The 72,089-nt window shown below is 41.0% G+C and overlaps 1 protein-coding gene across 2 annotated transcripts; it reads right to left on the reverse strand.

Moving 5' to 3' along the window:
* Positions 1 to 1,126: 1,126 nt before the first annotated feature.
* On the reverse strand, positions 1,127 to 58,139 carry mark4a (MAP/microtubule affinity-regulating kinase 4a). 2 transcript variants are annotated; one of them, XM_049591512.1, is made up of 19 exons: positions 58,123 to 58,139; positions 57,388 to 58,026; positions 50,994 to 51,191; positions 49,749 to 49,802; positions 40,276 to 40,324; positions 39,863 to 39,928; positions 26,776 to 26,846; positions 26,628 to 26,684; positions 25,837 to 26,073; positions 22,365 to 22,484; positions 22,178 to 22,277; positions 21,891 to 22,000; positions 18,253 to 18,439; positions 16,421 to 16,632; positions 14,256 to 14,359; positions 11,897 to 12,181; positions 7,959 to 8,041; positions 7,271 to 7,315; positions 4,796 to 4,993 (listed from the first exon to the last, which is right to left on the reverse strand). In XM_049591512.1, the coding sequence occupies exons 2-19, from the start codon at positions 57,439 to 57,441 to the stop codon at positions 4,929 to 4,931; spliced, it is 2,097 nt and encodes a 698-aa protein (XP_049447469.1). In that variant the 5' UTR covers positions 57,442 to 58,026; positions 58,123 to 58,139; the 3' UTR covers positions 4,796 to 4,928. The 2 variants fall into 2 exon arrangements, with proteins under 2 accessions (XP_049447468.1, XP_049447469.1); XM_049591511.1 differs by lacking the exon at positions 7,959 to 8,041 and having other exon boundaries at positions 1,127 to 4,993.
* Between the last annotated feature and the right edge of the window lie 13,950 nt (positions 58,140 to 72,089).

The raw sequence follows: 72,089 nt of genomic DNA on the forward strand, positions 1-72,089 counted from the left end.
TGTGTAGGGCAGAGGGCTATTCCAGAAAGCGGCTTATGTGAAAACTAGAGTAAGTGAACCCTGAGGTGAGGGAAACTCTGGGATTTCCATTCCAGAATGAGAGGTAACTTAAACTCTGTGTCAGTCACCATGGTAACTGACTCTCTTCTCAATTCCATCATGTTGAAGCAGAAATAATTCACATAGGTCTAGTTTTACACCTGGGAAGAGAATCCGCTGACCGCTGACGTGCTCTCAGATCTGAACAATCCTCTGCGTTTTTATCACTTTGCAGGTTAATCCATCACCTTCCAGCAGTCAGAAAAAGAGAAATCATGAAATCAGTGATCCACAAATGTTGAATCACACTTCACAAACAGAATTTTCAGTTTTACAAATGGTTTTTTTTTTTTTTTTTTTTACGAAAAAACCCCCAGATATTTACAAATACACATTTATTTGTAAAAAACAACACACAAGTTAAAAATACGAAATTTGTGTTTGTGAAAGGAATATTTCTATGCATAGAACAACACTGCCACCTGCTGGTGAGGAGGGCGGATCATTTGTGAATCATGAGCTATTTGTTTGTGGATCTGTGTGGAAATTCGACAAGAACGTCTCAAAATTACGTCATTGAAGAAAGCGATGCATGTGTGTGATTGGTGATCCACAAATGCTGAATCACACTTCACAAGCAAAATTTTCAGTTTTTTTTACAAATAATTTTTTTTTTTTTTTTTACAAATGAAAAAAGGATAGCCTATATTTATAAATACACATCTATTTGCAAAACCCAAAATACAAGTTACAAATTAAAAATTTGAAATTTGTATTTGTGGATAACAAAACAGGTGTGCAGATCAAGAAATATTTGTAGATCACCCTCTGTGCATATACAGGTATTAATGAGACAAATCTAACTCCATAAAAATCACACACTGTTGTTTGGTTTGGTTCTGTGTAAAAATGCACAAGAGGCATACAGAAGGGACACTATAGTGGCCCTATCTCTGTGTAAAACGGGCTTAAGTCTAACCATCACATATTAATACTTACCTTGTCAGATGAAAGCTATTATCAAATATTCAGATTGTGTTGTAACTGTAAAAACAAGACACAAAAATAAAGGGAAAAAAAAGCCAACATCAGTGAATTTTATTAATCTTCAGATCCAATTCTCCTTATATACCATAACCACTTGATGACAGTTTACAGTTTGTTTCTGAGGGGAGGAATTAAACAGCAGAGCAGTGTAAAATTACTCATACAGGTCAAACTGTGTGTGTTCTTCAGTCACTTTTGCATATAACATCAACTGTTTCCAAAGTCAGTTTGGAAATGACAGTGCATGTTAAATACTGAGCCCCCTGGGGTCCTAATACTGTACCCATCCACCATCTAACTCGGAGCAGTGACACACTGTCTCTGTGCAGGTATACACATTAACTCAAACATCAGGTCAACAAAATCTTTTCAAGACTTTTTCACAGTAGATCTCACCTTAAGACAATGTTCATCCATCTTATACTAAGAGTGAGTTGTTGTACACTAAATTATTTGCTTTGTAGCCTGTTTCACTTCAACAATTTCTATCGGAAGGCTTCACAAACAACCTCATTCATATTTGCTATCAGGAGACAGTGACATGACATTTCTATGGCTTGAATGCAACCCAGGGCTATCACCATGTTAGGGACTTATTGGGACTGGTGACAAAATAAAACCAAATTGCACAATTTGTTCCCAATGTCCTTACAGGATCTACAACTGAACATTGTTCTTAAATACTGTGTGCTGTGGTACATTTCATGGCATGTCTTAATACTTCTAAGAACTCTGAACCCCTTGAGTGTACTGAACCTATCCTCTAGCAAACAAGGTGGAGTGAAGTCACTGTATTTCACCCAAGCCCTCAGTTTGTTTTTGTGAACGGGGGAAAGACCGGGTGCTACATTTAGCACCACTTTTTTTTTGTATCAATTGATGTCTGAAACCGCTCATGTTTGCACTTCACAAAGCTTCAAATCCTAGGTGTGTATCATGTTTCATTTTTTCCCCCAAAACCCAAACTCTGAAGTCATGCAGGATTGCAGGTTGGTTTTGTTCCCCATTGTCACTGACAGAATCTGCTTTAAACTAGAATTACTTCCCTTGCTCTAGCTATAAATAAACCTTGAGCTCTAAGATATATATTATATTCATATACTTTATATACAGCCATCAATGACTGATATAAATCCTGTTTTTTAAATTATATTATTCTAAAAAATAAATAAAGTACCTGTGCAAATATCCACAAATTGAAGTGTTTCACATTTAAGACATTGGCGCCCTCCAGTGGCTAGTTCTGGGTATTACCTATACAGGTACACTGGAAGGAGCTGATTCAAGTCAAAGCAAAGTGCATTGAGGTCTATATTACCTAATGCTAATATACACCACAATGAGAAACATCCAGGGAGAGGACAAGGACAGACTGCTAGTGTCCATATTGGTGTCTGCTTCTCACCCTGAGGAGGACAGGTCAACACCGGTCTCCCCTGTTGGGCTCCATGAAACAGCACAAGCCAAACAGGACTAAGAAGATGTCAAACATGGTTCTACAATGTGAGACTGTGGATGATGGCTGAGTGTTCCCCTGCCAGAAAACAGGGTCTCAACGGAGAGCCGAGGAAAGCCAAATGCTTGTTGTGACCGTAGAAAAAAAGTTGGTGGTACATACGAAGGTGGCAGACAGCTAAGGTTGGCGTCCCTGTGTAAAAGTAGGGAGTTGAGGAGTTTATGATGAGTTGGAAAGGAAATGGGGAGTGGGGTAAGTGGGTGTTTTGGGTCACCAAGAGCAAAGCCACAACTGAGAGATAGTATTAACAGTAAATCAGCAGCCAAACAACATGATCTCTGTAGCCTACGTAAATATCACAATACGTTATTCACTAAAAACAGGGAGGGAGAATAGAAAGCTTTCTCAGTTCTCTCTCTCTCTCTCTCTCTCTTTTTTTTTTACATTAAATATGCACTGTATGAAGGCGCTGGGGGTTGTTCACTTTAAAGGCAACTGGACTAACGAGAAGAAAACACTGTGCACACTGCCTTCATCGTGACTATCCAGATTCTGAATACTCCCCCCTGATCACCACGGCCCACAGTCATCAATAATGGACATACCAGTTTATAGACTGTGTCACAAAAAAGGACAGGGTGGACATTTAGAAGTGCATGTTTCTCTGTGTTTGTAAAGGTGAGTGTGTAATCTGAGAGGTTCACTGCTTGGCTGATCCGCTTTTGGTGTTTCCCATGAACATACTGAGATGATAGCTGAGGCGAGATCACATGGCACAGAGAAGAACCAAAGAATTTGTTATTTTGCTGCGGGACAACAGACTGAACCACATTTGTATCGCGTTTGCTTTAATCACCTTGAAAGATTTAAATAGTAGAGGGCTTCTAGTTAGAAAGATATTCTCAAGTATGTGTCTCTGCTGTCATGTATTCAGTGTAATGCTTTTGAAGAAAGGTAAAGGGATGAAAATGGGTGAGAGGTTGGAAAATCCAAAGACTTTGAACAAGTTTTACTGACAATGACCAGCGCTGACAAACAATGAATCCAGCCAACCAGAGAGCAGCATGTGTGCATGAAGTCTTTTCAGAGAGCCAGCATAGAAAATGTATTTTATGGCAACAGTGGTATTAAAGTTATATAACCTTATAATATTTCACCAAATCAGCTGTATTGACTTATTTACATATTGGTGTAGCAAGAACCAAAAATAAAGCATGGAGTTGCTGCACCAAAATGTTCTCCTCGTCTTGTATGTGTAAAAATGTTGCTAACCACAGAGTTTGTTTCTCTGTAAACATTATCTACATTTTTAATTTCTCTTGTAGAGAAACAAATGTAATTTAGAGGTGACAGCTCTATCAGTTCATGAAATGGAAGATGTCACTGGCTCCTTGTGTTCCAGGTCAGCCTCTGATTGGCTGTTTCAAAGGCCTGTCAACCCTTTTCCCACTGCCCTAAATCCATTGCAGTTGGCACTGCTGTATGTACACGAGTCAAAGCAATGCAACCCTCTGTGGCTGCTTGTCTGATCACTGAGTCGGACCATATCCACATCTGTGCATGTTCTTGTCCCCAGGTGTTAAGAAGTCAGCAGATAATCATGTCATCGGTAAAGGGGATAAAAGGTGGACATAAAGGTGAGGTATAAAAGAACAATTTAAAAAAAGGACTGGCTAGTCAATGATGGCCATTACTCAAGAGAAGATGTTTTTTGAAAGTGACAGTGGGTAAAAACAATGATCAGAGCAATAAATAACAAAATAAAGTGTCATTATGGCTAGAGTAGCGATAAAAAATATTCAACTAGATTCCGTCTGATCCAGGTCCAGTGGGTGCAGTCACTCAGTGAAGAAGTTGGCTGAGCTCAGTGGGGTGATTGGGTGGAGGGGGATGCCTCAGTCTATGTGACTTTACAGGTCAGGTGTGCGTGTATCTGTGTGTGTGCATGTGTGTGTGCTGGGGGGGTCGTCATGAAAGAAACAGAAGGAGAAGTCTTTTCTCTCGGGTCCAGCCCCTCGCCCCTTTTGCCCATTTCCACCTCCTCTTCCTTTGCGCACACACATCAACACTCACTCACACAAAAACACTCACGCATACGCAAACACATCCTCTGTTCAAAGTTCAAGGTCCTTAGAGATTTGGGTGGCAATGTCCCGAAAAGCTAGCGGTGTCCCCCAGAGTCGCGTGTAGCGCACCCCGTTAGAAGTCTCGGAGGTGCCCGTGGAAAGATGGCACACCTCGGCCTCAAAAGCCACGCGGCCCCCTGCCACACCATGGGTGCAGGAGAGCAGAAATGGGCCAGCATGGTGGACCTGGCAGCCACATCCAAGCGCCGCCTCCCGCAGAGCCAGAACCACCTCCGCAGGGTCCCGCCGCCTACCGCCTCTCAAATCCCAGCCACGTCCGACGGCCCGGGGCTCGGACGCTTTTTGATACCCAGGTAGATGGCAACTAGGGAGAGGAGGAACAAAAAAAGTGTTCAGGCATTGGACCATGGCTGCTTCTGTTAGACTCATATTCACCTTATTCCTGAGGGCCCTTCTGTAAAAATGATTATGGGCAAAACTTAGGGTGTGATAGTGGGAACAGCAGTAAGCTAGTTAGTCACAGATCTGTATGGTCACCAACAACCAGATGTAGCTAAATTTGTTACTTTAACAACAATGTTGAACATGCACCCAGAACAAAAAGGATTGTTCCTATTAACACCAATACAATTTCCATCGCTTAACAACAGTGAAGAACAGGTTGCCACCTGTACTGTACAAAATTAATACTGAATTATACGGAATAAAAAAATAAAACACATCATCCCTTATTAAATCAATACAGGATTACCCAACTCTAATACATACACTACATTTTTAGAGTGTATGAAATGACATAAGAAAAACCGTAAGTGCTATATCGGAGACAACTGGACTTGCTTGCGTTACTTGAAGATGCTTCGCCTCTCATCCAAGAAGTTTCTTCAGTTCTAAATGATTGGTACAGAGTTGCAGGCTTTAAAGCCACAGTGTGTAGAAATTTCTCCCATCTAACGTTGAAATCATTTTGATTCATTAATCACAGACAAAATAACACGTTAATAACACTGAGGTGCCCTTTGACCCTGTGAATGAATGTTCAGATTTAAGAAATGCCCAGATGGAACTGTTGATAGGAACACCATTCTCTGCAATGTCTGCAGTAAGGAATTTTCATACCATCGGAGTACTTCAAGTCTGAAATATCACAGTAGCAGTGAACCCTGAGGTCTGAGCTAGCACAGCCTCTGATGCTAACACTAGCAGCCAGCCTCATCAAGCCACACTTGACCAGGCGTTCAGACACAAACTGAGTAAGTCTACCTGCGATCGACAAACTAACTTTCTTGCAAAATGGATTGCACTGGACTGCAGACCAGTTTCGGTGGTGGAGGCCAGGGGGACAATTGTGTCTAAAATCCAGCAACTTTATGACACATCTGCCAAAATTAATTTGAATTGACATTTTTTAAAAAAAAAACAACACATTCACAGCAAAAGTATGCAATTAATTTATATTGATTAATCACAGAGCAGGTAATTAATTAATTTTTGTAATCACTTGACAACCCTAATTATTGATATTACTTAAATTCTGTGTTATGTTTCACTCAACAGAACTCCATTTAATAAATCAGCAGTTATAAAAAAAAATGTGTTAACTGTGTTATTAAGGCAGATGAGTGGAGCAATAGCTGGTAAACATCCCGTTTATTTTTATTCACTTCACATTGAGCTAAAATAGATACAGAATTATGTTAAATGTTCAGTAAATGTGTTAGTGTCTCTTTATGAGTGGTATCAAATCATAAATCATCTTTAGAAGGAGTACATGTTTACTGTAAGCTAGCTTGGGCTCTGTTAAAAAGGAGAACAACCAATGCTTTCAGATAGCTGTCAGAGATGATAGAAATAATATCACATTATCCCATCTGAGGTGTAACAGGTAGTGGGTTTCATAGGTTTTATTTTCCAGTTACTCTAGACTTAATTCAGCTATATGCATTTAAAATTCATATTTGTCTATTATGTTTATACTGTGCAATAGTGACTTAAGGTACAAATACTTTTTTATACAGCGCAATAATAACTGTGCTATATTCTTCAGTATATGACTTTATTCTCACCAACACCTCTTGAATGTATATATGTATTCAACATACAATGCACATAATTGTACATATTTCTAATGTTTATTCTATTGATGTATATATTGTAGTAACCATTATAGCATAATACATATTTTATATTTCTGAATGTAACACTAGTTTATACAGTATAATGTAGCACAGCGCACATATTTGTATGTTTAAACACTTAGACTTAGCACAGTGAAGATATACATTTTATTCTTAATATCTTAAGTACTAATGTTAAACATTGTAGCATAATGATAATGCACATTGTTTTCACAATCAATCGCTTTATATTTACATACTTCTATTTCATACACTTATTTTTACTTGTTCTAATTCTCTGTTCTTTACATCAGAGCAACTGTAACAAATCACAATGTCTGATTTCTGATTCTGAAAAGGGGATTAGCATACCATACCATTACCACTGGAAAACACTGGTTCTGGTTCAATGCCAGAAGGGGCACCCATAAAATTCATGCAAGGTATCATGGGGGTTAGGAATAAGGTGGACAAACAAATGAACGATCATGTGCTGTTGATGCAGCTGGAACATGTGCACTGACCTTGTGACCGCAAATCTCCTGATTCCCTCAGATTCATTTGTGACCCTGCAGGACAAACAGGAAGAGTAAGAGGTAATCCACTAGAATAAAATCAGCCTTTCGACCAGCTGACAACTCAGATGAGATGGGATTCAGTATTGAATATCATAGAATGAGACCAAGCAAGCATCAACAACACCAAGCACGTGATGTGCACAACATTGTGTCCTCACCTAAATTTACTGTACTTTTTTGATTCTTGCTCACAGCTTTTAAAGCATGCAGATATAAATGCAGTTCTTTGACTTTAAATCACTTCTGTAAAAATGGTACTACACACTCCCATCCATTCTTACCAACCACACATGGAAAAAATATTCAGTGACTTTCTACCCATCAACCACAAATACAAACTAAAAACATCAAACAGTATTTCTAAGGGCACATTTATATGCAAGATCATAAATACTAGTTAAAGATAGTCTGTACTGACAATGACACTGATCCTGACATTGAAAGTTAAAACCAAAACAATCTTCGTTGATTGCAACCATGCTTGAAACCAAGTATGTGGGACCTTGACAGTACGAAGATGATTAACAAGTCATGCAAATAAGCAATAATTCATAGATGGTGGTATGGAGGAAGCAGGCAGACAGATGGGGCAGCACAGGCAGACAAGTAAGAAGCAAGAGACATGGGAACTTACTAACTGTTTTTGATCCTTGTGGAAGAGTACAACCCGAGACTGATTTGTTTGAGCCCTGGCGCTTGGACGGGTCAAGGTTGACCCTGATGCCATGACGGGGGGAAAACACAAAGAGATAAAGATGGAGAAAAAGAGGGAATATGAGGTAAGAGCAGGGGGTGGGGTTGGGGGATAAGAGTATATTATTGAGTCACAGGAGAGCAAGTGGAAGAAAAGAGCGCAGCGCAGGAGCTGATTGGCAAGGATAAAGCTGAGGTTTGATAAGATTAGACGCGTGATTATGACGACTGGGAGGGAGAGGGAAGCAGAGGATAATCCAGGGCCACAGGAGGGCTTGCCAAAAGGCCTGGGTAAATACAATGTTGTGATAAGCATGGATCCATATCCAGGCTGTGCTCAAGCTGAAACGAAGAACTTCACAACGCTGCATGATTTCATATCATAGATTTGATTTTCTTGGTTTGAAGTGGAATCTTATCTTTTGAAGAAATACTTTACAATTAAAACAAAAACAAATTTGCAAAAATTAAAATATACCAAAAATGTATGCAAATACCAAAGCCATTGTAACCTCTTCCCAGTTTTTGTTTATTTATTAGGATCCCCATTTGCTGTTCCCTAAAACACCCTAAAGAGAGCACGGGAGAGCATGGGTCCACTTTTGAAAACCCGCCCATACCGTAAAGCTCAGTACCAGAACTGACCCGTTAATAAAGGTCCCACGACCCGACCTGCACCAAAGGCTACAATCACTCACATTAAGATGAGTTCTCTGTTCTTGAATTACAAATCCAATGGAGGAGATGTCTTTTACACTGGCTGTGCTCCATGCCAGGATGGTGAAAACATTCTGCTCAATCACTGCCAGGTTAGGAAACATTTTAGCATGCTCTTTCCACCACTGTAAAACCTCAAAAGGATCATCTTTGGGTGTCTTGATCTCAATGTAGGCTGCTACCTCATCCTCAGCTGCAAAGTTTCATGGCTGGAGTCCTACACGTGGTTGACGTATGTGACGGGGGTCAAAGGTTCAACTTGTGTCATTGACTTTAAAAATAAAAGGAACTGCAAAATGATAATATTGATTTAGATGTCAAAATATGACACATATATTGTACATCTTTTCCATTTGTTTTATTCTGAAATTTTAAAATACATTTTTGTTATATTTTTACTGCCTGCTTGCATGTAGTTAATTTTTACCCATGCCTGTACCCATGAACATATTTTACGTTATATACATATTTTTACCCGTAACACAGCTTTTTGTGGGTTACTTGTTGGGTACCTGTGGACCCACCAGTTCCGCTAGGCTAATAAACTTTGCAAAGTTTGATGACATCACAGATATTTGAATCACTTTTCTAAGCTCAGGGAAAGTTTTCTAAATATGAAACCTCCATGGATCAAATATTCATAATAAAAAGTATCATAATTAACCTTGTTTGCAGTTCAAGGTGTCCTGTCTACAATTTTACAGACATCTCTGTAACAGCGGTGATCTATGGAGAAAATGCTTTTTTCACTGCAATACTGAGAGTGGCAGTATACCAGCTGCAACATTAAAATGATCAACACATGAATGTATCAATAAATATAACACAATATGTGATATACATTATTCTAATAGCATAATGAGTACTTTTACTTTTGGTGCTTTGAGTATATTTTGATACTAATACTTTCGTACTTATGCTTAAGTTAAATTTTGAATGCAGGACTTTTACTTGTAACAGAGTAATTGCAACTGTTGCTTCAGTAGAATATCTGAGTACTTTGTCCACCACTGCCTTTTCTCTATGACTACAAAAAAATGTGGGAATTGAAAATAAAAGTACTGTATAGTGGAGAGAGGTAGGAAGGATTGTCATAACTGATGACAATAGCTTTATAAATCAAGATCTTGTCTGAATGACAAAAAGTCCCTTTCTATCGGTTTAAAGTGTAAATATATGGATGAAAATACATATGGACAGACAGACAACCCCAAAACATAATACATATATTAAAAACTTTTAATTCCAGCAATATTATTATTAGTTAAACTTGACATCAAATTTTTGTAAACAGTTTGACATTTTGGAAAATATACTTTCTGTCAGTGATTTACATGAGAAGACTGATGCCCCTCACAAGTCTGTACTGTAAATATGGAGCTATAGTCAATGGACTATTAGCTTAGCACAAGGATAGGAGACAGGGGGACAGCTAGCCTGACTCTGTTAAAAGTTAAAAACACACACACCAGGGGTCCGTTTCACAAAGCAGGTTTAGTGAAAACTCAGAGTCTGTTAACCCTGAAATGAGGGGAAACTCTGAGTTTTCCGTTTCAAAAAGGGAGGTAACTCAAACCAGAGAAAGAGGGGTAACTCTAGCCTGTTTCAGAGAGAGAGGTAACTTAAGCTCTCGGTCAGTTACCGTAGTAACAGACTCTATGAACCTAACCTGGTCGGGACCAGGTTTTTCCTCAATGAACCTCAAGTTTCTCTCTGTCTCCGCCCTCTTTCAGAGCCACACACTCCATTTGATTTCCTCATTCATTCAGTCAGCAGGCGAGTTTTGTTGTAGCCTTGTTCTGCCGTCTGTCATTTTAAAAAATCAATAAAAAAATCAGAGTCAGTATATTAGAAGTCCATTAGGCACAGTAGGTGGCGACTGTTTTCACTAACATGGCATGTCCTTTTGATAATGATCCCGTGGATGAAGGTGCAGCATTACTGCGCAGAGAATTAAATATTCGTCAGGAGATGGTTATCAGACCGCGCATAGATGTTCAAGCATTTCCAGACAATTATCTTTTTGAGCTGTACCGTTTCACGTCACAGTTCATCATCTACATACACAACCTAGTTTTTTGTACAATATCGGAGATGCTGAGCACTTGAGTAAGGCAACTGTATGCAGGGCGGTCAGAAAAGTGTGCTCATTTTACGGGCATCTGCCTTCTTTCTGTTGGCTGAGTAGAAGTCTGTGTTAGTTTAAATAGGCTTAATTATTTAACAGAACATTATATAGACGAGAAGACGTGTGTGAAAACAGCATTATATTGGGGATAAAACAACTGCACAGTCAAACAGCCACTTAATATTTACTTTACAATGTATAGCGTGATCAAAATGATGTACCTCCATGAGATTATGCTGAGGTCTTACCCGTTTGAACAGTGTTTTTATATTTCATCCTAAACTGCTGCCAAGTGCGCTTCTCCCCCGCGGGATTGCAGCTAAATGAAATAAATTAATAGGCTGCCATTCAAGCAGTTTTTCCCTGTAATATTATTGTGATTGCAAAGGACTACATTTAAACTTTGCATTGAATGGAGCAGCAATGTTCTCCCACGCCGTCTCCCTCTCTTTTGCAGCTGCAGCGGTGTTGCACTTCTTTTTGAAAACGTGTGCAAACTCGCCGTATGAGCGCATTAAGATTTCTAATTCTAGCGGGGTGAAAAACGCAGCCCTCCTCTTCCCCGTTGCCATGGTAACTCGTTGAATCGGGGCTCCATTGATGCTGCCTTTTTATAGTTGTGGTGCACGCGCTTAACTCCAGGTGAAACTACTCCGAGTTGATTAAACTGATTCAAATCAGCTGTTCTGGAACTGGAAACTCAGAGTTTCCTATCTCAGAGTAGATCAACTCAGAGTTCAGGATTAGACTCAGAGTTTGTTGAACCTGCTTTGTGAAACGGACCCCAGCACTTTACACAAGGTGGGTCTTTATGTATCTCATTTGTTTATTGAGTAAAAAAACAGTGATCTTTAATAGTGCTGGTAGGCTCAGTTCTTACTTTTAAAGAGAGCCAGACTGCCTGTTTCCCCTTACTTCCAGACTTGATGCTAAGCTTAGCTAACAGTCTCCTGGCTGTAGCTTCATGTTTTTTTAATGCACAAACATGAGAGTGGTATTGATGTTGTGATATGTGACATGAAGCATGCATCTACCTGCGAGTGAGTTTCGAGGTCAGCTTGGTGAAGAGGTTGGAGGTCGCCCTGGTGCGGGCGTGGGGCAGAGGGCTGGCGTCATGGTGGGACAAGGTGGGTGAAGTCGGTGGGGCTGAGTAGACTGGGGGCCCACGGTCCCTCAGCTGCCCCCCATGAAAAGTGCTGCGGATGGTGGAGCCTCGGGTCAGGCGGCATCGGTCCGAAGAGGAAGAGGAGGAGGCAGCTCCGGCCCCAGAAATGCTGAGCGTTGAGGGAGACGCTGCAGGCAAGCGGTGGCCCAGGGAGCTGCAGACAAGAAAAAAGAAGGGTTATGTCTCAGCTGGCCTTGGTATTTTTTATTTATTTTACCTTTTTATTTGGTTTCCTAAAATGTATATAACTTGTTTAGATAAAATCCCCATTTCCCTACCTTTTGCTTGCACAGCACAATTCATTACTTAAAGGTTAACACCACCTAAATTAAGAATTCCAATATGTTATCTCCATGGCCTTGGAAAGCAAAATCAATATTTGTACTCTACTCTCTCTCAGAGCCAGAAACCAGAGAGGTAGGTCTTAAAATTTTTGATGTCATTAAGTATTTAGTCTGGAGCTGCTCCATGGACAATGAATGGGAGCCTGATTATGTGGACCCAGAGAATGTTTGTTTTTGTTTTTATAGCCAAATGAGCTTTAATCTATTGTAGTGTTCTCAGTTCTGAAACAGAAAATGTACCCATATTCTCAGAACACTCCCCTGGGTGCTCTCAATGTCATCTAGAACATTTTTCATTGTTCGTTTTCTACGGAGTATCTGCAGACTTTATAACCGATGACATAACAATTTTGAGTTTCAACACTAGTTTTTGGATTTTGGAGAGTTGTTCATGTTTACTAATTATTTTGGACTGTCTAGGACCATAGGAATAACATGTATGAAATTTCCAAATGGCTGTAGTTAGATTTCCTTCCTTGCTCATTGTTAAGAGGGTTTTAACCTTGAGCTGAATTATCCACAGAGGTCCCTTCCTCTCTAAAACAAATGGATGAGGCGATTGAAACTGCTAATAATGCTGGAAAAAAGCAGTTTCATGTTACAATCAGTGCATCTCCGACGCTGTTGGGCGTCTTGGAGGCTGGTGACTTGCCCACAACATGCTGTTGTGTGCTCACCCCTTTTCTCTCATAAGCAAATGTATGCTCACCTTTTTGTGATCCAGACTATCAGGAGGTTTTTAATTATCCACAGAAGTCTCTTCCTCTCCAAAACAAACAGATCCTGATATTTTAAATGGTAAAAACACTGAATAAAGTAGTTCCATTACAAATCCATGTATTTCTGATGAAGTTTGACATGTCACTGCGGGGAGCTAGTCCAACACATGCTAATGTATAGTCACCTTTTTTCTCCAGTAACATAAGATCCAGACGTTCAGAAGGCTTTCATCGGGAGTGGAACTATCCACAGAGGTCTCCCCTCTCCAAAATAACCAGACCAGGTGATTTAAACCAGTAAAAACACTGAATGAAGCAATTTCACGTTACAAATCAGTGTAACTCAGGCACTGCTCTTTGCAATTGGACTTTCAACAATGGTGGCGAACACAATAAAATATGATTGGCCCTCTCTGTAGTCAGTGTGTGGTTTGTCCATTCTGGGCTACTGTAGAAACATGACAGTGCAATGTGGCAATCTCCGTGGATGAGGACCTGCTCCATATGCAGATATAAACGACTCATTCTAAGGCACCAATTCTTATTTTCAGGTGATTATACACTAAAGAAAACACACTGATTATATTATATTCCATTTCTGCCCGTATATCCACCTAAATCATACACACTGGACCTTTATTGGAGGGAACCTTTTACATAAAAAGCAGAACTGTTTTTCATTGATTTTTTTTAACTCTTCCCTAGTACTGACATCAGCAACAGAATCTAGTATATCACTGTTCCCCATTGTCTGTAAGCTGTGTTAGCTTCTAATGATTAGCAGCTTTGTTAGCTCTATGATGGAAGAAATATGTCTTATTTTGTCTGAATTTGAAGATGTGGGCATAATGTCAGTAGAAGTATAGGAATTGAAGCAGCAAGCTTCCAAGAAACAAAATGTACTTGGAAGTTCTATTTTAGATTTTCACACATTCTCCGAACAACAGAATAACTGAAGGGGACAACAGCTACTTCTTTAAGTAAATATCTTAAAGTAAAATTACTACAGCAGTCATCTTGCACGAATCATTTAAAGTTAATATATCATGTCTTTATGTAATTGCTTTTACTTTACCTCCATAATATGTGTGGCTGTCAAATTGTTACCTGCTCATTCTACCAATTAAAGATCCATACTGACAAATAATAAAGCACAAAACGGTACCTGTTGTCTTTGCCGTTCTGCAGAAGAGAGTGTCTGTCAGTGCCTGAGCGGTCAGTGCATACGTATGTATTCCTGCGTGTCATGGCACTTCCAGGGATGTTATTCTACAGAGAGGGGAATAAGGTAAGAGGCATACAAACATACTTATAAGTATGATAAAAAATAGGACACGCACATCCCTGAAGCCCACTGGGTTGGGTGCTGGATCACAAAGTATTAAAAGCATGAAAAAAGAAAAAAAAAGCGATCCGCACACCAAAAGAGCTCCTGTATGCAATTTTTTATTTTGCGTGACGTTTCGAGCGTGGTGCTCTTCCTCAGACTGCTAATCATTTACAATGAAGTCGCCATCTTAAATAGCCATAATGCAAGGATCACACCACGTGGTACATCTCCAATAGGAGGACAATTCTGCCATATAAAATAAAATATAATATAATATAATATAATATATATATATATATATATATATATATATATATATGTATATGTATATAATGTTTAGTGGTATATGCGATCATGTATAGAGAAATATATTGTGTAAAAACAATATGTTGAGGATTTTATATGCATATAGAGCTGCGACACCCCACCGCATAAGGTTCAGGAGATGCAGAATACGGGTCAGGTTGTTGCAGCCCTACATGAACATGATCAAATACAAAAACATGTACATGTACATACACATGTAGACATGTCTACATGTGTATGTATGTATATGTATATATACACAATGTTGTACTGTATATCATTATATTGAAAGGAATGGTGGATATGCGACATATTTTTGTATTTGATTATGTTCATGTAGGGCTGGTCGCTTTTTCTTTTTTCATACAAACATACATAAACATAAAATACATACTACAAGTCACTTTGATATTCAGAGGTACTTTGTCCTGGAAGTAGGCTAGCCTGGTAAGCTCAACAGTCTGTTTCACTCTCTGTATCAGTCTGGACTCGGTGCTGCCCCAGACACCATCCAGAAATTAAAATCCAATCAGAACTAGTCAGGGATCTGCATGTAAGGGATTTGACAATGTAAGCAGCCAATCAGAGACTGTGTTGTAAAATGCTGGCCGGAGCTCGCAGAACAGTGATGGTGGCTCCTGAAACAACAAGCACTAGCACTAGCTAGTTGAATATCACTTTTTATAAAGTCCTGACTTCACCTGTACACTGTGGCGGTACACACCCATAAACATCCCAGACACAGAACAGAGGGAGAAAATAAAAAAACCCAGGTAGAGGGAAAAGTCTCTGCAGCTAAATACACCACCATGCATTGAGAGTGGGTCATAAGTGATGATTGAGTGGGATTACTCCTGTTTGAGTCCATTCATATTTTTAGGAAAAACCTGCATAGTATACCTTTAACAATATGTCTAGTGAAAATGAATAATGGAAATAAACTGTAGCTTTTAACTGAGGGAAAATGGAAGTCTGAATTGCATGACTTTATTTTGTAAATAGTAGGAGGGAGCCCAGATGGGTATAAAGTTGGTCAACGTTGTCTGTGATAAAAACTATATAAAAACTGATATAGATAACACTGCATAGTTACAGAACAGAATGACGCCCTCTTGACCACTTTGCATCAACTTTTGAGATGGTCCCTAACTTTAGCTCCTCAGTTTCCCGTCTACTGTCCAGTCCTGTACAGTGCAGGCTTAAACATCAAATCTTGAGGTCAAATTAACAGCTGTGTAACATCAGTCAAGCTTTATTCTGCACTGCACAACTTATCTGGTGAAAACCAATGACAGATTTTTAAGGATGAACCTTGCTGAACTGTGAACATGAAAATATCTATACCTCAGTTTTTAAGTTTACATTTTTTCAAATCTGATCACGTAAAGTCCATCTGCTGTGCCTGACAACAATCACCTGGATTACTTTGAAACTGAAGAAATACCTGACAACCAAGATCAGAAATGAGAAGCAGCACCTTTTTTTAATGATTCTAAATGGTTTTATCGACATTTGCCCTCGATCAGAGATCCTGGTATCACTGTAGCAGAGGTGATGAGTTCAGTTGATTGTAGCAGTGTGTGTGTGTGGATGATGTTGACTGACAAATAACTAGAAGCAGTGGTGTGACCTCTGTGGCACACTGTGTAGATTCACAATCTCCTCTCTACTTGAGGAGGACATTTGTCACTTACTGTGGTAGCCGTCATGTCTTTGCGGCGGTCTGGGATCTCAGACTTGTTGGGGTTGTTGGCACTGCTGACCATTGGGCTGGAGGGAGGGAGGCTGTGGCTCCCCATCACGCTGCAACTGGCCTTACGTGAAGGCATTCGTCCCTCCCGCAGCTCACGGTCGCCCGTGCTAGTGGGGCTCCGTTTGGGGTGCATGACGGGCATGGAGGGCCCGCCTTTGTTGTGGAGGACAGCAGAGCACAGACACAGAGACTCGTATAAGGAATATTCTGTATAATATAAGTGGGTTATGCAAGGTATAACCCTTCCACACAGCTAGTCACATCACAATGGTATAAACAATAACCTTGCAGAAAATACATGTGGATGCTGATAGCTGAAATGCATTGCTGAAAATGCATAAATATGAAACAAATTGCCCAAAAGACATAAGAGCTCAAAGAACTGGAAGCCACAACGTAAAACTGACAGAACTGAAGGCTGAACTGCATTACCAAAAGTAACTAAGAGCTGAAATACGTTGCTAGAGAAGGTGGAAGCTTAACTATAATATTGTCAATGGTTGAAAATTAACTGAAAAGGCTGAAATAAGAAATGCTGACGCATTTAAAGACATAAACAGTAAAAGATAGCTGAATACAACTATAAATGTCTTAAAAGAGGGTAATGTTTTGATATTTAAATGGTTTCTGCAGCTGAAAGTATGCAGAAGTAGATGCCAAAAACTGCAGAAAATGGTAAAATAAGAATAAGGATAAAGATTTGAAGAACATAAGCATGGATGCTGAATCTACACAATAATATTAGTAGTAGCAGACATCAGTCTGCCCTCTGCACCAAAACTGGAAGACGGCTCCGCAGAAGACAAGCTTGATAGCTGAAGGCTCTGGCTCCCATTTTACATTTGGACAGTTCCAGAACCACAACTAAGCCTGTGCTCTTGGAGCTCAGTGTTCTGGTAAGATAATAGGGTACTAGAGGGTTTTATTGTTAGCAGGCATGTGCACAGGTAGATCCCAGGCTGTACTCAAGCACCTGCCTTTTTGGACTCAGACTAAATAAGTGCCCTTTTTGCCAGACATTTTTTTGTAGTTCTTTCTCTAAATTTATATTGGAGTGCTTTTCATTTAGTAAATGGCATTAAGCAAGTTGTATTGCCTGACAACTGCTTTTGAGTTCTAATTCTGCCCCTCCCTTTTTAACTTCCCTTATCACAGCCAAGAGAATTAATGCAAGCAAACTGAGCATCCTGCCTAGCATCATCTCCTCGCTCTGCCTTCGTTGATGACAGGCAGCCAGGTACCAATGGTGTTTGCCCTAAGCCTCTTCATTGTTTGTCACTGTTGTAAAATTATACCACTATGAGTATATGGGTATTGATTAGGAATGTACAATAATATTGGCATGTCATTGGTATCTGCCAATATCGGCTTTAAAATGAACTATCAGAGTCAGCCAACATGCTTTTTCTTATTTTGCACAATGAATGAATATTACATACATTGAAAAGCATTCTACCTCATGTCTCCATCTGCTGGTGGGCCATCACGATAAGAGTATGCATGCATAATATTATGTTAATTCCCCTACATAGAGCAGCATGCCCCTGCGTGTTAGTTTAAACTCCATATTGCACATTATAGCTGCATATGTTTTTTATAACTCATGAAGCAAGTCTTCACAGTGTCTTTCTTCGGGACAAAATCTGTTTTTGTATGGGAAAGGCAGAATCACAAGTGTTTTTTATTTAAGATGAAACATTGTGAAATTGCAGGTTTCATTCATCTGGGACTCCAACAGAGATCAACAATTAAGACATTAGAGAAGAGACTCACAGAAGTCACTGTGTCGTCGCTGCCTATGGTAGGTGGAGGCACTGCGCTGGGTCTTGCTATGTGAGGAGGAGGTGGAGGAGGAAGAGGAGCCAGTGGCTGAGGAGTGCTTGTTGGTCCCATTGGTGATGGGGCTTGGTCGAACCCTTGCCAGGGACAGGCTACTAGCAGTGCGAGCCTCACTGCCCTCCTATTACATCACAGTGATATTGAAAAGACAGATGTCAGAAAGTGTGACCTGTTATAAAATTTTGGGTTGTGGTAAGAGGGGTTGCGTATCGAACTCACTGCTTTTTGACCACTGATTGAGATATGGCGGAAGCTGCATTGTCCTTCATTCCATAACCAGATATTTCCCTTTTTCCCTTCCATACTTTATTTCCAACATATTCTTGTCCTTAACCAACCCCCTTACCCAACCACCCTTATATGTGCTCCAAAGCTGGGTAAATACATGAAATATCACCAGGTACATTTAATCATTTTTTTTAATATAAGTATCAAACTTAACCTCAATTTCTGCATTCTTTCAATTGCCTGTGCATCCCTTTGTATAGTTCCGTGTCCTGTCTCAAAATGCAAAGGTTTTTGTGGGTCCCAGACAAAAGATGACCAATGTGAAAGAAACATGGCGATATCTTTGATTATGGCTTTTAAAATGGTGGTTCTACATCGCACACTGAGAGAGGTTCAAGGATGGCCATTGTCACTGTCTTGCTATCACAGACAACCTGGGATAAAATTCTGACAGTGTCAGAAATTTGGGATGACCATCTCACTGTGTGACTGCTGTTACGACCTATGTCTATTAACCCACTAACCAACCAATAGAAATGCAGCATGAAATGACACACTGGCGCTAAACCCAAACAAACAGACGGATAGCAGTTTGCTATGGAGGCAAAACGCACTAAAAGTAATGTGTGAGCAACCTAGCAGCTAGCAAACACACCCACCCACCCACCCACACACACACACACACACACACACACACACACACACACACACACACCACAGTATATGGTGCCTATAAAACTTTAGGTTATTTAATAATGTGACCCTCTATGTTGTGCTTCACAGTTGGAGAGGTAATAACCCGTGCAGCAACCTTGTGCACTCAGTATGGGAAACTATTGCATCGTTCATCATAGCCTGCGATTCAGTAGGCACTGTCATTGTACAGTCTGCATACATCAATCCCAAGTGTATTAGTTCCATGTCACACAGTGTAACTTGCACTAAACTTAAAAGATTGCTAAAATCTCACAGTCTGTAGGAGGCTTAATGAACAGTTCAGCTCCAAAAACAGAAAATCTGTTTGTGACGGCAGATGTTTTAATCGTGGCAAAAATAAATGAATGTGTGGGAAACCCTGGACTGGGACACTGAAAGAACAAAAGAGAAGGTGGAGGTTTGTATGTAATTGCTTTCAGTTCAGTTCAGCTTGTCAGTTCATCCAGACAGCCAAATCTGTTCTGCAAATGGATTCAGTCACTTCCGACATCATTTTATTAACCTGCTCCCAAAAATATACAGTACAGGCCAAAAGTTTGGACACACCTTCTCATTCAATGCGTTTTCTTTATTTTCATGACTATTTACATTGTAGATTCTCACTGAAGGCATCAAAACTATGAATGAACACATGTGGAGTTATGTACTTAACAAAAAAAGGTGAAAGAACTGAAAACATGTTTTATATTCTAGTTTCTTCAAAATAGCCACCCTTTGCTCTGATTACTGCTTTGCACACTCTTGGCATTCTCTCCATGAGCTTCAAGAGGTAGTCACCTGAAATGGTTTTCCAACAGTCTTGAAGGAGTTCCCAGAGGTGTTTAGCACTTGTTGGCCCCCTTGCCTTCACTCTGCGGTCCAGCTCACCCCAAACCATCTCGATTGGGTTCAGGTCCGGTGACTGTGGAGGCCAGGTCATCTGCCGCAGCACTCCATCACTCTCCTTCTTGGTCAAATAGCCCTTACACAGCCTGGAGGTGTGTTTGGGGTCATTGTCCTGTTGAAAAATAAATGATCGTCCAAGTAAACGCAAACCGGATGGGATGGCATGTCACTGCAGGATGCTGTGGTAGCCATGCTGGTTCAGTGTGCCTTCAATTTTGAATAAATCCCCAACAGTGTCACCAGCAAAACACCCCCACACCATCACACCTCCTCCTCCATGCTTCACAGTGGGAACCAGGCATGTAGAATCCATCCGTTCACCTTTTCTCGTCTCACAAAGACACGGTTGGAACCAAAGATCTCAAATTTGGACTCATCAGACCAAAGCACAGATTTCCACTGGTCTAATGTCCATTCCTTGTGTTTCTTGGCCCAAACAAATCTCTTCTGCTTGTTGCCTCTCCTTAGCAGTGGTTTCCTAGCAGCTATTTGACCATGAAGGCCTGATTCGCAGTCTCCTCTTAACAGTTGTTCTAGAGATGGGTCTGCTGCTAGAACTCTGTGTGGCATTCATCTGGTCTCTGATCTGAGCTGCTGTTAACTTGTGATTTCTGAGGCTGGTGACTCGGATGAACTTATCCTCAGAAGCAGAGGTGACTCTTGGTCTTCCTTTCCTGGGTCGGTCCTCATGTGTGCCAGTTTCGTTGTAGCGCTTGATGGTTTTTGCGACTCCACTTGGGGACACATTTGAAGTTTTTGCAATTTTCCGGACTGACTGACCTTCATTTCTTAAAGTAATGATGGCCACTCGTTTTTCTTTAGTTAGCTGATTGGTTCTTGCCATAATATGAATTTTAACAGTTGTCCAATAGGGCTGTCGGCTGTGTATTAACCTGACTTCTGCACAACACAACTGATGGTCCCAACCCCATTGATAAAGCAAGAAATTCCACTAATTAACCCTGATAAGGCACACCTGTGAAGTGGAAACCATTTCAGGTGACTACCTCTTGAAGCTCATGGAGAGAATGCCAAGAGTGTGCAAAGCAGTAATCAGAGCAAAGGGTGGCTATTTTGAAGGAACTAGAATATAAAACATGTTTTCAGTTATTTCACCTTTTTTCGTTAAGTACATAACTCCACATGTGTTCATTCATAGTTTTGATGCCTTCAGTGAGAATCTACAATGTAAATAGTCATGAAAATAAAGAAAACGCATTGAATGAGAAGGTGTGTCCAAACTTTTGGCCTGTACTGTATAATGGGGACATTCCCACATCATATACAGTTAAAGTCCTGGACTGATATGACAAACATATTTACAAGATCACCAAAAAAGAACCTTTTTTCTTGGGGTTAAGCAAAATCAATGCACACATTTAAGATGTAACAGTGGACAATCCAATTGTGTGAATACAGTGTGATATTTTTTCCATATTTTTTTATTTTATTGATAAACTAGTCTGTACGATAATACCCAAAGGTATTTGTGAACAATTTGTCAAACATTATAAAGAAGAGTTTCATGCCTCTTGGGTAGTTTTTGTAATTTGTTAAACACATAGCTGGCTGAATGTCATGGGAGATTCCAGCAGCAAACATAGTAGAACAAAGTTGAAGATGTAGAAAGGAAGAATGGAGATACACTCCAGATATTCTAATTTAAAACATTATTTTGCAAATTAGTGTGTATGTCAACTTAATATACATAATTAAATATTGGGTACATCTTTAGAACTCACATCGCCTTTGCGGCCCAGCAGTAAGTAGGTTGCGGTGACTTCATTGTATTTCTGATTGAGCAGAGAGTCCTTGATTTCCTCTGGAGTGAAACCCATCCCCACCATCACCTCTGAGGAACACAAACAACCACATATGAAAAGTCAAAAAAGCCACAGTGATATGAAACATCTTTATCTTCAACAGTTTTTTTTACGGTGAAGGCCTGTCAGTATGCTCTTTGAACCAGAATGGTCAGCAGGCCAACAGACAAGCTGCAGCCACAGTTACAGGGGTCCAGCTGACTCACCTATGCGAGCTGGATCACTGTAGTCTTCAACTGGTTCTATGTGGGGCTTCAGGTCATCCCCCTCATACCCTGAATTTATCCACTTGTCCTTCATGACTTGCTGTAGAAACAGAAATACAGAAAAAGCCTTAGCTGTACTGGAATTTAACATGAGATTAGTTACACATGATGTGCTCTGTGTTCTCACATCAAGGGTGCAGCGTTTGGCGGGGTTGAGCACCAGGAATCGGCGAAGGATCCCCTCACAGTCTGTGGACATATAGAAGGGCACACGGTACTTTCCCCTCAGCACGCGCTCCCTCAGCTCCTGTTGGCCACATCCAACACGTAACACAAACAGCACATTTCAAAATCAAATATACTTAATTTGACCTTAATGCTATCGTTGGAACAAATTTTAATTGGAGAAGAGACTACTTTTGCATTGGGCATTATGTCAGTAACAGCACTATGCATCCTGACACATAGTTTGACTCAGAAGAGAAAATTCTGACTTCCAATTCATCATCTTTTATGTTGAAGTTTCAGGTAACATATCCAACTCTATATAATGGCTTCTGTTGCATACAGATCCCCAGGTCCCTCACTGCAGGCAGTATGCTGGGGTGCAGTCAGATATGAGAAGGGTTAAACACACATTTGTCTCCATTCTCTGGTAGAGCTCCAGGGGGGCATTCATTGCCATCTGGTAGGTTTTGGATGAAAATACTATTTTTAGTTGTTTGGTTTTTTGTTGTTTTTTTAGCAGCAGGTTGTACTACAGGGTACAATAACGTTACAGCAGAGAACATATAAAATAATGTGTTCACACTGCTATTCACCAGTGAAGTGACATTTGGAATAGAAATTAAATACTAAATTTAAGGAAGCTAAGTACATTTGTTATATAACTCAGGATATTCAAATAGCAAACAACTTATTTAATGCACACAAGATAAGCATATACACTATATGAAAACATAATGAGGATAAAAATATTTTTAAACAATAAATTTGATCCTTGTCCCATGATTTTTACTCTAACTGTACACTGTTCCATACATAGAGACCAGATTTTTCAGTGACAGCATACAGTCGATTAAATGACGTATTTACTTGCTTAAGAGATTATTTCTGTATATGTTCTCTGGTGACCAGCATTACATTTGAATCTATATCTCCATACTAGTAATACCTGATGCAGCACTCTATAATGCAACTACCTTATACATGGTCTGTTCCATCAATAACTGCAAACTTTACATGGAGGTAAGCATGTTTTATTCCAGCATTATGGTATCGGTATTGACTATAATATGCTATTACCACCTTTCTCTAAGAGCAACTTTTATTTTCAGCAGGCAGGCACAAACATAATTTCAAATGTAATGTTGCTCCATGTCCACTGAGTGTAAACAGGCAACTGTTTCCTAATATTTTCAGTCTCATTGAATTCTTCCTCATCTGCAACATCCTGGTGCAGACTATTTACTGGAGTCTACCAGCCTGCCGTTCATATGGCACTTGAAAATAATTGCGAGCAAGGCCGTTCTCGGCTTTCATCATCTGATAGTCTGACACCATTTTTGTAACATCCCCTCTAATCAACGAAAATGAAACATAGATTTTGTCTTAGTTTTTATTATTAAGATCTATTTTGAGCTCGTCATCATCTTGTTTCTGTCATGGAAAAAAGGTTGTTGTCATAGTTTTCATCAACAAATTTAACACTAGGTCAGGTGAAAGCTTCTTTCAATGTCTATTTGTTTTACCACAATTCACAGATATTTTTACAGAAAAGGGTGGCATTTAAGCAACAATTTAAAGGGAAAACAATCAGGGGAACTGTAACTATCACGTTTTTTCCTTTTTTCCTCAAAAAAATATTGAGAAAAAAAAGAACGACAACTGGGAGAAAAAACAAAGATCCTGGATCACATTCAAATCCAGGATGCCACCTCTACAAGTCACACACTAAGCCATCACTGAGCCACCAGGATGCCACTACATCTCTGTATTTGATTTAGCTTTTCTGTCCCTGAAAGGGCAGAGAAACCTCTGGGCTGTTCTACCAAATTCTACCATCTACCGTTACTGTAAACTGAACTCATCAGATAATGTAAGATACAATTTAAAGCAAAGCAAACCACTCAACCCCAACTGATGCTCAACAAGACACACTTTTAACTGCATGGGTTTCATACAGCACAATATAACAGCTCCTCAGTCAAAAAACACGATATGTTTATCATAAGTCTTACAGTACCTGTGAGAATGGACAAAATATTGCAGAGCAGTAACACAGACAGGGATATCTGACACACTACATGTTAACACTGTTACAGCAACAGACAGTGTTAAACACCTATTTTTTGGAGGGGGGGGGGGGATTTTATTTGACATGAATTGCATAAAAAGGCAAAATACAACTTTTATCACGAATGACTTTTGGGATGCACTGACATTCAAGACACTGAAATCCCAAACAATGTGTATCTAAGGATAGATTCTTCATGTACAGGTTTTTATAAGCTTTTAAGAACCAAACTGAGTGCCTCAGTTTTTCCTCGACTAAGTAACTGGTTATTGGAAAAACCTTAATAAATTAATTAATAATGGCACAGGTTGATTTTAACATTCAGTGATGGGGTCACATATTAAGTGGGGGGTCTGGAGGTCCTCCCCCTTGAAATTTTGAGCAACAAACACTTCATTTCCTGCATTCTGGTGATTTTTTACTGCACAAATTTACAGTGGAAATGTCTTTATTTATGTAAAGGAAAACACAAAATTTAGGTGATATGTTGATGATTCAAAATATAAAAACAGGTTGAAATGGAATATAATGCAGGAAGGCTCTCAGACATTCTGAATAGCATATAAATATTTATTCTCCTGTAGATCTACTTTTCTCATTTAATGTTATTCCTGCTGAGCCAACACACATCTAGGCACAAATAACTTCTCCATCCTCCTTGGTGTCTTTTGTTTGGGGAAGTAACCTCTTTCAATGCACATGCGACACCTATTCACAAAATTGAAAATTAATTTGATTGAATTAATTCATAAACATGTGGGCTTTATTAGCTCGTAGCAAGATTTTTGCTCGCTCAAAACCTATCCCACATATCTGTGTTCTCTGAGAAAAAAGTTGTAATATTATAAAAATACACTTGTAATTTAATCAGAATAAAGTTATAATATTTAAAGAAAAACTCAACCTGCCCTACTGTCTGCTGTGCATTTTGTTATTGCTCTTCTGATATGGTAGTTCCCCCTTCAGACCATCTGACAGACACAGAACCCTGTTTGAGAATCCCTCTGCAGGAGACAAAGTTTAAGCGGCTGTGCTCTGCTCTTCATCAGAGATGGAATACTGACTGAAACTAACTTACTGACAACACTTTTGATCAGGCATGACACATGACTGTCCTGTCCTGAAAAGTAAAATGCACTGTCCCTTACTGAATGAATACCAGATGCGATTTGTTCCATATTTTTAACTGTTAGAGTGAGGATAATGTAAACAGGTTCACTCAAATATTGGTAGGGACATGTTCCTACTGTCCATATGCAAACTTAAGCCATTTATATGTAAACTCATTACTGTTTCCATGACCAAGAGAAGATTCTTCCCCTGAATGTAATCGGACAGACAGTTTCTCTTCCCATCCACTTGCCTTTAGGTTCTGCCCATCAAAGGGCAGTGAGCCGCTGACCAGCGTATAGAGGATAACCCCAAGACTCCAGACGTCCACCTCAGGCCCATCATATTTCTTGCCCTGGAAAAGCTCAGGGGCAGCGTAGGGTGGTGAGCCACAGAATGTGTCCAGCTTGTTGCCCAGCGTGAACTCGTTGCTGAAGCCAAAGTCTGCAATCTTGATGTTGGAGTCGGCATCCAGCAGTAGGTTCTCCGCCTGAGTCATACATATATTGTTGCAAAGGAGGACGAGGAAAGGATGGACGGCAGGCGGGAGAGAGGGCAGAAAAGGGATGGAGAACAATATGTTGGGGGGAGGGAAGAGGTGAGCAGAGGGCAAAAGAAGTTGGATAAGGGGAAGAAGAAAATGTAGGAGGTTGCAAGAAGAGGATTTGTGATTGAGAAAAAAGAAAGTGCGAATAAGAGACAGATGGGGAGGGGGGATGGAGCTTGTGTGTTGTCCAACAACATAGATACTGTACATGACTCATAGTTTATATGTCACTGCGTGTGTTTAGGAATGAAATAATCTATTAGAACAGGAGCAGGCTCTGACTGCCTCCTACCCTTCCCAGTTTCTCCACTCATCAGTGCTTTACTGTATGATTAAGATGCTAAAAAGCCCCTTTCAAAGACAGAGATTAAGACTTGTCCCCGATTATAACTTTCCGTTCAGTGTAATCTGTCAGTGCAAGTAATGTCTTTAGCTAGTCTTGGACTAGCCTTAATCTGCCATCTCTAAAATCAGCCCAAAATATCTTCTGAGCTCACCTTCAAATCTCTGTGGACGATGTTCTTCGTGTGGCAGTAGTGGACAGCTGAAACAATCTGTGAACACAGGAGACGGACAAGCCTAATTACTGACAGGGCAATGTGAGGACTGGTACAATGTGGGTATCAAAAGGGGATGTGTTTGTACCTGTCGAAATTTGGCTCTGGCTTCAACCTCCTTCATTCTTCCATGAGACACGAGGTAGTCAAACACTTCACCTTGAGCAGCAGGAACAGATCAGTCAGGTCATAGAGGCAGAGGCATTAGAGCCATATTTGATTATATATTGCTGATGTGCACAATCAATTTCAATTACACCAGTTTAGTTGTTAATATTTATAAGGTACAAGTGCTGTCAAGGAGTCAACTTCAATTTTGTATTCCTCACGAGGACATTTGTCTTGTAGCCAGGGGAAACATATACTGTACACAGACTTGAAGGAACAGTTTGACATTTTGGGAAGTGTGCTTATTCACTTACATCAGAAAGCTGATAGCTCTCTCATAACTGTCCATTCAATCTGATGCTGCAGCTAGTTACCTTATCTTAGCATAAAGACAGCAGTCAGAGGAACAACAACTAGCCTGACTTTGTCTAAAGGTAACAAAATCTGACTAATTAGCATATCATATTGCTTTATTTACATGAGACAATGTCACTTTGAAAAAAACCCTTCTTCCTCCTTAAAATGAAAAGTAGCTGCTGTCAAAAGCCCAAATGACTAGGGAAGGGAATCCAGAACCGGTTCCTGTTAAGAACCGGTTCCAACTGGTTCAATTCATCAACATCATTAGCCTTTATGCTTAACCATTCACTTATCGATTCTTTTCATTATGCCGAATCTTTACGTCAATGATGCACGTCACGCTCGTCAGTCAGCAGCACGTTCAACAACAAAGACTTAATGGTGGAGAGACAGAAGCTGTCGAAAGCTTCACTTCACCAAAAAAGACTCTAACAGCACAACGTGCAATTTATGCAGCACCGTAATTACATGCAAGGACGGAAACACCACCAACATGCTGAAGCATTTGTCGTCACATGGCATTAAATATCAGAGTGCCATGTGTTCGACAATGTCTGATCAACAAGTGCAGCTGCAGCAAAGTCTCAGCAGAGAAATGCCAGCGATGGTACGTATGTCCTGTCCCATGTTAATGATAGCACAACGCATTCAATGACATGAAAACAAATACTGTACAAATATTCTTTTATTTGTTCCATTTTAGATGATAGTGGTGGACCAATTTCATATTTTATTTTTTTATTTACTTAGCACTTATCTCTTGCTTAGAATAGAAGCTCAATAAAATTTGTGTTGTTGACACCAAAAACCTGTAAGGTCTACTTTTTCTACACAGAAAATTCACAGGAGGAATCAATAAGGGAATTGATAAAGAATCGGATTGATAAGCAGAATCAATAATGGCACTGATATCAATAAAATCCTATCAATTCCCATCCCTACAAATGACATAGTTTCAATTAATTCATATATAAAAGATAACATGACATAACATCACTTTTGCTAAAATGTTACTGTTTGATAGAACTTGGGCCAGTTTGATCTGTGTTTAAATGTAAAATCCCACTGAGCAACTAATACCCCTTTTTGACAGTCATGGACTGGCTTAGCTTGGCTTGGTTTGGTTTGGGTCATCAGCCCAGTGCAGCAGGAATTTGCATTTCCATAACAATATGGCTACCTTCTGGAAGATGTGTCTTTAGCTGATGACGGCTTGTCTTGAGTGCTGACGCTTAAAAGCAGCGGGCTGAAGTCCCCTGTTATTTTTGCTGCATGAGTTTTTCCACAGCAGGGCAGGTAAAAGAAGTTTTCTTGTTGGAGCTGAGTTGTTTGCAGAGGTGCAGTAAGAGTCTGTTGTCTGTAGCTCTTCATCAACATCTCACTATGGCAGTTTCTGCTTTGACTTTCCTCCCTATTGTATTATTAGTCTGTTAATTAAGTGGTAAACACATTTAATTTCCTATATTTTTTACAATAAAAGTTTGTTATGGAACATTCATTGTGGAGTGGCAAAATAAGGAAATGTTGAGTTTTCGAATGGCGACTTCATACAAATTTTAATACAGATGATAGTGAACATGACAGAGTAAAATAAAGCAGACATCTAAAGTACAAACAGGGCGCAGGAGATAAACTGTGAGCTGAACACACAGAGACTTTTATAATTGCCTTTCTCTCTGGTCTCCTGCAGACCAGCGATGGGCAAAGCAGTTCTTTAGATGTTACTGAAGCACTAGAATCAGTTCATTAAAAAGATGCGTTCAAAAGTTTCGTTAACCGAATTGTTCAGTGCTTGGCAGGAGGAGCCCTGACTGTGTACTGTGTAGTCCGACTCACTGAACTGATACACAGCTGAGCTGCTGCTGTGTCTGCCTTGCACTGGTGAGTCTCATTACTGGCCAGCCTAATGTTTTAAGTTTGTTTATCTGGAAACTAAAGTCTGTTAAAACAATGGGGAGGTGTGTGATTGTGTTCATGTGGCTTGACTCCTGGCTACATTAGCCGTTAGCTTGGAGAAAACGGTCCCTAGGAAAGTGTATTGCTGAGAAGAAATTATTTGAAACAATCAGGGATCGGGGTTACGTCGTTTACCGAGTGATTCATTCACCGAGTGATTCGTCATGCGGTAGGCAGTCCCTCCATGCACCCTGGCTGCCCACGACTCAGGAGTGATTCATCGTTTGTACAGACCGAATCGGCAGTTCCACTCCCAGCCTACACGCTCGCTGCTGAATGAATCAGTTCTGGAAGTGATTCAGTTCAGTATGTTCACTCAACAGATTTGTTCTTTTGAACGATTCGTTTGCGAACAACACAACACTACTGCAGACAGAGGTGAGTAGAGTCTCACAACACACATAGCTTGTTTGAAGGGGAGAAGCGGGGTCCTTGAGGGCTTTCAGGGGGAGGCCCAGTTTTTGGACCTACTCTGGACATAGTCCATCTCTGGTGCAGCTCGGCGCGGCATGGCACTTCTAAACTGATAGTGGACACACAAATTGGCGCTGCATGGCTTGACTTGGCGCAACCAAAAGTGACAATGGAAATGGCCCATAGAGCCCCGGTAGCTGACGTCACGCAATCCTGGCATGCAACAGTCGAAATCAAAACAACACCATATTGGTAGGAAAGCGCACTGTTCAACTGACTGCCAAGCATAGGACAGCTAGCTGACAGCTAACTCGTCTGTTCTCCGGGCTGTATTCATATAAAAGTGAACATGGTGGACAGCTGTTGTGCCCCGGGGTGTCAGAACAGTCGACATGCAAAGAGGAGAGCGTTTTATCGAATCCCGAAAAATCTCGAAAGACAGCGAAGGTGGATTACTGTCATAAAACATGCCCGCAGCGAGCAGAGGAAAACGGAGCAGTGGGAGGCCACAGGCAAAAGATTCCGCTTGTGTAGTGATCACTTCATATCAGGTACAGAATCCAACACTCACTAACTTTAATGTTTATTTTACATGCTTTTACTGCGATTTCTAACCGTTTAATTTTTATAAAAGGCAAGTTTGACCTTTGAATTATGGTGTGGATATTGCGGAGCTTGTAAAGGGATGTTGCTCACTCAATGAGCAGCGCAAAACAAATGTGGGATAAGACAATTACTTGCATTATTTTATTACAGTTATATGTAAGGATGCTGATATGTCGTGTGTCATTGTTTTGCCATAGGTGTTACGACTGTTGACGTACGTTGTTTAAGTTCGTGTTTTTCCTGTGTGTATTGTGTTTTTCCGTGCATGTTGTCTCTCTGCTTGTATCTTCTGTATGCAAATAGGTGTGTGCCACAGCCCGGCAGGGATTGGTGGATTGAATCTGTCCTCGTTTGTGATTGGTTGCAGCTGAGGGTGTTCGTTTTTTAAAGGACCAAGATGGCAGTTGCCGTGTGCTAGCAGGCAGACCTCACCTTCCTCCTCTCTCAACCGGCAACACACATTGTCGTATTGTTGTATTGACGTATTGTCGTATTGTAGTGAAACAGCATTTTTGTATATATTGGACTGCCAATTTTGTTGCTAACCCTTTTTTGTCCTGTTTATTTAATTAGGGAGGTAAGATTTTTTTGTCATTTATTTCTTATTAGGTCTGCTGGCGTGCGCGCTTTCCTTCTCTGGGAAATATGACCACAGAGGATCTCCGCTTAGCCCTGCAAATAAAGGAGGTGGAGACCAAAAATAAACAGCTTGAAGTGCAAGCAATGCATCTCCGTATCAGGACTCTTGAGCTGGAAAGAGGAGCTCCTGTTGCCTCCACCCCAGTGTCTCCTAACCAAAGTTTTGTTTCTGCTCCTGCTTTTGACATCAGTAAGCACATCTTGTAATCTATCACTAGATTCTGTCATTGTTAGCAGGAGGGAAGCAAATTGTAGATGTCTGGATACTGCAATATTGGAAAATTGTCCACTCTGGCTGTCTCAATAGTCCTGAAAAGCACCCTGGGGGCATTGTAAGGCAGATATGTTTAACCGGTGAAGTTTTGCGATATATCGCTCAATTTCCAGGGCTTTAAAGTGTGAAGTGAACTCTGATGACCTGAAATCAGCACTGGCGCCATTAATTTTGATGGTTGAGGAAGGCCAGTGAAGATTTAAGTTGAGCCAGTAAGCACAGTGTTGCTGATTGGAAAGAGGCAAACAGTTTTAGATTGTACTTAGGTGAAGATCATACTGTATTTGTTTAAAAACTGTTTTGAAACTTTTTGGAAGTTACGCACACTACCGAATACGGAACTAGTGTGATTAAAAAATGTATAATGATATGAACAACTGGTAAAGACTAGAAACAGTTTTCTGAGTACATGTCTAAACAATTAAATTCAAGGGTTATCCATGGAAATACTAAACTACAAAGGAAAAGATCAAAGAGTTGCACAACTACCTCAACTTGAGATCATACACGGGCTAGCAACAGCAACGGTATTCCTCCTATTTTGTGAGGTGAACAAAGGGAAATAATGTGATTGAGTTGTATGCTTTTCTGAATCCAAGAACCACCGGTACTTGCTGCTCTAATAAAGTGGTGGACAGGTTGAACACTGAAGGACAAAGAGCTAAAATTGGGTAATTACAAAGTAGTACCAAGTTGCATTATTAATGGATTGGAAATCTTTGAATTTTCTGGCAAGCACTTCTACGAGCTTCCCAGTGTGTTTATCCAGAAAGAGATGCCTGTGTCTACAGACAACAATAGGGTATTCAGGGTATAGGGTATTTAGGGTATACACAAGGTATACAGATCCTTTGTATAAGAGGTGATGTTCACTTGTTAATTGGCACCAATGCCTCCAAGTTGATGGAACCTTGGGAGGTAATCAATAGTCATGAAGATGGACCATATGTTGTTAGAACTTTACAGGGGTGGGTGATTTATGGTCTATTACAAGGAAACAACAACAACAAGCAGAGAATGAGTGCCTACTCAGCAGTTACTGTTAGCCATTGTCGATAGAATAGAGAAATTGCTGACCACCAACTACAACTATGACTTCAATGAGCTAACCTCTACCAACCAACAGGAGATGTCAAGAGAGGAAAAAGTTTTTGGAAATGGTGGAAAGTAATGTTCAGTTTCAATAGGGGCACTATAAAATTAAACTGCCTTTTTGAAAGAGAAAATGTCACAATGCCAAACAACTTCTGTGTTGCCAACCAATGTAATGTAATTTTCCTCTGAGAAAGAAACTTAGGAGGGATGTAAGGTTTCATGATGAGACACACCAAACTGACGTTGATGAACTAGCGGCTACGGTAACCCCTTGCTGCGTCACCTCACTCCGCCGTGTCGCAGCCAGGAAGTGGCACATGAACACACCAAATCAACAGCAAGCAAGCACATAGGTTCTGTGCCTGCTTTAAAGATGGCTTCTTTTACTGTTCTGTTTATGGTAAAAGAAGCCATCTATGTGAAATTGGAAAATCCATCTCTCAACAGAGGAGGAGGTGTGCGACACAACCATGCAGACAGCTTATCTCTGTCTAGATGTAGCTTAATAGGTTCGCCTATCCCCCACCTATAATGCTGTCCTTTCATCTTTCCCCTGGAGATTTAACAGCTTAACCTCTAAAAACAATGGTCATTCACAAATGGCCTCCACAGACCACTGTTGCAGCAGGAGTTTCAACGGCCACTGTTGCAGCAGGAGTTTCAACGACTGTCATTGACACACCTTGGAGCACTAACGAACCAATGACATCAGTGGCTTTGTGAAGGCCTCCTCAGAGGTTAAATACTGGGGTTTCCACACCAGTTTGTCAGACTAGTTCCAGCCTAGTCAGACAGGCATAAACTGATGAAGCCTCTTGGATAAGAGGAGAAACGTCTTCTAAGACAAAACTAAGTCCAGTTGCGTTCGATCCAATTGCCTTGAGATCCTTAAAGAGGATGCGTCACTCTGCAGTTACACCTCCAAAACACTAGTGGGCAGCGGAGGTTTCTGTGAAGTGCTGTAAAGTTTAATTGATTAAAAACACACATTAAATATGGCTTAATAGAGACAATTTCAAACACAAACACAAATTGGCTTCACTATAACTCACAGCACTCACAGACAAACACTTGTGTTAATCCGGACACATTTTCCCCACAAATACAACACGCTAATGTTATTAGCACAAGCCTATGGCATTTTACACTGTATAAATTAGCTAAGGAACTAGCGATCTCCTCGTCTTCTCATATAAATCCAGGGACAACAGCAACATTTAACAAAGGTAACGGCACACAATTTGGCTCCATTACAACTCACAAAGTCACTTACGTCAACTGACAAAACAACAACTAGACACATTTTTTAAACAAATACAACATGCTAACATTATTAGCACAAGCCTATGGTATTTTACATTGTATTGATTAGCCTAGCGGCCAGTGATCTTTCCCTCTTCTCATATGAAGCCTGGATAAATCCCGAAGTATAAATCCCTGAAGGATAAATCACACACAAGACTTAAAATGCTATTTTAATGGATGCCTTACTGTCTTCACAATTTATTGTTGTGAATCTGTGAACTAAAAGTAAATACAAGTTCCGTTTCCACTGATGGAAATGGTGTCAGTATACAGTGACAGACAGGAGGTCTGCGTCACTGCGACATGTAGTTACAATTCTGGGGAGGTGCACATTAGGCTACGGCATAGGTTATGGTGTAGGCTCTACGTCGATGTGGAGCCTACGCTATAGGTACGGCGTCGATTCAACGCAGAACTATAAAATGCGTGTTAGACTAAAAAGAACCTTGCTAAAACTGAGTAAAAAAGAAAACAATTGCAGCTTGCAAACACTAGTGCTAATGGATCACCATTTTTGGATGCTCATATAGAAATGGAAGCTTTAAGAGCCTCACTAGGAAGGCAGAAGTTGTCCCTGGATAATCTCTCAGAAGCCTAGACATGAGTTATTTCCTTTCGTAAGTGAGAGAGATTCCACAATAGAATCACTGCATCAACATCTAGTAGACCAGAAGTTAAAAAGGACAGCACCATATATGACTGGATCTGACTCTGGAAGGAGAGTTTGGGGGACAACTAAATAGCAGCAATGCCAGAGGATATCGACACACACCCTCATCTTATCTAAAGACCAACACATCTCAAACTTTATTCTATGCCATTTTCATTAACAGCTTGGCCATGGGCAGAGAAATAATGTGGTCTCCACAGTAAGGAAAAATTGCTGGATTACAAACGCTAATTCTGCAGTACGGAAAATCACAGCAAAGTGTAACTTTTGCAGACGTTACAGAGGGGCAGACTTTGCCACAGAAAGAGAGTTGTTCCTCATCTTCCTTCTTTTTCTAATGTTGGTATAGATTATTTTCTTCCAGTTAATGTGAAAAGAGGTTGCAACATTGTGAGACAATACTGAGTAATTTTCACTTGCATGGCAATATGATTATCATGAGCATAAAAGATGGACAAAGGACGAAAGAAATGTCATGTCTGGAGATATTGCAATAGAGGATTCTATAGCACGATATGGATCATGGATTTTTGGAAGAATACTGAAAACCTTTCCTGATAAGAAAGCTACATTCTGTATGTCTAATGACAAAGGGCAATATGACTGACAGACCTGTGACTACAAGTCTTTTGTGTGAGGCTACAAATTAGGAACTGATACCAAATTTCTGTGTTGATGATAGGTTATGCAGTAAGTAACCTATGTTTAAATATGCTATATGTCATGAATTCGGGTTTTTGTTGTGCAGTTGCTTTACGGCTCCTTTAAATATTGTTTGAGAATTGCCAGAAACAATTAGGGACTGGTGTGTAGGAGTCAGGTGTAAGCACAGGTGGTTCTACCTGCTTGGCATTCCTGCCTGTCGCACCTCCGACGGTACCATTGTGCAGGCTGCAGGGTCATCAGCCAGGAGCCACCCTTCTCAGATGTTTCGCCCCATTATTCCTGGAAAATCTCAGGGTGGTGGGGCAGCGGTAGGGATGTCTCCCTACCACCCCCTGCAGCCTGCTTAGGATCCTTCCTTTCGCCATGCCTTGTCCTTCCTCCAGAGCCAGATCCTAAAGCTCCCTTGCTCTGCCTCCTCCACCAGATCTTGGAGGGCCCACTTCCTTTTGGGACCTGTGACTCCGAGAGTTTTGAGGAGCCGCTGTGTGGATGTTCCACTGAAGCCCCTGCACCCGACTTCCACTAAGAAAGTGAATGCTCTCCACCCAGCTTGCAAGCATGTGGCTGACAGTTGCGTGTACCTCTCCTTCTTTCTCTCATATGCAGCCTCCATCTCTTCTTCCCATGGGACGGTCAGCTCTACCATAATAACTGTTCTGGCAGGAACTGACCAGAGCACGATGTCTGGAGGTAGAGATGACATGGTGATCTCTGCAGGGAATTTCAGCTGGCGGTCGAAGTCGGCCGCTAACTGCCACTCGCCTCCTAGTGGTAGGAGGGACCACTCATTCTTGGTGCAGCGCTGCATTTCTCTCCCTTGCCTGACGAACTGGATCCACCTCTGGGTTGCAGGTGTGCTGGCCCTGTTTACTTCCAGCCTGCTGGCCTCCAGTGTCTAGCTTGCGCAAGACCTTGTCGTGCCGCCAGCTGTACCTGCCCTGTGACAATGCCGTCTTGCAGCCAGAGAGGATGTGCTTCAGGTTTGGGTTTGAGATGTTGCAGAGCTGGCAGGTTTCTTCTGAGCCATACCAGACGAGAAGGTTCCGGGGGCTAGGGAGCAGGTCGTAGGTCATCCTGATCCAGAAACTCAGTCTTGCCTGGGGTATCCTCCACATTTCAGCCCAAGTGATGGTCCTCATCTCTTTGGCCCTGTTCCCCATCCTAGGCCAGCTCTGCCCTGTTGTGTAAAACCAACAATTTCCTGATGTTTTAGCCGGTCTATGGCCTGCTTTGCTGCTTGGGTTGCATTCCACTTGCGTCCTGTTCGAACCTGGGGATTGGCAGTTTGGATAGCCGGGTCCAGTGAGTCTCTCAGCTCGAATAAGGGCCTCACCTTCTCCTTTTTGTACCCCAAGCTGACTGACTGGAATGGAAGCTGTAAGGCGATTCTCCCAAAGAGTACAGGCTGCGAGACTTGGTGGGCTTGATTTTTATACATATATTTCATTTGTGTTTAAATGTAATATCCTGCCAAGCCACCAAGTGGGGTATAGTACTGGCTGAGGCAGGCCAATGGAAATTTAAGTTAAGCCACTAAGCCCAGATGTTGCTGGTTGGGAAGAGAAAAACAGTTTTTGACTGTGCTCAAATAACTACTGTATGGCTGTATTTGTTTTAACAATGTTATGAAATTTTTTGAAAGTTGTGGACACTACCAAGTATGACAAAAGGCTTAGAAATTGACTTTTTTGTTAACCAGCCGCTGTCTTTGGTGGACTCCAAATTACCATGGTTTTTTTTATGGGCTAGTAATTGAAGCAAATCTAACAGCACTTACATATTTTTCAAGCATCTGGCTGGTGGCTGGTGCTAATTTCAAATCCCAATGATACTAGTAAGAAAAACAAGATGATATAAAGCACTGGTAAAGAGTGGAAATAGTTTTCTGGCTCTTTCGAGCCCACGTAGCAGCCAGTAGCAGCTGAAGTACAGGACTCAGTCACTACATTTAGTATATCTTGCAAAAGCCAATAACCATATTTCCCAAAATGTTGCACTATAATAATATATACTGTAAAACAAATACCAAAACACACCATACGAGCTCATGTAGAGATCCATTGGCAGAATAACATAAAACTTTAAGCACATTTAGCCATTGTCTAAATGTACGGAAGGATTTGTCTTATTTTGTCAGACGACATGTTCCAAGCTGTACTGATTCACACGAAACACATGATTCTGATTTACACAATAGTGACATTTATTTTGAGTCAAAAACTGACTACACCACATGTGAGTGTGTGTATGCACTACTGTTAAACTCACATACAGTATATCATTAATCAGCTTCCACCACATAAGGACATTTTGAATAAAAATATATGCTTTCAACAACTGAAAAGCTTTTCTGAATGAAGACGAAGAATGCCTTATGCCTTATTCATACCACACAATATCAGCCTGGTTATAGCCCAACACGGCATCATACGGTGTCAGCTGGGATAGTGAATGACAATGAGTGTCATACCCGTATCTTGTGTAAAGTGTCATTGGAGAAGACAACTGAGGCCACGTCTGAGACACTTCTTGACATTCTGACAGAAAGTCAAGCATGTTTGATTTTCTTTTTGTCTTTCATGACTTCTCCCTTCACACTGACCAACAGGGACTGTATGAAAATTACTGTGGTAAATGGTGGATGGTATAAAAAAGAAAGTCTATCTCCAATGTTATTCAGCCCCTCCAGGATGTTGTGATCACAACAATTAACGCAAATACAACCACTCCCTGTGAATTCTGCATGACCTTGCAATTTTGTCCAATCACCATAATAAATTTGACTATTTGAATCAGGTAAAAATTTCACTGTAGAGCTCTGTGCAGGGTATTGATTCACTCAGCCACTCTCTCTTTCTCTCTGTTTATCAAGAGACTCCTGCTGCCAGACTGGAGCTCCGAGCCTGGGAGGATTGAGAAACACATACAGTTAGAAGGCTAACCGTTAGCATCACATAGCCAACATTACCTTTTGGTTATTAACAGGTTTACCAACCTCGAGCAAGTCGAGCTGTATTTGTGTCAGTATGAGATTACTGGCTGTTTGTCAGATGTTGCCGAGAGGCTTCTCTCCAAGCGACACAATGATGAGCAGTGATGAGATCACATTGTGCTGTATTAACTTGTGCTAACTGGGCAGGAGGAGAGTGGCTCACAGAGACCTTCAGCGCTGCATCGAAAGGCATCGACACCTGATCATCACTGATCAGTACTGCTGCCCCCCCCCCCCCCACACACACACACACACATTCACAAATAGATTCTAATTCTGTGGGAAACACTGAATGCTCATAATAGTAGGCTTTGAATCTGAGATAGCGTCACAGTTTTTTTTTGCAGTTCTCACTTGCTCTTAAAATTTCATTGCAAATCAATTTTTATAAACATTTTAACATGCATTGCAATTTTTTTTAGAAAAGCTGCCCTGAAATCAGGTCATTTCAGGCCACAAATATCCAAAATACAGAGAGACTGGTTATTAAGAGTTTCTTTGGACCTTCCTATTGAAGCATATGTGTGAACTCTGCTCGAAGTTCAAACACACACATTTGCCCAGGTGTGGAAATGTTTTAAATAGTAGAAAGTAAATAATAGTAATAGTAAGGTAAGTTTTAGCAAGAATGCATGTGTGGGAAGTATGGAGCACATGATTGGATAAATGAGACTTGGATTATACTCCACAAGTTGTGTAAGATGCCTTGAGAGAGTTTTGCTGTTGTTAGATGCAGAGTCCTATGACTTTAATACAGCAAGAATTTTATCAGTTTTGTATTCTTTGTTCACTGTGATGGAAAAACAAAGTGTTCTTCAAAAATTCAAGGTGGGATATACAGGTTGTAAACAGAGGATGGAGAAGGCAACAATGAAAAGTCAAGTGAGAAACTGTAAGACAGACACCAGCGTGCAATGGTCTCATTAATAGTTGGTTCATGCTTATTTTTTGGGTAAAAACAAATATCTGTCATCAACGCACAAAGTTTGCGGGTCAACGTAATTCGAAATTTTGCCACACTGTTTACTCCTGTTGTGCATTATGTAATGTGCTCCATCAATGGCACAATCTTAATTACGACTTTAAAAGATAATTTATAGTTTCCTTGGGTTACAAGGGTTCTGCTCAAAACTGGTGGAAAGGAAGGCTGGTTCACTAGACAGCACCAAGGTTCTGAGAATCCCCAACGGAACTGGTTCAAGAACCAGAGCTCATTTAGCGTAAAAGGGGTATTAAAGTGAACATCATGTGTTCGGATGGCCAAAGAGTAAAGTAAGTATCTGGTGCAAACTCAGAAAAATTCAACCCTTCATTTTTGTTTTAAATCAGTGGAAAATGACAATAACAAGGGTGAAATAATTTATTAAGTCATATTCTACAGATTGGGAAGAGAGGATGGAGAAGGCAATGATGAAGAAGTAAAGTGAGGAGTCTTCAGACAAAATAGAGTGTGCAGCGGTCTCATTACTAGCTGTCCATGTTTGTTTTTTGGGCCAAAAAGTTTGCAGGTAATCAATATAATCTGTGTTTTTGCTGCAACTGTTTATTTCTGTTGTGCATTCTGCAACGCCCTTAGTTTATAACACATCCTTGATTACAATGGTTCTGTACAAAACTGGTGAAAACATGAGCTGGTTCGCTAGATAGTGCCAAGGTTCCAAGTAGGGTTGCAGTGATATACTGGTTTTAAGGTATACTGTGATATTAAGGTGATATTTTCTAAGACAGTTATACTGTGAAAATCTCATACCATTGCAACCCCAGTTCTAAGAATCCTTAATGTAATGAGTTCAGGAACCAGAACTAATTTGGTGGAAAAGGGGTATCTGAGAAATCAAATAAGTGTATTTACCAAAACGTCAATTTATTCCTTTAAATTATATTTCAGAAAAAAACCTCAAGGGCACCAGTGGTTTTCCACTGTGTTTCACCATGCATACAAATATAGGAACTTTACTATAAAAAGATCCAAATACTGATCACACACATAAGCACTGGCTGTTGGGGCTGCCTTTACAAGAGACAGTTCCACTAAATCTGCATCATTTGTACTCATAGTATCTCCTGGATGTGAAAGACGATGTACCCACCTCCACTGGCGTACTCCATGATTAGGTAAAGGGTCTTATCAGTCTCAATCACCTCGAACAGCTGCACTGTAGCCCAGAACAGAATCAGATTAGAATTAAATGTATATCAACAAATCCTACTCACATTATAAATAATAGCACAGCCGTCTGCCTTAATACCAAGGAACCCGCTGCTAATGCTGTGGGTTTTTTTTTGATCCATATGGCACTTCAGCTTTACAAAGTCCAACCTCATGACCTCTATATAAGCCCTTAGATGTTGTCTGTTACTGTTCGGTCAATGAATGCTCTAAAGCTTACTCAAAGCATTACACTTCCGTCTGGTCACACACATGGAAGCAAAACACACATGCATGGACACACACTTAGACACACATACCAAAAGTCCATTGACATGTGTGTATGTGCCTTACCTATGTTGGGGTGATTTAAGCCTTTCATTATTCGTACCTCCCGAAAGAGCTGAGAAGAAACAGAATGTTAATATGTTGATAATAATAGACATAATAACAACTTCCATTGCATCTGTTGCCTTAGAGTGTTCAACATTGGCTCTCCACACTTCTGTAGATCTGTACTCTAAAGATTAGCAATGATGGCATTGTGTTCTTGGCAAGGAATGCATTTACACTGTAGAGAACCATATGTTTAATCAATGAGCTCGTCTTTAGGTCCCAGGTCAGACTGTCAAGTGAAAATTGGTATGGCATTCTTAATTTTTTTTACTCATTTTAAGCTCTTGGGGATTTATTTCAACATCAGAAATAAGTACTATTACAACCTTTGTAATGAAACTTAATTTTTAATTTGAAGCTAAAATGTTCCTCTTGTAAACATACAATTTGAATGTCTTAATCTCCATTTTTTTCCACAAACAAAAATCCACTATATCTCAGCTGTAGATCGTCACCAAAATGGCATCAAATGTTTGAGACCAAAAACCAACCTGTCCACTAAATTTCCTGAAATGAGTTTGTGACATTCATGACAAACAAGGAGTGAAACTCATCAGGATGGTAAAAGTTAAGACTACTCTTGTGAATCCTTCAAGTCATTCTCTGTATTGTCAATAAGCAGATAGAGCCTTTAAACTGGTTAGACATTTGACATTTGACTTTGTTAACCAAATGCAAAGTTAAGCATTTTAAGCACCTGCAGAAAAATTTCGGTTGCATACACATGTGTCAAACATGAGATGGACTCAGTCACTCACTATAATATCACTACTATACCCCTAAATCTCTCCTATGACCAGGTTTTAGCTTGTGCTGGGTCACTGCAGCAGTGTGTGAGTGTTTTTTGTAACATTAACATAGGAAATTAACACACTGTAACCATAGGGACAGTATTAGCATATAAAAAGGAAACTTCATTGACTTTAGACACCTAAGTCTACTTCCAGGTGTTGGGGAGTACTACTGCTGGGGGTCATTTTTTTGATCTTTTTTTGAACTGTTCATTGTGAGTTTGAGAATTTTATATGAATGTAATGCTAAATTAGTGTAGTATTGTTTTAATACAGCAACTGAAAGATTACATTAAATGTCCCCATGCTCTGGTTGTATATCATATATCATACAGCACACTAAAATCAACCTGAAGGCCCTAACACACCAAGACGATAGTCAGTCGTCAGTCAATGTTGGGTCATTGGTGAGCGTCTGTTGCCCTAGTTGGTGCAGTGTGTCCCGCACTGTTGGTCTCTGTTGGCATTTTTCAGCCGATTCATCACGTTGAATTGGTGTCTCAGACAATGAATAAAATCACTCCGACTGGCAGTTCCGCTCAGCGCACGACCAGAAAAATGGAAGTGAGTAGTTAACAAAGAGCTTAAGTCAAGAAGAAGTGAGACCAAAACAAACTTGTTCCATAAAGTAAGAATATTTTTTCTTTAGCCATTGAGCTCTTCAATAGAAATGTTTCCTGATGGTTTGTGTTACTGTTTACTGGTGCACAGTAAATATGCTCTGTTCTTTCAACATTGTGTTGTTAATGTGCTAACCAACTAACTAGCATCAAGACGATGTTCTGGTTTTCCTTTTTGAATGATTATTACAGTCTAATGCCACCTGGTGGTATTTTCTCTCAAGCAGGCACAGAACGTATGTACTGTATGGCCATCAGCTGTGGTCTTTGTGGTATATTTATGTGCAACTTTTTGGCCGAGACAGGGCAACATCAGGGGATACAGGAGGGGGCCTTAGTTGCTGCCAGTTCTCTGAAGTCAGTTTGGTGTGTCTGGGCCTTAAGACACCCGAATCGATCGAGGCTGGACCAGGACAAGCAAAAAATTTAGACAATACTTTTGTCCTACAAATAACACTGTCACTTCTGTCTCTGATGTTAATCAAAATGAGAAAAAAATGTGAAAGTGACGGCAAGCAACCAAACCTCCACACCATTAAAAACAACAACAAATGGTCCACACACAAATGTAATGAATCTGCAGCCAAAAACAAGCATCTACTCTCTGTGAGCACTTCCTACTGCGTATGATGTGTCTACTCTGGAGGATAAATTTGTACACTGTGTCAGAGCAGAGCAGGGGATTAAATTTGAGCCCACTCTCCTGGTTTCATGCATATAAAAGTACACTTTTCTTAAAAAAAAAAAAAAAAAAAAAGTGATCACTAAAAACCAGTGACTCTCCTCCACATTGTCAACTCCAATTAGCAAAAAAAAAAAGATGGTCAATAAGCTTTGCTATCCTCTTTTATCAAATCCTATCCCTCTCCTTTTTTCCGACATGCCTCCCTCCATTACCTCCTCCTCCATTCAGTTCCACTAGCGGCCTTCTCCTCTAGCTGTGCCCCAACGTCACTGTTGCCATAGCGACCCAAGTATTAAGACCGGGCTCTTTCCCAGCTTCTCCAGCTGTGCTAGGGGGAATCTTGGGATACGTAGTGCTGAAGCGTCTCATCATCTAGGCGTCCCATTAATCCCCTGCTCGTCACGGCAGAGCTGAGCGCTCAGATACATCAAAACAATAAACAATCTCCTGGCAACATGTTCGACCCCAGTCGTCGTTAATGACCACAAATGAATAGCAATCCTACTATAAATCTTAAAAGGGATGGAGACACATGCACTGTGGCAACAAGGTTCCTGGCTTTGATTAAAAACAGAACAGATTGAAATTATTTGCATTGAAATGTAAGTTTCATCTTATACTATTAATAATCCAAGAGGCTACATCAGTTCATGCTTGTCTGACTAGGCTGGAACTAGTCTGACAAACTGGCATGTAAGCACCCAGGTATTTAACCTCTGGGGAGGTCTTCACAAGGCCAATAATGTCACTGGTTCGTTAGTGCTCCAATGGTGTGTCAACGACAGTTGTTGAAACTCCTGCTGCAACGCTGCAATTGGAGTCGTTAGAGTCACATCAGGCCATTTGTGAACGACCATTGTTTTTAGATGTTAAGTTGTTAAACCTCCTGGGCAAGGATGAAAGGACAGCATTATAGGTGGGGGATAGGTGGTGTCGCAGACCTCCTCCTCTATTGAGAGATGGCTTTTCCAATTTCACATAGATGGCTTCTTTTACACCTCTTTCAAACCATCTGTCTTCTCTGTTCAAAATGTGCACATTGCTGTCTTGGAAGGAGTGTACTTTCTCCTTGAGGTGTAGATAGACAGATGAGTCTTGCCCTAGCAGGAGTTTCAACGACTGTCGTTGACACACCATTGGAGCACTAACGAACCAGTGACATCATTGGCCTTGTGAAGACCTCCCCAGAGGTTAAATACCTGGGTGCTTCCACACCAGTTTGTCAGACTAGTTCCAGCCTAGTCAGACAAGCATGAACTCATGAAGCCTCTTTTATAAGAGGTGAAACATCTTCTAAGACAAAACCAAGTTCAGTTGCGTTCGATTCAATTGCCTTGAGATAACTATGACCTGGATGAATGAGAATATCCACAGGCATGTACTTGTTGGTTCTTTTCTGCACATGCTTTGGTCTTGTAAGGATGTCTTGTAAAGATCTCTTTTTTGGAATTTAGTTTGCTCTGCCCTAGCAAAAATGATTGATTGCCAAGTACCATGCACTAGGGCTGTAGTCAACCAAAGAAAATCTTGGTCGACTGAAGTCATACATTATATTCAACTAATTGATTAGTCGTGGAGAAAAAAAAGCTGCACATTATTTTTTAACTTCTGCGGTGATGTGTCTGTGTCACTCTGCAGTTACACCTTCAAAACGCTAGTCAGCGGTGGAGGACTGTGTTAAGTGCTGTAAAGTTTAGTTGATTCAAAACACACATTAAATATGGCTTAATAGAGACAATTTCAAACACAAGTACGCAAATTGGCTTCACTATAAATCGCAGCATTGACAGACAAACACTTCCCCCACCAATACAACATGCTAACGTTATTAGCACAAGTCTATGGCATTTTACATTGTTGTGGTTTGCAATCTTTCCCTCTTCTCATATAAAACCAGGGACAACAGCAACATTTAACAAAGGTAACGGCACATAATTTGGCTCCATTACAACTCACAAGATTCACCAACAAAACAACTGTCTTATACTAAACACGTTTTCCAAGCAAATACAACACGCTAACGTTATTAGCGCCAGCCAGTGGCATTTTACATTGCATAAATTAGCCTAGCGACGAGCGGAGATTTCCTCTGCTCATACGAAACCAGGATAAATCCCGAAGTAGAAATCCCTAAAGGATAGATCACACACAAGAATTAAAATGCTATTTTAGTGGAGGCCACTGTTGCCAACTCCTCAGTAAGAAAAGTAGCTATTGGCTGTCCTAAAAGTCGCTAGAAGTCACTAAATGACGTCATCGCCTAATTTGCATAATTGTACATATGCATGTAATTGTAATGGCTGCTGTAGGAGAGAGGAATAACGTCGTGGGAGAGACAAAAACTGAGTTAAAAAACACCCTGAATATGTTTAGAACTACAAATGAACCTTCTTTCAGTGATTTATATTAGACAAAGAAAATTTTACATTTACATCCTGCCCTGACTGTAAACCAGGTCGGGATCAACCAGCAGTGGTTCCGCGCATGCCCGATTCATTTGCAGTCTGGACGTGGAGGGGCTAACATCTCCTGTTCTGACTGCTGCTGGGAGGGAGGACTGGGCCGTCTGTGAGTGCTTTGGGGCGAGAGAAAAGCCCACGGCAGCATCCGCTGCTCGTTGAGAAGAAGAATGATACATGCTCTCACAACAGAGTCTCCAGAAGTCTTCAATAACATCAGAAAAAGTCACTAGATTTGTCGCTAGTTGCTTTTTTGAAAAAGAGTCGCCAGAGGGGTCTGAAAAGTCGCTAAATATAGCGACAAAGTCGCTAAGTTGGCAACACTGGTGGAGGCCTTACTATCTTCACAATTTCTTGTTTCTTATCTGTGAAATACAAGTAAATACAAGCTTTGTTTCCACTGAGGAAAATGGTTTCAGCTTACAGAAACTGACAGGAGGTCTGCGTCACCGCAACACTGAGCATTAGGATGGGCGAATTCAATGTTGTGTAAAGAAAGGTTTTTCAAAACACCCCCATTTTCCCAGGTAACTTAGCCTGTCCCTCCTGCTGCAAGAAATGATGGATTAATCTTGAAAAGCTATTGATGTGAGACTTTTCTCCTTATGAAAGTAACACGGTGATTATTTGACCAATGAGAATTTGGTCAGACGAGAGCATATCGACCAAATAATCGACCAGGAGACTACAGCCCTACCATGCACCCCTACTGCTTTTGCTCTTTAATGAATTGTCTTTGTTAAATATTTCACAACATCAAAAACACATTAGTAGCTGGTTTAGCTGCAGCAAAAAAAATGCTGGCTCTGCATTGGAGTCATCCACATATTTTCACAAAATCCCATTGGTTAAGTGCTTATATTGGTGCTGTTAATATGGAACTTCAAGAAGCTAGGAGGCATGGTGCTAAAGAAAATACTATTTAATTGCCGATGAGCGAGAATTTATGAAACGTGTTTCATGACGTCCTTTTAAGATGATAATGGTTGATTTGTGGTAATAATTTTGACACACATTTTCCCCCTGAGGTGAATTCTGCCTCTGTTTTTATTTAGGAGCTTTAATAGGCCCCACTGCGATTGCAACTGTGATGTCAATAAGTGCGCAACCCTAAAAATACTTTTTTTCCCTTTTTTTCCACGACACCCATGCTCTTCTTGAATTACATAGAAACCTAATCCATTCATTTTGTTTAATTTGGTTTGTAGTTTTTTTTACCGTAATGCTTTGTTTCAACACGTATCTTGCTTTCATTACCTTTGCATATCTTAGACTCAATAAAAATTTGATCACAAAAAGAGAGGCCAGTCCTGTCGATCTCCCCGTGTAATTTGCTATTTCCTCTTAACGGATGTAGAGGTTTGATTTTTTTCAGCTGTTATTTTACTTCCGTCTTCCTCCCCCACTTTTAACCCACTCCTATACATCTCCCTCTTTCCTTCTCCCCTCTACATACATTACAGTCTAGATTATGCTAATATGGGCTCTTTCATGTTTTCAGTACTAAGGATTTTCTCTAGCCCACGGGTATGTAAAGACGCCTGCTATCATCACTGGCCAATTGTAGACTATTGTCGATAATCAGTGGCCAATCCTTCACCTCTCTCCTCAGTCCTGTCCTAAATGTTGCACCATTGTCTCTTACAGCAGCCAGTCCGGCCCAAGAAAAGCAGCATTCAGGAAGACAGAAATTGGGATTACAGTTCCTGCAAAGCATCTAATGCTCTGGCCACGTATGGCACAGATATTTATTTTCTTTTATGATATAAGCACTATAAACAAGATGAGTCAAAGTATCAGTATTGGGAAGTCAGTGATCAAAGGGACAACAGATTGCTATGGGAAAAGAAAAGAGTGAGAACTTTTACACCAATCAGCCAAAACTTTAAAACCACTGGCTGGTGAAGTGAATAACATTGATCATTTAATTACAATGCGATGTTCTGCTGGGAAACCTTGGGTCCTGGCAGTCACGTGGGTACCTCCTGAAACACTTCACCCATCCAAACACTGTTACAGACCATGAACCCCTTATGGCAACACACTACCCAAAGGCAGTGTCCCCACCTGAAGGACAAAACACCTTGTCACACCATAAAAACTGATCAGGAATGGCCTGAGAACATGACAGAGCACAAGGCATCCACCTGGCCTCCAAATTCTCCAGATTCTAATCTGATCAAGCATCTGCTGGATGTGTTGGCACCCCACCTAATAACTCGACTTTAAGGGTCCACCGCCAGTGTCCTGGTGCCAGACACCACAGGACACCCCCAGAGGTCCTGTGTCCATGCCTTGACAGGTCAGAGCCAAGTCTGTTACAAGGAGGTCTCATGGATCCGGGGTGCCTCTGGGGTACCGGCATGTCCGACAAATGCTTGATCAGATTAGAATCTCGGGACTTTGGGACCAGGTCAATGACTTGAGCTCGTTGTCACATTCCACCATGGGTGGAGCATGTCAGGTAAATTAATAGTCCCTTTATTCCAAAAGTCGTAAAGAAAGCAAGGGAAGAACATTTAATAAAGCCCTGGAGGGCAGGAGTGGATGAACCCGGTTAAAGAGTACCCGCCGAGTGAGAACGCCCACAAGGAGGCAGGGATCATTTCATTGGTCAACAATAAACCTGGCATTCTATTGGTCTGGGGATTTTGACAGGGTTGTTGCACAAAAAAATCCAAGCACAAGGCAGAAATCTGAAAGCAGAAATTCCATGAGCGCACTGAAGCAGCTTGAGCGCGAGGAGAAGAGCTGAAGCTGGAGCAGGAAATCTGTGCGAGCAACATTGTATCTGAGTGTGAGCACACAGTTTGAGCAGAAACAGAGTAGATCTAAGTGCAAGCAGAGGCTATTTGAGTGCGAGGGCAGGGTTTAAGGGACAATATTATAAAATCTGAACGTGAAATCAATAAAGAATGCTCTCAAATTGATATATCACTCTCTTGAATAAAGATAGGAAAAAAGTTCCATAGTGTGAGACGGTTTGATGTGGTTAGGAGATAAGATAGAGATATCTGAGCATGTGATCAGCTCATGATCAACTAGCCTCTGTGTCAGCCATGTAAAGTCTAAGGTATGAGCCATTAGAGTCACCTGGCAAATCTGCAAGCTCATGTTTTATTTGGTCTGGCAGATCCCCCTGATCCCCATCCGGTTCAGGCAGATTTCCAGCGCACCTGACTCATTGTGGGCCAATCACAACCGTTCATGTAATATGTAATTTGATTTGATGATTGACAACTTGCCGTGCCTCGCACTTAATGCAAAATAAGTGATGATGTCATTTTTGGCTTGCACACCCTCGTGCTGAGGACACTACAGGGAGTTTAAACCTAGCTTAGTAAAGTGGAAAGCTGTTGAGGCATTTTCTTAAAAGACATAGACTTTGAGGACGTCTGCAGCTAGTGTGGAACTTTTTGTTGAAGAACTTTTTTTTCAAATTCTGATGACAAAACCAACAACACATTCACAAAGATACTGATGCTACAACATCACAGCTCATCTCAGCACACTGTAATCTGTTTACATTAGTCTGATACTCAGTGCTACATCAAATGTTTCGTTGCTCAAATTGGTTATAGGTCTACCCAATTGTGTCCAGATGAATTTTGGTCTACACCCACTAATAACCAAAATTAAACTGAGAGGTTCCAGACTAAAAGCCCAGACCGCCTGCTGTGACGTCTGATGTCACCATGTCTCGACACGTTGCACATGAACACACCACAAAGACTATAGCCAACTGCGTGAAAGGAAATAACTTTCCACACCAGTAGATAGCGGTCGACTGGAATCATTATTCAAAAAGAAAAAATGCAAGACCGTCTTGATGCTAGTTAGCCAGTGAGCACATTAACAACACAATCCGATGTTGAAAGAGCAGCACATATTTACCATGTCGCAGTGAACAATAACACAAACCTTCAGGAAACATTGCGGGCCACACCGCACCAACTAGGGTGACAGACACACACCGACAGTCTAACACTGACCAACGGTTGACTGTCGGCTTGGTGTGTCAGCACCTTAACTCGAATTTTTGAGCTGGCCTAGAAATGCCAGGTTACCAGTCCAGGTCTCCAGATATCTACCATTCCAGCTCCTGAATCTATATCAAGTGTACGTCAGCGCCATGCTGAGGTTGTCCTTGATAGCTTGTGAAACCAAAGTGTCCACTGTTCCGCCTCTGACCTTCATGCACAACAAACCTCGAGAATCCACCATTCAGGCTCAACACTCAAAATGCTGAGCAGCAGGAAAAAAGAGGCCAGTCCATCAAAAGCCCTCCTTGTGACATACACCTAAGCTTTTCTAAAGATACCTCTCACAAGGTAATGGCCACTAAACATCACTTACCACAAAACAGCTACAACGGCATCACGCTTTTCTTTGTTAACAGCAATGTGTGTTTGAGGAAGACAAATTAAGAACACAAACACAAAAAATAGGATGGGTTGGGTGACCGCTCTTTCCGAGATGAGTCACCCCCCTCTCAGGGCAGTGATTAGCCCAGAGAGAGACGAGAGATGGTCTCTGGAGCAGAGGTCTCCTCTCACTCCCATTCACTCCCTAGCACCTGCCAAACAGCATCACATCCCACAAGCCCTCTCTCTATCAGCTGCTCTCTCATTCCTGACCCCTCTGAGGAGGAAACAGCTGAGGATAAACCTGAGCCTCTTCAAGTCCCTAACGGCATGTCAGTATTTGGTTGAATTACATGAATGTGACCAAACCATCCCCATTTCTGATGCCTGACTGCTGCTCATGAAGGCAGATAGTATTAGACAATGTAGCATGTGTTTCTGTTTTGTACCTGAGGACAAGATACACATATTCTTCAACAAATGATCCATCAGTATAAAGAGGAAAAACTCACCTTCTGTAGGCTGGTTGGGTTCAACTGAGTTTTATCGATGATTTTTATTGCAACCTGGAAGCAACATCAAGGAATTTTTTGATGAGGAAAACATAATGACTTCACTATTAGAATTATCTTTGCTTATAATAGCCTCCATTCATGATGCCTTTCCGACTGATGACACCCCCAGCTCAGTGCAATACAAATAATGTCTATGTTTGTGTTCAATCAAGCTATTTTTTATGAAGTGTTTGTACACTGCAGCTAATGGCTTATTAAAGCTTTAGATCAGTCATAAGTCATTTATAAAAAAGCAAATTTTGTTGTAAAAGACCTTGTTTTCCAGTGTTCCTCTTTTCTATTTGGTAATAATGCAGTTATAAATTTTGGTAATCCATCATGATGAAGGTACATGGACATAAAGTCCAACCAGTCAAAAGTTTGTTGTTTTCACAACCTAGCATCTCAAAAGTCGTTATTAAAGGTTTACAAGCTTTATTAAATGACTTACTAAACATTAAAAAAGCAATTACTTACAACACGTAAAGCTTCTCTAAAGCAGTGGTTCCCAACTGGTGGTTCACGGTCCAAAAGTGGGTCGCAGGCCCATTCTGAATGGACCACAACTGACTTAGAAACGTGTATCGTTTGCAAAAAAACACACTTTATTTTGAAGTGCATTGAATTTCAGGCTCAGACCTTTTATTTTGAAGTGTTTTTTCCTTCTGTAGAGTTAGAGAATATCTGACAGCTACCTAAAAGAACTAGCTCAACGACATGATGAAATTCAACTGTGACGATGACTATATTAAATTGTGTGGACCTTGAACTAATGCCTGAGGAGAAATCTGGACCCTGCAGCTGGACCAGTTGGGAACCACTGCTTTAAAGTGTACCTTATTACAAATTGGTACCCATTTATGCGTTCATTCAGTATTTCTCAAAGCTAACAGGATGTCTTGAAAGAATATAAATCACTAGCAGTTGTATTTTGACTTAAAAAAAAGATGTTGACCAAAAAAATTTATAAGGGGATTCAATTTAGAGGTAACATTTATTTTTATAAGATTTACTTCTTTACAGACTATGATGGTACAAACTATGATGTTGCAAACTCAGTACTGGGCCAAATCACATCTTCATGACAGCAGCAACATCAACTAACTATTGCTGTTCCTCACCCTGCAAGCATCAACCATCATTCACCCATCCATCTCCTTCCTCCCTCCTCCAACCATAAACCTCTGCTGTCCCATGTCTTACCTCCTTGCCCGTCAGGATGTGGCGGGCCAGCTTGACCTTCGCAAAGTTTCCCTTGCCGATGGTCTTGAGCAGACGGTAGTTGCCGATGTGCGGCTGCTCATCTGAGCAGGAGGCGATGGAGTTCCTGCACCGGGCACCCAGTGAGCGGCTGGACTGGCTGGTGGTCTTGTCAGAGCGGCTGGCCCCCAGCGACACATGCTGGAAGAAAAGAAAAGGAGGCTGTAGCAGGGTGGGTTTTTAAGACAGGCGAGAAGGGTGGTCGGGGTGGTCAATCACTGTGCCAACACCAATATCATATCAAGCAGGCTGCCAAAGCACCTCCAGGACTGCCTATATGGTGTACACACGGAGCGCTGATGGTCTCCAGAAACTAAATGATCTGGTGAGTTCCTTCTCTCATTGCGAGATTGTTATGAAGTCTGCTCACGAAAGAATATGGAGACAATATGCTGTTTTAAGGTCCAGGGAACTCCCTGTCACAGTGTGTTATCACTCGCACTGAGTATCTATTTTTGGAATTCACTGAGCAGCTATTAGATTCAAACATGATTGTGTATCACTTAAAGGTGAAATGTGTAAGATATAGGGGGATTTGGTGGTGTCTAGCGGTGAATTGCAAATTGCAACCAGCTAAAACTTCTCCCAGTTAGAATTCCTTCAATGTTCATTGTTCAGGAGGTTTTAACTGGAAGCCAAATTATTCACAGAGGTCTCTTAATTTCCAAACACAATGGACCAGGTGATTAAAACCAGTGGAAACACAGAATAAAGCAGTTTCATGTTACAAATCAGTGTATCTCCAACACTGTTCAGCATCTCAGAGAAATGAAGCCCACCCATAACATGCTATTCTGTGCTCACTCCTTTTCTCTCAACAGTAATTGTGTGCCCACCTTTTTCTGATCCGGACGTTCAGGAGGTTTTTACCATGTGCTGAATTATCCACAGAGGTCTCTTCCCTTCCGAAACAAACAGAACCGGTGATTTAAACTGGTAAAAACACTGAATAACACAGTTTCACATTGCAAATTCCAGGTATTTCTGATGCAGTTTGGCATGTTGCTGTGGGCAGCTAGTCCAGCACGTGCTAATGTGTCATCAATTTTTTTCTCTCCAGACGTTCAGGAGGTTTCAGGCAGAAGCCAAATTATCTACAGAGGTCTCTTCCTCTCCAAAACAAATGGACCAGGTGATTTAAAATGGTAAAAACACTGAATAAAGCAGTTTCACATTACAAATCAGTCTAACTCCAGTGCTGCTCATTGCCGTTGGGCTACTACGGTGGCCAATGCAAACGAGTCTTAAACCGGACTTTTAAAATACATGTACATGTATACTGCCAGATATTAATACATACTTTCAACATATTGTACCACAGTAACCAGAACTATAATATTATTACTTTCAATAATGTTGTTGTAAGCTACTGTCATTACCTGCATCTCTCTCTCTCTCTCTCTCTCTCTCTCTCGCTCTCTCTCTCTCTCTCTCTCTGTGTGTCTCATTGTGTCATGTGGATTGCTGTTAATTTGTTATGCTGATCTGTTCTGTACGACATCTATTGCACACCTGTCCGTCCTGGAAGAGGGATCCCTCCTCAGTTGCTCTTCCTGAGGTTTCTACCGTTTTTTTTCCCCGTTAAAGGGGTTTTTTTGGGGAGTTTTTCCTTATCCACTGCGAGGGTCATAAGGACAGAGGGATGTCGTATGCTGTAAAGCCCTGTGAGGCAAATTGTGATTTGTGATATTGGGCTGTATAAATAAAATTGATTGATTGATTGATTGAATTGATTGAAACTGAATTTGTCAAAGTAGGACTAACACACCCAGATAATGTAAAATCAAATTAAAAATTCAAATTACTCCTGCATGTATACAGTCAATCCAGCTCAAACTGGCCAAGGCGCTCTGCGCATCCTCCACAGTTTCCGCCCCAGGCTTTGACATGGGAAGTAGAATAGCATTAAATGTGTAACAGAAAAAGAAGCTGGTAACAAAGTGGCGAAATCTACACCCAGTGCCGTGCATTTTTGGACAGACGAAAAGACACAGTTTGTGCTGTGTCACCTGAAAATGTTAAATAAAATATCTCAAAATACATGGATGGGAGGAAAACACAGAACAGCGACTGTTTGGCTTGTAACGTAATAGGTCAACCAGAAAAAAGTCCAATACTAACAAGCTGAAAGCGGACTTTTCACTGCCTATCATAGTGGAGCCAGACGTACTTTGGTGAATACATCGATTGCCCTCCCATGCTTGTATACTGGGACAAGGACAGTATTTCATTATATGGCCTAGTTGAGCTATAACCGTAGCTCCACTTAACTGTTCATGTAAACTTAGTGAGTGTTTGTTTTGTCCATTCTAGGCTACTGTAGAAACAGGGCTGTGCAATTTGGTGATCTCCCTATGTAGCTATAAACATCTCATTCTAAGGAGAGGTGAACACAACAATTCATATTTTCAGGTCATAATAAACTAAAGAAAACATAGGCCTACATATGATATTTTATTCCATGGATCCGTTTCACAAAGCAGGTTTAGTGAAAACTCAGAGTCTGTTAACCCTGAAATGAGGGGAAACTCTGAGTTTTCCATTTCAAAAAGGGAGGTAACTCAAACCAGAGAAAGAGGGGTAACTCTAGCAGGTTTCAGAGAGAGAGGTAACTTAAGCTCTCGGTCAGTTACCATAGTAACAGAAAAACCTGGTCGGGACCAGGTTTTTCTCAATGAACCTCGATTTTCTCTCTGTCTCTGCCCTCTTTCAGAGCCACACACTCCATTTGATTTCCTCATTCATTCAGTCAGCAGGCGAGTTTTGGTGTAGCCTTGTTCTGCCGTCTGTCATTTTAAAAAATCATTAAAAAAATCCGAGTCAGTATATTAGAAGTCCATTAGGCACAGTAGGTGGCGACTGTTTTCACTAACATGGCATGTCCTTTTGATAATGATCCCGTGGATGAAGGTGCAGCATTACTGCGCAGAGAATTAAATATTCGTCAGGAGATGGTTATCAGACCGCGCATAGATGTTCAAGCATTTCCAGACAATTATCTTTTTGAGCTGTACCGTTTCACGTCACAGTTCATCATCTACACACACAACCTAATCCGTCCTTACATTTGCAACATTACCAATCGTAGTCATGCTCTCACATCCCAGCAGATATTGTATGTTGTGCTGTGTTTCTTTGCAAATGGAAGTTTTTTTTTGTACAATGTCGGAGACGCTGAGCACTTGAGTAAGGCAGCTGTATGCAGGGCGGTCAGAAAAGTGTGTTTTACGGGCATCTTCCTTCTTTCTGTTGGCTGAGTAGAAGTCTGTGTTAGTTTAAATAGGCTTAATTATTTAACAGAACATGATATAGACGAGAAGACATTTATGTGTGTGAAAACAGCATTATGTTGGGGATAAAACAACTGCACAGTCAAACAGCCACTTAATATTTACTTTACAATGTATAGCGTGATCAAAATGATGTACCTCCATGAGATTATGCTGAGGTCTTACCTGTTTGAACAATGTTTTTATATTTCATCCTAAACTGCTGCCAAGTGCGCTTCTCCCCCGCGGGATTGCACCTAAATGAAATAAATTAATAGGCTACCATTCAAGCAGTTTTCCCCTGTAATATTATTGTGATTGCAAAGGACTACATTTAAACTTACGCATTGACCCCAGCAGCAATGTTCTCCCACGCCGTCTCCCTCTCTTTTGCAGCTGCAGTGGTGTTGCACTTCTTTTTGAAAACGTGTGCAAACTTGCCGTATGAGCGCATTAAGATTTCTAATTCTAGTGGTGTGAAAAACGCAGCCCTCCTCTTCCCCATTGCCATAGTGACTCATCGAATCGGGGCTCCATTGATGCTGGCTTTTTATAGTTGTGGTGCACACGCTTAACTCCAGGTGAAACTACTCCGAGTTGATTAAACTGATTCAAATCAGCTGTTCTGGAACTGGAAACTCAGAGTTTCCTATCTCAGAGTAGATCAACTCAGAGTTCAGGATTAGACTAAGAGTTTGTTGTTCATTTCACTTCAGCCATTTTTTTCTGCAGCAAAATCTAGTGGACTGAAAAAGCAATTGTAGCTATATATTATTCTAGTAGGCTACCTAAAGTTTAATTTGTATTTGTAATATTATTTATTTATATAACAAAAACATTGATACTTGCCACTGTTACAATATGATATTGCCACACAAAAATATTGTGATACCATGCTGTATTGATTTTTTCTCCCACCCCTGACACACACATATATATATATACATATATATATATATATAAATAGCCTACTGTATATGTGTGTGCTTGTTTCACAAAACTATGGAATGCTGAGCTGAGCTACATGTGAATATGCCCCTCATTGCTGGGTTAACAGCTGTTGTCCAGCATCGGAACACTTGAACATGTTGCCATTTTGGGTTCAGCATCATCTTCTTTAGAGGCCTCCTACTTGACTGCTGGAAGATGTCTTCATGCAATATGACAGAGTATAAAGGTAATACTTCACTGCAAACTGAGGTCACTCTGAAGCATCCACAGCCCTTTAAGTAGTTAGCTGTGCTGCTACTGCTGCTGCTGCATGTTACCACCTTGATTCTGGGCAATAATGGTACAGAGCATTGAGTCCTGAGCCCTGAGTCACAGATCATTTTCAGCCAGCAAGCACAGCAGATGACAAAGGGAGGATAACAATGTCCATTTACACAAACAATGCTGAATGTATTACAGTATAAAGCAGTTTCTTGTCATGTGACAAACCAAGGAAAGATATGGAGAAGGGAAGACAGAGAATAGATAGTGGGGGGAAGAAAACAAAAGGCCATATCAGGAGACAGAGAAACCAGGATGACAACTGATCAAAGGGTGGAGAAAGGAAATATAGGAGGAAAGAGTAAAAAAGGGAGCAGATGCCGGCACAGTGGTCCCTGGCCAGTCCCAGGCCCTGAGGCATCACACTTCCATCCCCCCAGCATGTCATCTTACACACACACACACACACACACACACACACACACACACACACACAACCGCGCAACCCTAAGCTCCACCTTCAGACACTCCCTCGTTCCCATGCTTCCATTCCTGTTTTCATGCCCCACCTAGAGCCAATTTGGACCCCCTTTCTAGAAGCTAGACACCGGCGAGTCGCAACCAGCATCACTAGAGGCACACACAGCGAGCAGCGGACGACATTAATCCACCGACTGTAAAGCTCACATCTAGCCAAGGCTCACCTGTGCCAATATTGAAACACAACATTTCACCCGGTCAATTCACTCATCTGTCATCATCGCTTAATTTTAGAGTGATGACAGGAGATCGAGACCCATTTTAATGGAAGGAACGGCTCTGCATTCATAATCAATCATGCACCGCGTAAACTCACACATTAATGCACATCAAGTGACAGACTCTCTCTCTCTCTCTCTCTCTCTCTCTCTCTCTCTCACACACACACACACACACACAAACACACACACACACATACATACATCTACTGGCTTAACCGTCCCTCTGTGCTGAGAGCTCTACTAACAAACAGATGGAGGGAGTCTTGCCAGAAGTGTTTGGGGCAGCAGAGAAATGTCATAATGCTACGCTAGTCATGTCACCATTTTGATACATTTATATCACAATAGTCAAGGCGTGTGGATAGATAGGCTACTTACAATCAATACATATGATACATATACAGACCCTGTTATATTCTGTCTGCCTCACATAAATAAATCCCCTTTGCTTGTGTCTCTATAAGAGGCCGCTACTGTTTTTCACTGTATTGAATGTATGGCGCTGTCTGTCACCCACTGGCTCAGGGGTTGGGCGCTTTGTCGGCTGCGCAGCACTGGACTGCACATCATTTTACGCAGTAATCCCCTCACTTCATACGAACAACCCAGATATTCTCTATGCATTTATTTTGGCCTTCTGTGCTCTTGTCCCACCCATCCGATTTCTGGAGAATTCACGCGCACGCGCGTGCACACACAGGCAGCAGCAAGGAGTATAATGTGACATCACTATCTCTCCACAGCCTTATAATAAGAGGTGACGGCTGGTTTTCGGGCTTTCTGCGCATATCCACTGAGTGTTATCGTATGCGGATGGACTCATTCCGGGCTGTTTGCCTGCCATCAGCTCTTTCCCTGCGCAGACACTCAAGGTTAGCCCATTTCCAAAGAGCCTGTTCTGCTAAAATATCCATCCAATATCACCCCGAGAGTCCTTTTACCTAACGAGGAAAATAGCACCATCCATGACCCCCGTCTACACCGCCAACAAACCCAGTAATACCAAGGGCCACATACATGAGATGTGTTATAGGGATGCACGATTTATCTTTTGCATGCACACTAACAGAGGCTATAAGCTGTAATTGCACTTACATGGTCTCCAGTACTCCTGTCGTTTCCAGACGGTAATGCAGACCGAGAAGACATGTTGTTTTCTCTCCTCTTTCCCTGAGTAAGAATCACGGTGTGTTTTTGCGGATGATATTTACAGGCTCCACAGACAGAATAACATCCGCAGATGCGACCCACCGTTCCAAATCAATCTGCCTCTTCTCCAACCGGCCGAGCCGCGGTCGAGGGACCTCTGCCTATCATGGCAGCAATGGATATCTGGAGGGGGGTGTCCTCAAACACGCTGCATTTTCCACCGTGCACTTTGCAAAATAACGGCCGATCAACGATGCAGTAAATGCAATGTAATGCAAATCCCGGGCATCGAATAAGTGCTAAAATGCGGTGATGTTTGGCCGGAGCCCAGCGTCTCTGTGGCTCTCCACCCCCTGCCTCATTTCGCTGTACAAAACAAACACGGCTCCTTCTGAATGTGTGTCATCTCCGTTTGTCATAATACTGCCTGGTATAATCTTTCACTTTATCCCCGCGACGCCAGTACAACCCGCTCTCCTCTGGAGCAGCTCGCAGGAAAACACAGCTTACGGTGCAGCGGGGGAAAAGGCCGAAATGTTCAGAAATCGGTATTCCCGGTCGGTGAGATGCGCACCACCGTCAAGCCTGTAAGAATACACAGGGCCATGAGTTCCGGTCTCTGATTTTGACGTAAAAGCCATTTTATGAATCAACAAATCGTTGTGATATTCACTCACTTACCATTTTAGTAGTTAGCCTACAACCCGCTCAAACAAAGGCTGTGTTGATGTTATGGATTGGTTATGATGTGATAACTACATATCTATTTTGGTGTGTTTTGGACCCCTGGAAGATGAGGCCCTAGTTGTTACTGCGCCAACAACTAATGGAGACCCTGAACAATTAGGAATAATAAAGAATAATGCAAAAAGCCGTCTTTAAGGATGTTAGGACATTCAGTTTGTTTTAGAGAGATGATGATTCAGCATGGATGATCACTGGATCAGGATGATGTTGCAGTCTGTGTTGCTGCTGATGTATTGCATTATACCTACAGGTGTTTCTTTTAAGTGTGTATGAGTGTGTATTTTGATGCTTTTTATGCACTCTGGTATCTTATTTACCTTTAAAACAGTTATTTTTTACATTCTATTTCCCAGATTAATCATGAATTGTGGTGTTTAAATATCAGCAATTGTTTGTAATAGGTAGATTAGAAACAGAATACTTTGCAACTTCTTTCGTTAAAATTTAAGTGGTACTAGCAGTAGTAGTAGTACTAGTAGTATTACTACTGCCACTGCTACCAGTAGTAGGCAGCTGTACTAGTACTGCTACTACTACTAGCCTACTACTAGTACTGCTACTGCCACTCCTACTCACTACTTCTAATCCTTCTACTACTAGCTACTAGTAGTAGTACTACAAGCAGTAGTGCTAGTCGTCCTACTACTACTTCTATCACTACTGCCACGACTACCACTACTGCTGCTACTATTACTACAACTACTACTACTACTACTACTACTTCTATGATGACAACTACTGCTACTAGTAGACTAGTATTTCTACTAGTACTACTACTACTACTACTGCTACTTCTAGTACTACTACTACAAATACTACAACTGCAACTAAAATTTTCACTACTGTTTTGATTATAAATGTTTAATACATTGTAACATATTGTAAATACAGTTGTATACACACATAGTGTGCAGTACCTGTAATTTATATTACCTGTAGTATAGAACCTGCCATATGTAGTATAGGCTATGTAGTAGAGACACACAGAATGTAGCCAACGTACCACGACGATTCAGCTACTGCTGTTAATTCTTACTTAGTGCTCAGGGCTGGTAGCGGGCACCCAATCAAAATTCTTGTGAAATGTTCAAGTTATATATATTTTCTGTGTTTTCTTAAATGTCTAAGTATGTCTGTAGGCTACATCTCTGTCAAGGGTCACTGTGTGGTACAGAAAAATCTAAAAATCCTTTGCTTGTAAATGCATAACGCAGGATGTCATTCATAGGGCAACTAAAATAGACAAAACATCCCATGTGAGAACTTTTATGCTTTGTGTGTTAACCTGCTTTTCACTCAGTGCATGCTGAGAGAGGCATAACTACTCGTGGCTCTGAAAAAAAAAACGCCAGCAGAAACAGATGAGGGATGGATGGGTAAAACACTCCACCTCTTCACAGCGACAAACTTTTATTTTGGAAACTCCATTATTTTCTCTTCCTGTCTTAGCTGTGTAACTAATTTTCACTTGATGCGCCACATCAGGGATGCTTGCAGGTCCAACACAACAGAGCACTGCCGGTTTTACCAGCGTAGATTTGTGCGTAAATTAGCATAAACTCTTCAAAGATGGCCGAAGTACAGAGCCTCAAAACCTGATTCATTTCAGTGTTTTATGCTTTTATATGATCTGGTGTTCATGATGGGCTGTGTGGCAGATGCCTATGCAGGGAGAGGAGCTTCTTCATTCACATGAAGCAAATAATTTAAAAGACAGGTGTTACACCCAAAACTCGCTGTCTCCTATGCAATCAAATCGTAGTAACAATTGACTGAATGATTTTTTTTTTAAAATAGAAAATCAAATTAAGTATTAAGTATTATTACTACTAATTAATACTAAGTATTAATTTACTTAGTATTAAGTGTGGCAAATCATTAGAAATTCATCACTTCAGAGCAAATATTGTTAATCCAGCCTTACCTTGATATACTAACCCTATCCTTTTCTCACTGAAACACACACACACACAACCGTCTCATGAGCCTCTGATGAGGTTACAGGAGCAGCATTGCTTCTCATCCACTCTTCTTCTGCTTCTGACATGATAACATTCCCATGGACACTTTCATCTTCATTCTGTCAATGATGTGCTGCCTGGTGTGTTCTAGACTAATGGCCCTTATTGACTTTCATGGGGTTGGCAGGGAGAGGAGACATGCACACATCACATCAGTTGGTGTGTGTGCTGCTGTGATGGAGTGGTTGCAAGTAATTGGTCCCCATTGGCTTTGTGATGGCATATCACAGTCCCACCACTATGTATGTGTATTATGTGTTAAGGTCATGTATGGTCCAGTCATCAGGTCTTATCAGGTCTGTGCATTTTCACTACGAGTCAGTGCTTAGCACTTGGACTTAAAGAATAGGTTCACAATTTTTTAAGTCAGTGTTAAAACAATTGTCAGGTGCTTGTATGAGCACCTGTTGTGATCATTCCTTCTGTTTATATTGGCCATCAGGAGATCCTCATTGAGTCCTTATTCTGTGCAAAAATATATTACAGTGTTCATATAAAGCTCACGTTATACTTGTATACTTGCAGTCAAATGAAAAATCAAGTGAAACATCTTCCACAGTGTGTGTTTTTCAAGAAATTTCCTCTTTATGTTTCCTTTGAGAGTGTTTCATTGCGGTAACACAAAAGGAAGTTTTGTTTAGTCAAGTCTGCTGTCTGACTGTTGAAGCCAAGTATTAACCTCAGATTCACTTCAGAATACATTTTTACACTATGATGACTGTGGGTTTTATCAATTCAATCAATCAATTTTATTTATAAAGCCCAATATCACAAATCACAGTTTGCCTCACAGGGCTTTACAGCATACGACATCCCTCTGTCCTTTGGACCCTCACAGCGGATAAGGAAAAACTCCCCAAAAAAACCCTTTAACGGGGGGAAAAAAGTTGTTTGCCCCATCAGGTACATCGGAAGCACATTAAGACAGGGTTCTTCCTAAGCATCCTGTAAAATTCACCAAGATTAATCTGAAACATCTATCCAAGGCATACCTACAGTAAACTGACAGCTGCTCTTGTTCCTTTTTTAGTACATGTGCATGTATGGTCTTTGAAAGGAAAGAGGTAGAGCAGGTCGTCCACCAATCGGAAGATTGGCAGAAGATCCCCGGCTCCTCCAGTCTGCATGTCAAAGTATCCTTGAGCAAGAGACTGAACCCCAAATTCCAAGGCTGTTCCACCGGTGAGTGAGTGTGTTAAAAACTGAGTAGCAGGTGGCACCCTGTATGGTAGCCTCGGCCTCCAGTGTATGAACATTTGTGTGAATGGGTGAATGTGACTCAGGGGTGATTCTAGGATCAGAGGTTTAGGGGTGCTGAGCACCCAGAGAGCTGCCCGGCCAGGTAAGATAAATTTCACTGTTTTGTAGATTTTAACGCAATTTCATTCCCACATTTGTGAAAGAAAAGCACAACACTTTTTTGGGAAAATCTGTGACTAAACCATCAAATCTGATAAAGGTTATTTAAATGCTGAGCCACAGCAAAAGAGGAATGGATTGGAATCATAAAAGAAACATATCGTAACCCTAATTTCTGGGGGAAGATAACTCATTTTGATACAGCAGCTCCTCAACATACACATAAACAGTGTGTATGTTTCTGGAGTAAACCAGCCCCCTATAGTGAGTACCAAAAATACCAAAAATGGACCTTGGACCTATTTTTTGGACTTTTATTTGAAATGCAATGCATAACATGTAACATTAACACATTGAAGGGCCAGTGTGTAATATTTGGCATGGTTTATTGTCAATCTGAATCTGAATCTGAATATTCTACCCATTAATATGTTTATATAAGTGTATAATCGCTATAAAATAAAATTTGTTTGGTTTTCGTAGCCTTATAATTATGCTTTTATATATATTAATAGCAAGGGCCTTGCTTTAGAGAGGTCGCCATCTTGCGCCGCCATGTATGTACAGCGGACCGAGCCAGCCAGCCAGAGAACGCATTTCGCGTGTATAAATGAACCAATGAAGACAGCAGAAGGAAGGAAGGAGGAGGAGGAAACAGCAGAGAGTGTTAGTAGTTCGTTGATAGAGAGTAGTGAAAAGGTTTTTTAGTTATAAAGTTTGCGAATGGACCACACTTACCACGCAACAGGAGAGAATGAACCCGAACTGTCATCTGCGAGGAAAAGAAGACGCAACTTCACTCCTTGTGATGCACTCTCTGCGGCACTTTCCCTCCTGATGATATATCTCCCCAGCGATGGTAGCAGTAGCACCGAATCCCATTCTGTGCATTCAGCCTCTCTTCTCGCCCGCTCAGCATCAAACACATGGAGTTCCTCATCTGTATGCTCCTGCTCAAACAGGTATGGCTCTGGGTCTGTGTCCGCTACAAGAAACTCTTCAAAATCGCGTTCAGAGTCATCCATTGCAGCTACTATAGTCCGGAGATATCGCTAGGCTAAATAAACAGCTGAGCTCTGTTTACAGGCTACGCTGTCAGTCAGTGTGCGGGCTGGAGATTGGCGGAGCAGAGAGAGGAGGGGGGTCCCTACTCGGTATGACAAGTATGTGTGTATGAAGTTTGTGTGTTATGCTAGAAGAGTCAGAGTTTGGGACGGAGTCTTTTACCCCTTGGAGTGTTACCGAAGTTTTTGCAGTGCTCAAATAAACTGGCCTTTTTCCCGAACGCTACTCTGGTCTCCTGCTCATGAGGGATTCATTACAATATCGTAACATGGTTTAGATTTCTAAATAAAAATTCACCTCTCGCTAGATAGACCTACTCCTGAAAAACTCGTGTGCAAGGCTTTTTGTCCCTACGAGGCCGCCGTTACCCGATGGGAGGGGTGAGTGAGTGAGCCCTGCAATCTAGAATTTGACCACTGATGTCACTGTTTTCAACCCATTTTACACACTGGCCCTTTAACAGTAATTGACTTTTTCAGTGTTTGTCTCTGCCTTTTTCCTTCTTGTCTGTATTATATATATCCATGATCAGGCTGTCTGTCTGTACACGCACACCCGCACATGCACATGCACACACACACACACACACACACACACACACACACACACACAATAGGAGTTATAATGTTAATGGGCATCCAGTCAGTTAGCTAGTCAGTAGCACCTTGGCTTTAATATTAACACATGCACATGACACAACAGCTAGCTTCTCTCATTCCAATTCAAACAGAGGACAATGGTACTGACCACCTGTAACGTCCTCAGCTAACTCCTACCTAACAACATAAACAGTGACCTACGATTAAATGCAGCAAAAATGAGGACTAGTAATGATAATAATGTGTTGGTTTTGAGTGGTAGAAGTTAAGAAATGTGCCACATATCCTGGTTTAAGCCAGGTACTTACACCACTACTGCATATCACCCACTCTGGAAGGCAGCGCATTGCTCTGTGCAGATAGAGCGCTCAGAGCCCGAGTTGGGGAAAGGTGGGAGGGATGGGGTGGATTAAACCATTTTTGAGGCGGGGGGGTGGGTGCTGTATATTTGTTGTTAAAATATTACGTTTCAACCAAGTACTGTATGGTTTTGACACTTTTCTAGCTTGTTAAAAAAAGGACATATAGTAAAATAAATAAATTTTAGGGGTGCTGTGATTCAATTTAGGGGTGCTTCAGCACCCCCAAAAATGGGCTAGAAACGCCTATGATGTGACTCATAGTGTAAAAAGTGCTTTGAGGAGGATGTCATATTGGATGACTAGGAAGGCGCTATACTAATGCAGGTCCAGTTACCATTTACAAGTTTTTCCAACAGTCAGAATGACTGTAACTGCTTCTGTCATTTCAAAACACTGAAATAGAAGGTTTGTTTTTTGTTAATCTGAATATTTTCTTGAAAAAAGATGCTGAAAATGACTAGAACTGGGACGTATTGATGAAAAACACAAGGGGACCATAGCATGAAGCTTCACATAGTCAAAATACAAAGTAGACAACAGAAAAAAATATGTTACACATGTTTTTCTAAAGGCTCAGACACAGAAAACTGACTTCAGAAAACTAGTGGCAACAAAAGCCCCCTGCTGCCTGCCTCACAATGCCATGTCTTGGCCAAAAAGTTGCACATGAACAAACCAGAAAGACTATGGCTGATGGCACCTGTGTGAGAGGAAATGTCAGGGCCTTTAGCTTGATTTCAGCTGCAAGTTCAATTGCGCATTAGTGTGCTATATGATATATGATATACAACCAAAGCACAGGGCCATTTAATGTAATCTTTGAATTGCTCTAATAAAACAATACTTAACTAATTTAGTATTGCATTCCTTTAAAACTCTTAGACTAAGTGATTTCATTCACAGGCGGGCACGACCACTGCAAGAGCCAATTCAACATGCTGAATAGGTGGGAAAAAAGCTGACCACCGCAGACGTGAGCAAGTAACAAAACCTGCAGCTCAGCATGTGATGTAAACAGTGACATGGGAGGGAAGCCGCGGCTAGTCAGGCGGCAATAGTCAGGCGGCAATTCTCTCGTAAATTGGCCCGTTCTTCACCGTCCCCATCATCTGACGGTTAATGGCCTCTTGGTTTGCGAGGGCAAGGAGGACCCTTGTCCCTACCCCTACATTTGTGCGTTTTACATTTGGGGTGTCCCAATTCCTTTTTGTGTGTAGGGGTAGGGGGCATAATGAGGGGTAGTGGGTATGAAACTAGCCGGAGCGAGGGATTTCAGATGCTGACTTGCCAGCGAGGGGTAGACGTCGCCGTGGCTACCACCGAGCAAGAGACGGGGAAAAAAGTTCATACATAGCTAACATTACCGTCGCCAGGTTGCTTGTTAGCTAGCTAGCTAGCTCGCACTATCTGGCATCTGTCATCTGTCCTGTTCTGCAAAATTGTCAGATTTTTCACATTACGATAACACACCAGCTAGTATCTGCCTCGTAATGTTAGCTGGTTAGCTAGATAGCTAGCCAGCAGAAGTCCCCTGTTGTCTGTCATTCATCAAACAAAGCATGATGAATAAATATAAATAAATAAACGTGATAGGTAGGATGAGCTCAACCAGAGACTCCACTGTACATACCGGTTGGTAATGTAGATGGCTCACAGCTTCCTGTTTAAAATAGTTACATGTGCGTGAACGTAACCGATGCGGGGACGTAGTCAGTGGTGTCCCAATTCCTAGGGAAAGATTTCAATCCCTACCCCTCGTTGCTTCATTTTGAGGGGCAAGAGGTAGTGGCCAATGGCTAGGGGTAGGGCCAAGGACTAAGGGGTAGTGGACAAGGGGGGGTATTGGGATTGGGCCTTTGTCTCCCCAGTTGCTCATTTGTACAGTGACTGTCAGGTTTGCGTTTCCCTCTTGCTACTAGCTGCTCGCTAATTCCTGCTATCAGCTGTTTCCTGTTTATCATTCATACATTCACGGAAAATCTGGCAATATAAAAGGGGCTGTCGACTACAAAACCGATAAGCCATCGGTCCATTCACTAGCTACTGGCTGGCTAAGAGGCCTTTTGAAATGAGGGGTGGCCTTTGTTTCAACTCAGGCCCTCATTGGCTATTTAGGCCGTAGCAACTGCACTGGAAACTCCTACTGGCTCAAGTAAGGTGTCAGTCAAAAGGTAGAGTTCATTCACTAGTCTCACAGTGAGGGGTCTGCATATTTACATGAAAACAGAAGACATTTAAGATAATATGTGGAGAAATATGAACCTTTGAAATGATGCAAGAGCTGGTCATGGATATCTGTGGATGTGATAATATGTTTGAACTAAATATTTTGCTGAATTTAGACCGTCTGGTTCTTTGGGATTTTAAAAAGACTGTATGAGCAGCTTTTTTGTTGGCATAATATTGAGCTGTGGATTATGTCAGTGCTTCATAGGTGAGTTTGTAACTGTTGATTTGTTTGTTGTTTATCTGACAGAAGTGTTTACAATCACCTGCTTAGGTGAAGATCGCCCGCTTAGGTGATTGTATCTTGAAATGGTCAGCATTAGTTGAACTGCAAGGAGCATAGCATTCAAACGACAAGTTGTCAGATTTCTAAGATTCCTAAGAGATCCAAATGAAGTGAGCAAATGATAACAGCAAGCATAAACTGTTCAAATAAAGGACATCCACATAGCTCTGTTTTGGGGTCTACTAATGTCTCTATGAGAGGCTCCTCTCTGTGGCACCCACATTAGTCATCCTCATCAAGAGCTCAATTTCTAACTTCACCTGAACCTATGAGGCAGAAATGGGGTTTCCTGGACTACACAGACATTTTACCCCTGCTATCTCCACACCCTAACTTTGTTACCCATCACTGAGAATGTGTGTGACTAAAACTCTTCTATAACTGCCTCAAGGGCTATACACATACCGCGTTTTTTGCGCCCTCAAATTCATTGTTTTTAATGTAGCTAGATGCACGGTAGGTGCACTCAAATGCCAGAGCGATGCCGTCATAGCGTGCACGCATTCCTGTTCCTATTTCTCAGGCTGCAACGGCTCTGCCCTGAGGTAAACAGAGTTAAACTTTTGGAATGCATTAGCACACATCGCATGTCATGTGACAAGGACAAACCAATCAACTGACAGACATCTTTTCCTTTATATCAGTCTGTGACAAATATGGAGAAGATGTTGTTCATTTTAGTGCAGAGGTGCTAGAGCTGTATATCTGTACTACAGAAATAGGCCTTCACACAGACAAGAAGATGATTAGTTGTATGCTAAGGATTTCAGGTACATAGGCTATGATACAGTGCTGTTGAGGTTGCTTAGCAACCTCAGACGCAACTTGCTGCTGCACTCTTGAAATCTGGCTCAAGACACAAGACAGGAGTAGCACCCAGTGCCCGACTTTGTGTTTTCCAGGCGGTTAAAGACATGGCATGTGTACAGCCTCTAACTGAATTTCTGTCTGCTGCCAAGTAATCTTCCGGGCTCCACATAACTGACTGGTCAGCCTTACTTTTAAAGGGCAAAGGCCTTTTGTTGAAGGGCAACACCCAGACTTTGGCTAGATCCACCTCTCTTCCCCGAGAAAAGAAAGACAAGAGGTAGAAGTGGTGGTGTCATCTGCCCTGAGTTTTATAACAGGTCTGTTGGTACACCACAGCTGCCCATAGAACGAGATTTCCAAAAAGTCAGCCATTTCATTCCATAACTGTCAAGAAATTTCAGTCTGATCAAAGTGGTGGACTGATTGACTGACAGAACAAAACTGGCAGAATTTATCAACATATCTCCCAACTCTTCTACTCTGTATCAGATTCTAACTAAAGAAGATGCCACAAGGTGAATAGCACAGCTCCAGGCTGAAGCGTTTCGACAAGCCAATAAAGCTACACGCCTGATCTAGCAGCACATTACACAGAACAGATCAAGTTCTCCTGCTAACAGGCACTGTGTTTAAAATATATATGCAAAAATAATTATGAGGATAAATGTATTTTTAACAACTTAAACACTTCTTCACATCTTTCAGAAATGGACTGTTATAGTAACAGTAGTAATAACAGCAACAACAACAACAACAAACAACAAACAATATTTAAAAAAGAAATCATTTAGCCTACGTATTTAGCCTACTTATGGTAAAAGCGTCGGGAGGACAGAACAAAATCGGGTTGCAGCTATGGCAATGTGAACGCAGTGCAGCCATGCCCAATGGGCAAATTTGTGAATCCTAGGATAACAAAGGAATGACCCACCCTACTCTCCCCATGATTGGCTAGGACTTGTTGCCTTCATTAGTTGGATTGGTTAGGTTTTGGCAAGAGGAGTAGGATTGGTTGGGGTCAGGCTAAATCAACCAGAGGTAGAGTAAGGCAAAGCAAGGCAGGCAATTCCTTTGCTATCCTAGGATTCGCAAATTTGTGCCGGGAGTTGTCACCCTCTCTTACAGATTATGACAGTGGTGAAGATAACTAAACAGGGGTGAATTCATCTCATACTGTGCCTAACTTTAGTAGATTGCAGTGTTTTGGGTATTGAATTAATCTGCCAATGCTCTGGTTTAAAATAAGACCAAAATTCTGCATGAATGTCAGTTTGTGAACCACACCAAAGGTAAAAAGGCCTGCATAAGACTAGGTAAGGCTTGTTTAACCGATTGCCATTATTGCCTTTTGCTATGCATTACTGCCCTTACTGGCAGATTAAAAAGAAATCAGGAGTGAGCAGTGTGAATCACTGCCACTGTGAGAGGTCATTGAGCATACAACCATAGATGTGCACACAAAATATTATGGTGATCGGTGCAGTAGTTTATGACACACACACACCGGTGCTTGATCCCCTCCAGAGATGGAGATAATAAAATGTCATCATTTGGCCACTAGGGGGTAATCAAGGAATATTATTTTTAGCCTGCATGATTTGACAACCTTGCCAATCAAACACTACAAAACCAGCATGTCAGAAAGCTTTATAACCTTCTTGTTTGCCTGTTGAGTTATCATTTTTGCATCAAAATGTGATGCATGGAAATTCTGAGAGACAAACTAGATGGTGTTCTGCTGCAAAAACAAGGCTCAATAAAACTAGGGACTTAAGGCATCACCGTTAAGGAAAGAAACAGAAGAAATGCTTTATTTGTGCCTGAGGGACAATTTGCAGCTAACTGGGAGGCTAAGGTTATTGAATGCAGGGCAACTTAAAATGTATTACTGCGCCACTATTCTATTCTATTATCATCAATTTTATTTATTTATTTTCACAATTATGTATCTCATTTTATTCTTTTTCAACTGATTTTATTTTTACTGGGTTTTTAAATTGACCCTTTGTTTACCTGTGTTTGAAAGGTACTATTCAAATAAACTTGCCCTATCTTTTCAGTAGGGTAAAGGCCTGAGCAGTCCTGTAATGCCATGCAAGAGCCACCAGAGAGAGGCAATGTGTAACTGTTGCCACTAACCATTATTGTCCGGGTTGGTAAAAGTGTTAAAAAAGGAGCAATAAAGATAAAAATGCTTACTATTGATCATTATGTATCATAATGTGTACCATATATGCAATATTTAGTCATATGCCGTAAAAATAATTATTATATATACTGTGCACATATCAAGCTGAATGCATCACTTTGTGGTCACATTTAGTATCATGGTAAAAGATTCAAGCTTCAAAGTCTATAGGTATCTAATTATTGTTCTTCTGTTTTACCAAAGTATATATTAAAGAAAAAAGTCATCCTGTTGCTTGGGCACAGTATACATACTATACACTATACTGTACATAGTATTGTGTATACCTTGTTAGTGTGAATGCTGAAACAACACTCACACTATTGTAACTTATTATTATTCCATACACTTTTTCTGTTGGCTCCTCCTCCTGCAAGTTTTGAGCTACAAAAACCATGAATGAAAAACTTGTTTAAAAAAAAAATATATATATATATATATGAAGCTTTTTTAAAAAAAACATTTTTTGTAATGTAGTCATTAAGAAAAAAAAATCCTTCAGAGAATGCAGTTTGAATGTTGCAACTGAATTTTGTTTCAAATCATTGTTGAAAATGCAGAGATATGAAATATACAACTTGAAAAATCCTAAAGCCCAAATGCACTGCACTGCAGCAATCTGGATTTGAACCACTGACCTTGCAGGGTGTGAGGACACTGAGCAGCACAGCATTATAGGATTAATTCTCCATTCTGTTGTGCAGTAACAACCGTACTAACAACTAAATTTTTTCTTTGTTGGTGCATAAACAAGATATGGGAGAAACCTCTCTTGCTTGGTAAATTGATTTCAGGTCTCCTATGTGACATGAGTAGATACTGTCCACTCTGCCACCCAGCATCCTGGTAAGGTTGAAATCCACTGCACCATTGAAACAGTAAATGCTGTAGTAGAAGTGATTTCATGAAATCGCCACCCCCAGAACTGTAGTTTAGAACTGTGATTGTTATGGGTTGCACTGGACCACACCAGCCCCAGTCCCTTTAGAAGCCTTTTAAGGCCAAGGAGTTCAATCAGAAGAGGATTTTTTTTTTTTATGATAAAAAGAATATCTATTAACATGTGCACATAAGAATGAAAAATGTGGAAAGTCTTTGGCAATTAGACCCCATAGAGATGGTATGATTTAAGGAGAGTGATGAATTCATAGTTGAATAGGCCGACCAAAAAACATATGGACGTGGAGTAAGAATAATATAAAGAATAGAAAATGTATTTCCTGCAGAAAATGTCTGTGAATACTGACAGCTGAAATGACTCACCAAGCATTGTTGAAAATGGAGAAATGTGAACTGAATTGCTTGAAAAATGCTTAAGTCTGAATGCACTGGACTGTAATGCTAAAAACCTGAAAGGTTAAAATGTAAAACTGGCAGAGTTGGAAGCTGAATTGCATTACCTAAATAGGCTAAGACCGGAAATACATTGCCAGAAAAGCTAGAATCTAAACTGTAATACTGTCAAAGGTGAAAGATGAAATCCATCAACTCAAGAGGCTGAAAGAAAATCCAACCAACACCAGAGCCGCAACTGGGAGCTTGTGTTACCTGTCTGTTACCATAGTGTTTTTGTTCCAGTGCATGTCAGTTGTCTGCCTATGTGGAACTGGTAAACAGGGTTAAACCCTGTCCAGTGCATCTGTCTAAAAATAGTCTTGAACTTCATATGGTTGATTAGATTACTGATTAAAGCTGTGTCTGATTGGTTTTAGCATGTTTTTAATAGTTAGGACCTTCCTCATTGTTAACTCTTAATCTTGTCCTCTGTATTAATCAGGATCTTGGTAGCTCAGTGGGTACAACGCACAGTGTTGGGAGCATTTTCGAAACCCATCAGCTGTATTCAGTGTCTGACTTCCGGCAGACGGCGATACAGCCTCTGGGGGCAGACCGCCGATTTTTTGGCATTCCAGTTTGATTTGGGCGGAGGAGGCGAATTTCCATTTCCAACTTCTGTTTATATATAAGTAAATATGCTGAACCATTGCGATGGATTCAGAGTTTGCAGTGATGCCAATTATGTTCCGCCTCGTTAGTTCACCACTTGGACTGTTTAACCTGGCAACAACTGCAGCCGGCTCATACGTGATTGATCAATATCATGCGGACTACAAACAGCCTGCAACCGGAAACCAGGACTCTTCCACTCTTCCGGAGGCAAGATCTCCGAGGTTTTGGCTACAGACTCTACATTCACTGAATGTAGAGTCTGTGTATAGAGACTGTGTTGGGAGTAATTACAAAGTAGCACTAGTTACCCTATGTTGCTTACAAAGTAATGCGTCGCTGTAATTTCACTACTTTTGGCAGTAACTAAACATGTAACAAATACCCCCCCCCCCCAAAAAAAATACCATTAAAATTGCTGAAATCTAAATGAGCTTGTCACTCATTACTTTTGTCTTGATCATAGCAGACAAACCTTGCCTAGTTCCCTAGTTCTGATCTATTGTCACCAGTCACCAGCAGTGATACACAGATCAGGTAAGCAGTGTTCAGTCCCTTTATCCCTTTGTGTATGATTGTGTGTGTTTGAGAGAGACAGAGGGAGACACAGGTGGCAGGTGGACTGTTGGACTATTGGTGGACAATGTTTCTGCAAGTTATTTTTAACTTAACATTATTATTTAGAATACTGTGGGACCTGCCGGTGGACCGGCGCATCATTAGTCACCCAACCATGCGGCAGCGCAATAAATGGCATGAACCAATCAATCATTCAATCAATCAATCAATCAATCAATCAACCAACCAACCAACCAACCAACCAACCAATCAATCAATCAATCAATCAATCAATCAATCAATCAATCAATCAATCAATCAATCAATCAATCAATCAATCAATCAGCATCAGGCTATCATGGCACACAACAGCTCAGGCAATTTGAGGTGCCTTTCCTGGAAATATGGAGATTATTTTTCCCCCCTCGAGATCAAGGATGGATTAGACCTACAGTGTTGAGTGCATGATTTGAATTACCG

This window comes from Epinephelus fuscoguttatus, linkage group LG12 (genome assembly GCF_011397635.1).
Source record: "Epinephelus fuscoguttatus linkage group LG12, E.fuscoguttatus.final_Chr_v1".
Lineage (NCBI taxonomy): Eukaryota > Metazoa > Chordata > Actinopteri > Perciformes > Serranidae > Epinephelus > Epinephelus fuscoguttatus.

Excerpts from the sequence above, each read along its gene's own strand:
- mark4a (XM_049591511.1), bottom strand. The coding sequence starts at position 57,441 with ATGTCTTCTCGGTCTGCATTACCGTCTGGAAACGACAGGAGTACTGGA. Across the intron at positions 51,192-57,387 it reads ACAGGAGTACTGGAGACCAT|CATGTGTCGCTGGGGGCCAG; the intron begins GTAAGTGCAATT and ends CTTTTCTTCCAG. Across the intron at positions 39,929-40,275 it reads CTTAAATCACCCCAACATAG|TGCAGCTGTTCGAGGTGATT; the intron begins GTAAGGCACATA and ends TCTGGGCTACAG.